This window comes from Patagioenas fasciata, chromosome 9 (genome assembly GCF_037038585.1).
Source record: "Patagioenas fasciata isolate bPatFas1 chromosome 9, bPatFas1.hap1, whole genome shotgun sequence".
NCBI classification, from domain to species: Eukaryota; Metazoa; Chordata; class Aves; order Columbiformes; family Columbidae; genus Patagioenas; species Patagioenas fasciata.
The window spans coordinates 2,309,295-2,380,326 of NC_092528.1; the positions used below are offsets into that span (position 1 = coordinate 2,309,295).

Below are 71,032 nucleotides of genomic sequence, written 5' to 3' on the forward strand. Positions count from 1 at the left end.
CTAGCCTTGCCTTGCCTTATTTCCTTCTCATCCTGTTCTCTGTGCCAGCCTCTCTCACTAAGCCCTCGTCTGGCTGCATGTCTCTTCTTTCCTCTCTCCTTTTCTCAAACTCTCCTGCTTCCTGGCTTTTGTCTTTCCATTCCTCCATTTCAGTCCTGCAACCCGGTACTAGATTTTCCTCTTCCCTCCATTTGGCTTGCTCCCTTCGCTTTCTCGCTTTGTTCCATTTGCTTCTTTCCGACTTGTCTCTTGGAGACTTTTGGCCACGCTGGACACAAGTCTGGGGATGTTTTGGAAACTTTTCAGAGGCCTCGCTGCTGACAGGGGGGACAGCAGGCAGTGACAGGCCCGGGGCTGACAGGCTCCCCCTTTCCTAGGGGGCGCTCGGCTGTCACACCCAGCTGACATAGAACCTTTGTCACAATGCCCGCTACCGTGGTGAGGATGCGGGCACTCTGCGGGTGACAGGGACAAAGGAGGACTTGGTGTCAGCTCAGCAATTTCTCAGCTCCCCAAAGAAGCTGAATTCTGCAAATTGCTGCTGTTGCTCTTGAAATGATGTCATCAGGTGGGTGTTTTGGCGTAATACACTGAAAACCAGAGCAGAAATGCTGAAATATTCCCGTGATATGCATGGTCTTAGGAGCAAAGCACCGTGACTCAGCGTGAGTAGATCTGCCGCTTATTCTTTTGTACTGCCAGCAGATTGTGGAAGTAGAGTATAAAAACCATCCTTATGGAGAGATCTTTGCCTTTTGGGCTCAGTCTAAGTGTCTCAAGTAGCCGGGGTTTTTGATTGGGCCTAATCCATCAGGTCTGATGGCTTTCCTCCTCGTCTCCAGATGAATGTGGTAGAAAATATAAAGCAAGGAAACGTCCTTTGGCCTAGCCTTGCCTTGCCTTATTTCCTTCTCATCCTGTTCTCTGTCCCAGCCTCTCTCACTAATCCCTCCTCTAGCTGCATGTCTCTTCTTTCCTCTCTCCTTTTCTCAAACTCTCCTGCTTCCTGGCTTTTGTCTTTCCATTCCTCCATTTCAGTCCTGCAGCCCGGCACTAGATTTTCCTATTCCCTCCCTTTGGCTTGCTCCCTTCGCTTTCTCCCTTTGTTCCATATGCTTCTTTCCGACTTGTCTCTTGGAGACTTTTGGCCACGCTGGACCCAAGTCTGGGGATGTTTTGGAAACTTTTCAGAGGCCTCGCTGCTAACAGGTCGGACAGCAGGCAGTGACAGGCCTGGGGCTGACAGGCTCCCCCTTTCTTGAAGGGCGCTCGGCTGCCACACCCAGCTGACGTAGAACCTTTGTCACAATGCCCGCTACCGTGGTGAGGATGCGGGCACTCTGCGGGTGACAGGGACACAGCAGGACTTGGTGTCAGCTCAGCAATTTCTCAGTTCCCCAAAGAAGCTGAATTCTGCAAATTGCTGCTGTTGCTTTTGAAATGATGTCATTAGGTGGGTGTTTTGGCGTAATACACTGAAAACCAGAGCAGAAATGCTGAAATATTCCCGTGATATGCATGGTCTTAGGAGCAAAGCACCGTGACTCAGCCTAAGTAGATCTGCCGCTTATTCTTTTGTACTGCCAGCAGATTGTGGAAGTAGAGTATAAAAACCATCCTTATGGAGAGATCTTTGCCTTTTGGGCTTAGTCTAAGTGTCTCAAGTAGCCGGGGTTTTTGATTGGGCCTAATCCATCAGGTCTGATGGCTTTCCTCCTCGTCTCCAGATGAATGTGGTAGAGAATATAAAGCAAGGAAACGTCCTTTGTCCTAGCCTTGCCTTGCCTTATTTCCTTCTCATCCTGTTCCCTGTCCCAGCCTCTCTCACTAAGCCCTCGTCTGGCTGCATGTCTCTTCTTTCCTCTCTCCTTTTCTCAAACTCTCCTGCTTCCTGGCTTTTGTCTTTCCATTCCTCCATTTCAGTCCTGCAACCCGGCACTAGATTTTCCTCTTCCCTCCCTTTGGCTTGCTCCCTTCGCTTTCTCTCTTTGTTCCATATCCTTCTTTCCGACTTGTCTCTGGGAGAGTTTTGGTCACGCTGGCCCCAAGTCTGGGGATGTTTAGAAACTTTTCAGAGGCCTCGCTGCTTACAGGGGGGACAGCAGGCAGTGACAGGCCCGGGGCTGACAAGCTCCACGTCCCCTCGGGGGCGCTCGGCTACCACACCCAGCTGACATAGAACCTTTGTCACAATGCCCGCTACCGTGGTGAGGATGCGGGCACTCTGCGGGTGACAGGGACACAGCAGGACTTGGTGTCAGCTCAGCAATTTCTCAGTTCCCCAAAGAAGCTGAATTCTGCAAATTGCTGCTGTTGCTCTTGAAATGATGTCATCAGTTGGGTGTTTTGGTGTAATACGCTGAAAACCATAGCAGAAATGCTGAAATACTCCTGTGATATGCATGCTCTTAGGAGCAAAGCACCATGACTCAGCCTAAGTAGATCTGCCACTTATTCTTTTGTACTGCCAGCAGATTGTGGAAGTAGAGTATCAAAACCATCCTTATGGAGAGATCTTTGCCTTTTGGGCTTAGTCTAAGTGTCTCAAGTAGCCGGGGTTTTTGTTTGGGCCTAATCCATCAGGTCTGATGGCTTTCCTCCTCGTCTCCAGATGAATGTGGTAGAAAATATAAAGCAAGGAAACGTCCTTTGGCCTAGCCTTGCCTTGCCTTATTTCCTTCTCATCCTGTTCTCTGTCCCAGCCTCTCTCACTAAGCCCTCCTCTAGCTGCATGTCTCTTCTTTCCTCTCTCCTTTTATCAAACTCTCCTGCTTCCTGGCTTTTGTCTTTCCATTCCTCCATTTCAGTCCTGCAGCCCGGCACTAGATTTTCCTATTTCCTCCCTTTGGCTTGCTCCCTTCGCTTTCTCCCTTTGCTCCATATGCTTTTTTCCTACTTGTCTCTTGGAGACTTTTGGCCACGCTGGACCCAAGTCTGGGGACGTTTTGGAAACTTTTCAGAGGCCTCGCTGGTGACAGGGGGGACAGCAGGCAGTGACAGGCCCGGGGCTGACAAGCTCCCCCTCCCCTCGGGGGCGCTCGGCTACCACACCCAGCTGACATAGAACCTTTGTCGCAATGCCCGCTACCGTGGTGAGGATGCGGGCACTCTGCGGGTGACAGGGACACAGCAGGACTTGGTGTCAGCTCAGCAGGTTCTCAGTTCCCCAAAGAAGCTGAATTCTGCAAATTGCTGCTGTTGCTCTTGAAATGATGTCATCAGGTGGGTGTTTTGGTGTAATACACTGAAAAGCAGAGCAGAAATGCTGAAATATTCCCGTGATATACATGGTCTTAGGAGCAAAGCACCGTGACTCAGCCTAAGCAGATCTGCCGCTTATTCTTTTGTACTGCCAGCAGATTGTGGAAGTAGAGTATAAAAACCATCCTTATGGAGAGATCTTTGCCTTTTGGGCTTAGTCTAAGTGTCTCAAGTAGCCGGGGTTTTTGATTTGGCCTAATCCATCAGGTCTGATAGCTTTCCTCCTCGTCTCCAGATGAATGTGGTAGAAAATATAAAGCAAGGAAACGTCCTTTGGCCTAGCCTTGCCTTGCCTTATTTCCTTCTCATCCTGTTCTCTGTCCCAGCCTCTCTCACTAAGCCCTCGTCTGGCTGCATGTCTCTTCTTTCCTCTCTCCTTTACTCAAACTCTCCCGCTTCCTGGCTTTTGTCTTTCCATTCCTCCATTTCAGTCCTGCAACCCGGCACTAGATTTTCCTCTTCCCTCCCTTTGGCTTGCTCCCTTCGCTTTCTCTCTTTGTTCCATATCCTTCTTTCCGACTTGTCTCTTGGAGAGTTTTGGTCACGCTGGCCCCAAGTCTGGGGATGTTTTGGAAACTTTTCAGAGGCCTCGCTGGTGACAGGGGGGACAGCAGGCAGTGACAGGCCCGGGGCTGACAAGCTCCCCCTCCCCTCGGGGGCGCTCGGCTACCACACCCAGCTGACATAGAACCTTTGTCACAATGCCCGCTACCGTGGTGAGGATGCGGGCACTCTGCGGGTGACAGGGACACAGCAGGACTTGGTGTCAGCTCAGCAATTTCTCAGTTCCCCAAAGAAGCTGAATTCTGCAAATTGCTGCTGTTGCTCTTGAAATGATGTCATCAGGTGGTGTTTTGGTGTAATACGCTGAAAACCAGAGCAGAAATGCTGAAATATTCCCGTGATATGCATGGTCTTAGGAGCAAAGCACCGTGACTCAGCCTAAGTAGATCTGCCGCTTATTCTTTTGTACTGCCAGCAGATTGTGGAAGTAGAGTATAAAAACCATCCTTATGGAGATATCTTTGCCTTTTAGGCTTAGTCTAAGTGTCTCAAGTAGCCGGGGTTTTTGATTGGGCCTAATCCATCAGGTCTGATGGCTTTCCTCCTCGTCTCCAGATGAATGTGGTAGAAAATATAAAGCAAGGAAACGTCCTTTGGCCTAGCCTTGCCTTGCCTTATTTCCTTCTCATCCTGTTCTCTGTCCCAGCCTCTCTCACTAATCCCTCCTCTAGCTGCATGTCTCTTCTTTCCTCTCTCCTTTTATCAAACTCTCCTGCTTCCTGGCTTTTGTCTTTCCATTCCTCCATTTCAGTCCTTCAGCCCGGCACTAGATTTTCCTATTCCCTCCCTTTGGCTTGCTCCCTTCGCTTTCTCCCTTTGTTCCATATGCTTCTTTCCTACTTGTCTCTTGGAGACTTTTGGCCACGCTGGACCCAAGTCTGGGGACGTTTTGGAAACTTTTCAGAGGCCTCGCTGCTGACAGGGGGGACAGCAGGCAGTGACAGGCCCGGGGCTGACAGGCTCCCCCTTTCCTAGGGGCCCTCGGCTGCCACACCCAGCTGACATAGAACCTTTGTCACAATGCCCGCTACCGTGGTGAGGATGCGGGCACTCTGCGGGTGACAGGGACAAAGGAGGACTTGGTGTCAGCTCAGCAATTTCTCAGTTCCCCAAAGAAGCTGAATTCTGCAAATTGCTGCTGTTGCTCTTGAAATGATGTCATCAGGTGGGTGTTTTGGTGTAATACACTGAAAACCAGAGCAGAAATGCTGAAATACTCCCGTGATATGCATGCTCTTAGGAGCAAAGCACCGTGACTCAGCCTAAGTAGATCTGCCGCTTATTCTTTTGTACTGCCAGCAGATTGTGGAAGTAGAGTATAAAAACCATCCTTATGGAGAGATCTTTGCCTTTTGGGCTCAGTCTGAATGTCTCAAGTAGCCGGGGTTTTTGATTGGGCCTAATCCATCAGGTCTGATGGCTTTCCTCCTCGTCTCCAGATGAATGTGGTAGAAAATATAAAGCAAGGAAACATCCTTTCTCCTAGCCTTGCCTTGCCTTATTTCCTTCTCATCCTGTTCTCTGTCCCAGCCTCCCTCACTAAGCCCTCATCAGGCTGCATGTCTCTTCTTTCCTCTCTCCTTTTCTCAAACTCTCCTGCTTCCTGGCTTTTGTCTTTCCATTCCTCCATTTCAGTCCTGCAGCCCGGCACTAGATTTTCCTATTCCCTCCCTTTGGCTTGCTCCCTTCGCTTTCTCCCTTTGTTCCATATGCTTCTTTCCGACTTGTCTCTTGGAGACTTTTGGCCACGCTGGACCCAAGTCTGGGGATGTTTTGGAAACTTTTCAGAGGCCTCGCTGCTAACAGGTCGGACAGCAGGCAGTGACAGGCCTGGGGCTGACAGGCTCCCCCTTTCTTGAAGGGCGCTCGGCTGCCACACCCAGCTGACATAGAACCTTTGTCACAATGCCCGCTACCGTGGTGAGGATGCGGGCACTCTGCGGGTGACAGGGACACAGCAGGACTTGGTGTCAGCTCAGCAATTTCTCAGTTCCCCAAAGAAGCTGAATTCTGCAAATTGCTGCTGTTGCTTTTGAAATGATGTCATTAGGTGGGTGTTTTGGCGTAATACACTGAAAACCAGAGCAGAAATGCTGAAATATTCCCGTGATATGCATGGTCTTAGGAGCAAAGCACCGTGACTCAGCCTAAGTAGATCTGCCGCTTATTCTTTTGTACTGCCAGCAGATTGTGGAAGTAGAGTATAAAAATCATCCTTATGGAGAGATCTTTGCCTTTTGGGCTTAGTCTAAGTGTCTCAAGTAGCCGGGGTTTTTGATTGGGCCTAATCCATCAGGTCTGATGGCTTTCCTCCTCGTCTCCAGATGAATGTGGTAGAGAATATAAAGCAAGGAAACGTCCTTTGTCCTAGCCTTGCCTTGCCTTATTTCCTTCTCATCCTGTTCTCTGTCCCAGCCTCTCTCACTAAGCCCTCGTCTGGCTGCATGTCTCTTCTTTCCTCTCTCCTTTTCTCAAACTCTCCTGCTTCCTGGCTTTTGTCTTTCCATTCCTCCATTTCAGTCCTGCAACCCGGCACTAGATTTTCCTCTTCCCTCCCTTTGGCTTGCTCCCTTCGCTTTCTCTCTTTGTTCCATATCCTTCTTTCCGACTTGTCTCTGGGAGAGTTTTGGTCACGCTGGCCCCAAGTCTGGGGATGTTTAGAAACTTTTCAGAGGCCTCGCTGCTTACAGGGGGGACAGCAGGCAGTGACAGGCCCGGGGCTGACAAGCTCCCCGTCCCCTCGGGGGCGCTCGGCTACCACACCCAGCTGACATAGAACCTTTGTCACAATGCCCGCTACCGTGGTGAGGATGCGGGCACTCTGCGGGTGACAGGGACACAGCAGGACTTGGTGTCAGCTCAGCAATTTCTCAGTTCCCCAAAGAAGCTGAATTCTGCAAATTGCTGCTGTTGCTCTTGAAATGATGTCATCAGTTGGGTGTTTTGGTGTAATACGCTGAAAACCATAGCAGAAATGCTGAAATACTCCTGTGATATGCATGCTCTTAGGAGCAAAGCACCATGACTCAGCCTAAGTAGATCTGCCACTTATTCTTTTGTACTGCCAGCAGATTGTGGAAGTAGAGTATCAAAACCATCCTTATGGAGAGATCTTTGCCTTTTGGGCTTAGTCTAAGTGTCTCAAGTAGCCGGGGTTTTTGTTTGGGCCTAATCCATCAGGTCTGATGGCTTTCCTCCTCGTCTCCAGATGAATGTGGTAGAAAATATAAAGCAAGGAAACGTCCTTTGGCCTAGCCTTGCCTTGCCTTATTTCCTTCTCATCCTGTTCTCTGTCCCAGCCTCTCTCACTAAGCCCTCCTCTAGCTGCATGTCTCTTCTTTCCTCTCTCCTTTTATCAAACTCTCCTGCTTCCTGGCTTTTGTCTTTCCATTCCTCCATTTCAGTCCTGCAGCCCGGCACTAGATTTTCCTATTTCCTCCCTTTGGCTTGCTCCCTTCGCTTTCTCCCTTTGCTCCATATGCTTTTTTCCTACTTGTCTCTTGGAGACTATTGGCCACGCTGGACCCAAGTCTGGGGACGTTTTGGAAACTTTTCAGAGGCCTCGCTGGTGACAGGGGGGACAGCAGGCAGTGACAGGCCCGGGGCTGACAAGCTCCCCCTCCCCTCGGGGGCGCTCGGCTACCACACCCAGCTGACATAGAACCTTTGTCGCAATGCCCGCTACCGTGGTGAGGATGCGGGCACTCTGCGGGTGACAGGGACACAGCAGGACTTGGTGTCAGCTCAGCAGGTTCTCAGTTCCCCAAAGAAGCTGAATTCTGCAAATTGCTGCTGTTGCTCTTGAAATGATGTCATCAGGTGGGTGTTTTGGTGTAATACACTGAAAAGCAGAGCAGAAATGCTGAAATATTCCCGTGATATGCATGGTCTTAGGAGCAAAGCACCGTGACTCAGCCTAAGTAGATCTGCCGCTTATTCTTTTGTACTGCCAGCAGATTGTGGAAGTAGAGTATAAAAACCATCCTTATGGAGAGATCTTTGCCTTTTGGGCTTAGTCTAAGTGTCTCAAGTAGCCGGGGTTTTTGATTGGGCCTAATCCATCAGGTCTGATAGCTTTCCTCCTCGTCTCCAGATGAATGTGGTAGAAAATATAAAGCAAGGAAACGTCCTTTGGCCTAGCCTTGCCTTGCCTTATTTCCTTCTCATCCTGTTCTCTGTCCCAGCCTCTCTCACTAAGCCCTCGTCTGGCTGCATGTCTCTTCTTCCCTCTCTCCTTTTCTCAAACTCTCCCGCTTCCTGGCTTTTGTCTTTCCATTCCTCCATTTCAGTCCTGCAACCCGGCACTAGATTTTCCTCTTCCCTCCCTTTGGCTTGCTCCCTTCGCTTTCTCTCTTTGTTCCATATCCTTCTTTCCGACTTGTCTCTTGGAGAGTTTTGGTCACGCTGGCCCCAAGTCTGGGGATGTTTTGGAAACTTTTCAGAGGCCTCACTGCTTACAGGGGGGACAGCAGGCAGTGACAGGCCCGGGGCTGACAAGCTCCCCCTCCCCTCGGGGGCGCTCGGCTACCACACCCAGCTGACATAGAACCTTTGTCACAATGCCCGCTACCGTGGTGAGGATGCGGGCACTCTGCGGGTGACAGGGACACAGCAGGACTTGGTGTCAGCTCAGCAAGTTCTCAGTTCCCCAAAGAAGCTGAATTCTGCAAATTGCTGCTGTTGCTCTTGAAATGATGTCATCAGGTGGTGTTTTGGTGTAATACGCTGAAAACCAGAGCAGAAATGCTGAAATATTCCCGTGATATGCATGGTCTTAGGAGCAAAGCACCGTGACTCAGCCTAAGTAGATCTGCCGCTTATTCTTTTGTACTGCCAGCAGATTGTGGAAGTAGAGTATAAAAACCATCCTTATGGAGAGATCTTTGCCTTTTAGGCTTAGTCTAAGTGTCTCAAGTAGCCGGGGTTTTTGATTGGGCCTAATCCATCAGGTCTGATGGCTTTCCTCCTCGTCTCCAGATGAATGTGGTAGAAAATATAAAGCAAGTAAACGTCCTTTGGCCTAGCCTTGCCTTGCCTTATTTCCTTCTCATCCTGTTCTCTGTCCCAGCCTCTCTCACTAACCCCTCGTCTGGCTGCATGTCTCTTCTTTCCTCTCTCCTTTTCTCAAACTCTCCTGCTTCCTGGCTTTTGTATTTTCATTCCTCCATTTCAGTCCTGCAGCCCGGCACTAGATTTTCCTCTTCCATCCCTTTGGCTTGCTCCCTTCGCTTTCTGCCTTTGTTCCATATCCGTCTTTCTGACTTGTCTCTTGGAGACTTTTGGCCACGCTGGACCCAAGTCGGGGGATGTTTTGGAAACTTATCAGAGGCCTCGCTGCTGACAGGGGGGACAGCAGGCAGTGACAGGCCCGGGGCTGACAGGCTCCCCCTCCCCTAGGGGGCGCTCGGCTGCCACACCCAGCTGACATAGAACCTTTGTCACAATGCCCGCTACCGTGGTGAGGATGCGGGCACTCTGCAGGTGACAGGGCCACAGCAGGACTTGGTGTCAGTTCAGCAATTTCTCAGTTCCCCAAAGAAGCTGAATTCTGCAAATTGCTGCTGTTGCTCTTGAAATGATGTCATCAGGTGGGTGTTTTGGTGTAATACACTGAAAACCAGAGCAGAAATGCTGAAATATTCCCATGGTATGCATGGTCTTAGGAGCAAAGCACTGTGACTCAGCCTAAGTAGATCTGCCGCTTATTCTTTTGTACTGCCAGCAGATTGTGGAAGTATAAAAACCATCCTTATAGAGAGATCTTTGCATTTTAGGCTTAGTCTAAGTGTCTCAAGTAGCCGGGGTTTTTGTTTGGGCCTAATCCATCAGGTCTGATGGCTTTCCTCCTCGTCTCCAGATGAATGTGGTAGAAAATTTAAAGCAAGGAAACAATCCTTTGGCCTAGCCTTGCCTTGCCTTATTTCCTTCTCATCCTGTTCTCTGTCCCAGCCTCTCTCACTAAGCCCTCGTCTGGCTGCATGTCTCTTCTTTCCTCTGTCCTTTTCTCAAACTCTCCTGCTTCCTGGCTTTTGTCTTTCCATTCCTCCATTTCAGTCCTGCAGCCCGGCACTAGATTTTCCTCTTCTCTCCCTTTGGCTTGCTCCCTTCGCTTTCTCCCTTTGTTCCATAATCTTCTTTCCGACTTGTCTCTTGGAGACTTTTGGCCACGCTGGACCCAAGTCTGGGGATGTTTTGGAAACTTTTCAGAGGCCTCGCTGCTGACAGGGGTGACAGCAGGCAGTGACAGGCCTGGGGCTGACAAGCTCCCCCTCCCCTAGGGGGCGCTCGGCTGCCACAGCCAGCTGAGATAGAACCTTTGTCACAATGTCCGCTCCCGTGGTGAGGATGCGGTCACTCTGCCGGTGAGAGAGACACAGCAGGACTTGGTGTCAGCTCAGCAATTTCTCAGTTCCCCAAAGAAGCTGAATTCTGCAAATTGCTGCTGTTGCTCTTGAAATGATGTCATCAGGTGGGTGTTTTGGTGTAATACACTGAAAACCAGAGCAGAAACGCTGAAATATTCCCATGGTATGCATGGTCTTAGGAGCAAAGCACCGTGACTCAGCCTAAGTAGATCTGCCGCTTATTCTTTTGTACTGCCAGCAGATTGTGGAAGTAGAGTATAAAAACCATCCTTATGGAGAGATCTTTGCGTTTTAGGCTTAGTCTAAGTGTCTCAAGTAGCCGGGGTTTTTGATTGGGCCTAATCCATCAGGTCTGATGGCTTTCCTCCTCGTCTCCAGATGAATGTGGTAGAAAATATAAAGCAAGGAAACGTCCTTTGGCCTAGCCTTGCCTTGCCTTATTTCCTTCTCATCCTGTTCTCTGTCCCAGCCTCTCTCACTAAACCCTCGTCTGGTTGCATGTCTCTTCTTTCCTCTCTCCTTTTCTCAAACTCTCCTGCTTCCTGGCTTTTGTCTTTCCATTCCTCCATTTCAGTCCTGCAGCCCAGCACTAGATTTTCCTCTTCCCTCCCTTTGGCTTGCTCCCTTTGCTTTCTCTCTTTGTTCCATATCCTTCTTTCCGACTTGTCTCTTGGAGACTTTTGGCCACGCTGGACCCAAGTCTGGGGATGTTTTGGAAACTTTTCAGAGGCCTCGCTGCTGACAGGGGGGACAGCAGGCAGTGACAGGCCCGGGGCTGACAGGCTCCCCCTTCCTAGGGGGCGCTCGGCTGCCACACCCAGCTGACATAGAACCTTTGTCACAATGCCCGCTCCCGTCGTGAGGATGCGGGCACTCTGCAGGTGACAGAGACACAGCAGGACTTGGTGTCAGCTCAGCAATTTCTCAGTTCCCCAAAGAAGCTGAATTCTGCAAATTGCTGCTGTTGCTCTTGAAATGATGTCATCAGGTGGGTGTTTTGGTGTAATACACTGAAAACCAGAGCAGAAATGCTGAAATATTCCCGTGATATGCATGGTCTTAGGAGCAAACCACCGTGACTCAGCCTAAGTAGATCTGCCGCTTATTCTTTTGTACTGCCAGCAGATTGTGGAAGTAGAGTGTAAAAACCATCCTTATGGAGAGATCTTTGCATTTTAGGCTTAGTCTAAGTGTCTCAAGTAGCCGGGGTTGTTGCTTGGGCCTAATCCATCAGGTCTGATGGCTTTCCTCCTCGTCTCCAGATGAATGTGGTAGAAAATATAAAGGAAGGAAACGTCCTTTGGCCTAGCCTTGCCTTGCCTTATTTTCTTCTCATCCTGTTTTCTGAAGATGCTCCTTTCTTCCCACCCTTGTTTCCCCTGGGCTGGAGGAAACGCTGGTCCCCAGCAGCACATGGGAACCCCCTGCATTAGCAACCACGGAGGTCTCGGCACGTCTGAATTTCAAGTGCTTGCTGCAGAGCTGGCGCTGGGGCCGAGTCTGTCTGCGAAGCAGCAGTGGGATGCTTTTCCACACAAGCAGAGCTGTGGAGCCCTGTGTGTCCTTGTCTGCAGTGGCTGTACTGCTCTGGCTGAAAATGAGTTAATTTCCTTCCTGCAGTTAGAAACCTTTCTTTATCACAGCTAGCACGCTCATTATTTGGAAGGCATCAAGGAAGGGGGGCATGGAAGGGGCAGAACTTGACTGACAGCTGGATTGATTAAGAAGACTATACCATCCCATTAGTGTCATGCTTCGTATTTCAGGAGAATTGGGAGACCGACAAGACCTGATAATGTATCACAGCAGCAGCGTCTCCATTCTGCTCCAGCTTAGCAAAGCGTTGGCAGGATTGTTCTTAAGGCCCCCCTAGTGAATTACATCCTCTCAGTTAAGCAGTGGGAAGTATCTCAAAGAGTTAATTGCATCACTTCGTATTGCAAACACTCCTCACGAGCATTTAGAGTACGACTGAGAGCTGAGAGAGGCCAGGTAGGATAAAGTGGTGAATTTGGGCATAGCAGAAAGTTGGATCTGTGAGAAATGCAGTTGTGATTCCTGCTGAGGAGATGTTCAGTGTTTACAGATATAACCAAATGAGGCACAGGCTCTGAACCTGGAAAAAGGAAAAGCTGGTTAAGTTCTATGTAACAAGTTATGAAACTTGTTTATGAAGTTATATTGATAGAGGCAACTAACATTTTAAGGGTTACCCAACCCCATTATAAGGGCCTACTAACAAACTAACACTTTAAGCCACATAATGAATTTTACAGTTTAGAGCTGTATGTAACCAATTGTGTTAAAAAAAAACAGAACCTCATCGAATGCTGAGATAAGAAGTTTTACAGCCCCAGCTGTAACCTTCAGGAGACAAGACAGCCGAGATTTACAGCAAAAGGGGGCGCCAGTCTGATTTCGGTCGACTTGGCAGCTTGGGTTCCAGCCAATTCATCATAATGAGCCACAGGTAAAAAGTTCACTGTGACGAAGCTGAAGGAGCCTTCATCCAAAGACCCCTCCTCAAAATCACCAAGTGATACTGTAGAGAATATGCTTGAAGAAACAGGGCACTCGGTACTTTTCCAGTCCCACTTGCACAACCCAGCGTACGTGTCGGACAGCAAGGATTTGTCCTTGGGTAATCAATAGAAAGAAACTTATTAAGAAGTAAAACACGAAAAGAGGATGTAGAACAAAGGTATGCTGTCTTGTAGAACAAAGACGTGCTATTTTGTAGAACAAAGACGTGGTATTGCTGTAACGGGTGAACATTACGTTGTAACTAATTACCTTGTGTCATATACCACGTGAACCTTAGATTAACCCTATAGAATAGAATCAGAATTGTAATAAAACGAGCATTAATCATCCCTCCATGAGGACTCATCTTTGACCCGCGGCTCTCCAATCTTCATGGCACTGCGCAGGTGTAACTGGGGAGGGTCAACGAGGAGATTATGGAAATGGTTATCTGAGACTCATTTTAATAAGAAGCAGGGAAAGGTTATGAATATGTAGAGGGGTTTCTGGGGTCATTATGAATATGTAACACCTTACTATATTTAAGCACACTTCCCATTGTTAAAAGATGTATGTGTTGGGCAGAGCGAATCCCCGCGCACCCAGCGCTGTTTTGCTTATGCTCTAATGAACACGTATTTAAGGAATACAACTAAGGAATTGGATTAAACGTTGTTTATCCATAGAAAAAGTGTAAGCTATTTATTTCAATTGGTGACCCCGACGTGACAACCTTGGATGGCTCTGTGTTACCTCAGGTTCAAGGGAGGCGCCCCACTTTAACAGTGGCCCTTGCACTCAGGTGTGCGGAGAGCTACCAACGTTATTCAAAATTAAAGCAGAAGCAAAAGAAAGAAGCTCACTCCCCCTGAATACTGCAGTTTACCCATAATCCAGAGTGCACGACGGTCCCGACAGGAAAAGTGGACTGTAAGTACCGCCGGGTCGGGCAGTTTGACTGTGTGACTGGTGTTGGCTGAGACGCAACCTGGTTGCGAAGGGAGCGTGGAGTCCTTCTAAGTGCGCTTCCAAAACCCCGCGAGGGCCTTGGCCACTGAAGGGACAAAGTGAGTGAAGAACTCTGTGTCGTGGGTTTGAGCCCCACGTTGTGAGCCAGGTTTTGTGGGTTTGATCCTCACAAGAGGTCGAAGGGGAGTGACCTGCCAGAGGTACCCCCTGACAGTCCCTTGGTGGGGGGGTCACGTGAGAATTTTGGACCCCCCAACAGTCTCTTGGGGAGGATCATGCTACAATTCTGGGATGAAGAGAAGTTCACCCAAGGAAAAAGCAAAGGATAAACAGGCTCCTGGAGTGGACCCCCCAGTTTGTAACAAAGTCCTGGGGAGATATAAGAAAGAAACTAGAAAAACTCAAAGAGCTAAGGAGAAACCAAGAGTTAACTCATCCCTCATCCCACCTGTTGGGACGGGACAGTTTATTGGGTGTCAGAAGTGGGATATTCTGTGAGAAGCGGTTCGGGTGGGATAGGAGCCAGAGGCTCTAAATGAGGACTGATCGGTCTGTGTCGCGTTCTCCGACAGTGGGTCATGGCATCCCGGGTCAAGCCAGGCCTGGACTGCTCCCTGATGTTGAGTTTCCTGAAAGATTATAAGGCTTGCCGGACTCCTGAGGGTCTTAGGAGGGCTTCTGGACGTTGGTCGGCTCCAGATATTGTAACTGAGCAAATAAGGGACTTGGCAAAAGAAAGCAGATTTGAGATCTCTGCTGTTTTGGAAGCAGCATTGATAGCTGCCACGAACGACAAGCAAACTGAGCAAGAGGTCATTAAATCACCTTACACAGATTTACAAGCACAATGGAGTAAACTTCAGCAAGCAGAGAGAGAATTAGTTGATAACAAATGAATCGTAGAAAACTTGCAGAATGATTTTAAATGATTTTAAAAGATAACACCAAACTGGACCTGGCGATCGCACTGGGAAGAAGAAACCCAAAAGGAAAGCGCTAGGAACTGCAGTGAGCGGGGTCACCACGCCAAAGAGCGCGAGCTCCCGCTGCAGCCCAACAGATGCCATTGCTGCCGGGGCACCAGCCACCCGGTCATCAGCTGCCCCAGAAGAGCAACACGAATGTTTTGTTCAACATGAGAATTTGTTTGTTCTTTGAGGGAGAAAGATAAGTCTTCTCATGTCGAAACAGCCTTCTTACTTGTGGTCCGAGAAAAGGTTAAATAGGAAATCATCACGTTAGTACAAGAATTTACTAACCTTCCCGAAAACGGGGGAACTGACAGAGGGAACTAACTAACTAACTAACCCATTATGTTAAGAAAAAACAGAACCTCGTCGAATGCCAAGGTAAGAGGTTTTACAGCACCTAGATGTAAACTTGAGAAGACGAGATAATGAAGATTTACAGTAAAAGGGCGGAACCAGTCTGATTTCAATCGACTTGGCAGCTTGGGTTCCAGTCCATTCAACATAATGAGCCAAAGGTAAAGAGGTCACTGTGACGAGGCTGAAGGAGCCTTCATCCAAAGACCCCTCCTCAAGACCACCAGATGGCACTGCGCAGGTGCAACAGGGAGGGGTCAAGGAGGAGACTATGGAAATGATCACCTGGGACTCATTTTAATAAGAAGCGGGAAAGGTTATGAATATGTAGAGGTGTTCCTGGGGTCATTATGAATACGTAACACCTTACTGTATTTAAACACACCTCATATTGTTAGAAGTTGCGCATGAACGGTGGAACGATCCCCCTTGCTCCCGACGTCGAAATGAACATACCTGCTTTATAACCTTGTGAGTTGGGAAGTTTTATGACTTTACAGGTTGTAAAGTTGTTTCCGCTCACCATCACAGCCAGAGAGTCCTGCAGCCCCGGCGCAGCTCTGAAGCGAGAAACAACAGATGTAGAAGGCAACCCCAGCTCCTGCAGCATCCTTTTCTTACTCCTGCAGTGATCACCGCCCCTTAAGGGGTGGGGAGGAGGAGGAGATCCCTTCGGTACCTGCAGTCTGCTGGTTCACTGCTGGGGCGCAGTGCTAGGCGCGGGAAATATGAAAATAAACCGGAGCAGCAGTGCTCCTGGGGCGGGGGGTGTTCCCTGCAGAGCATCCCCCTGGGAGCCGGGCCTCGGCTCAGCCCGACCCAAACCCGCCCCACGCCCACTCGGCGGAACCTCAGGAACCAGGGACAAGTGACCCCAAGATGGGGGTGGCCGGGCAGAGAACGGGTTCCCTCTGGCTGGGAAAGGGGGATTGAGCTGAGGGGGAACAGGAGGTTTGGAAAAGGGGAAGGGGTTTCCCTGGCAGGCAGCGAGGCTGGAGGGGGGATCCCGTCCCCTCACCCAGCCACGCGAGCTCTGCCAGGGGCTGGAGCGCCGCTCCACGCAGCCGCCGTCCTGTCTGCGTGAGAGACCGTGAGGGCACAGCAGCCGCGCTCTCCCCGCACCGCAACAGACACCTCATCAGCCACCGCCTGAAGGGCACCGGTACCCGAGGAGGAGGACTTGAAGGACGTTAACTCCCTCTCCTCGGCGGGGTGCGCCGTCCGCTTCCCAAGAGCGGCTCCCAGAGCGACCAGCTCCCCTCCTCCCCGGCGGCACGGGGCACGGCCTCAGTGCGGCGGCTTCACTGCCCGCGCCGAAGATGGCGGCGCGACGGGAGTGGGAAAGTGTGAGGCACTGCAGGCGTCAGGCCCGGCCCAGGAGCCCCCAGCCGCTCCTGCTCCCACGCACCCCCCCCGTTTGCTTTACATTTGTGTATCGTATATAAATGCAGGGACAAGGAGCAGCGGCACGGAGCAGGCTGCTGGGTACGAGGTGTTCCCTCAGTACACACACCCACACCCCCCCCTCCCGGGCCGGGCCGCTCCGCACGAAAGGGAAGGTGAGGGAAAAACAAAAACTAAAGGCACAGAGGCGTCCTGGCTGAAGCCGAGCTGTGCTCATCTACCCTTTGAATGACAATTCCAAAGGCACATCCCCACTCACGAAAGCTGGCGGCTCCGCAGGGTCCCCAGCAGACACAACCACCGGCCGGCGGGGCGGGGGGGGCTCTGCCCGGGGAGCTCCCGCAGGGTCCGCAGTCTGAGGACAACGCTCCGCCCACAGCCCCGCACCGAAACTGCCGGAAGGTCCCACAGCCTCCTTGTCAAGCCCAAGGGAATCCGAGCTGGGCCCGTATACGGTCAGTGCTCCAGAAGCTTCTCTGCTCCCAGGCGTTTCACTAAACGAGGGCCCCGTCTGTCAGCCGAGGGCTGTGGGCGTGACCAGAGCGCCCATCAGCCGGAAGTGCCGGGCGCTTTCCTGCGGCTGCAAAGTGCTGCGACATGGGGCTATGGGCCCCCCGGGGCGGGGCGCGGAGCTGCTGCGTCCCCCCAGTTCTGGGTCCCCCGACCCAGAGCAAAGCGCTCCCCTGCTCCAGCTGCCGACAGTCAGCCCGGCTTCTTGCACAGCCCCCTGGTTACCCCCTCACCCCGTCCCCCCAGTTAGTCCCAGGGGGTGTTTCTGAAGCCCGTGGACACCTCAGCCCCACCCCGGGGTGCAGGATGGGCCTTTGCTGGCTCTGCCCTGGTGCCCACCGGTTTGCTGCCAGTGCTCCCTCTGGGGGGGCCCTGGGTACCACCGGATCCACCTGGGCACCCCCAAAGTGCCTTTTTAGCGCTTATTTTTCTCCTGAAAAGCAAACACAGCGGGGCTTTCTGCCATCCTGCCCCAGGGACCCCCACTCAGATCACACCAGCACTTGGTTGCCCATCGCCATTTATTGGAGCCGCTGCCTGCTCAGCGCCCGGGGCGTTGGGACCGGGGCCGGGACCCCTGTCCTGCCCGGCTGTCAGGGAGTGATTCATTGCGGGGGGGCTGGATGAGCGGCAGCAGACTCGGTGCCAGGGTGAAGCGCCTGGGAGACGGGACTGGTTGGTGCAGCAGCATGGCCGAGAGCAGCGAGGAGGGGGTGCCTGGGGGCGAGGGGCAGGGTCAGCCACAGACACCCACAAACAGGGTCCTTCCCCCACCCTGAAGCACACAGGCTGTTGTCCCACACTGCCAGCACCACCCCCCATGTCCCCCCAGCTCCCTCCAGCTCCACCACGAGGAGCGGCTGCCCCAGCAGCCCGTGCTGCCCCCACATCCCAGTCCAGACCCCAGACTCCCGTCCCGCCCTGCCCAGCTGCGGGCACAGACCCGTCCCCACAGACAGCAGGGTGTCCTCTTCCCCCCGGTGCCCTGACAGGGCCATACCTGGCCGGCTCTTCGAGGTCGTGGTGTCTGGGGTGGCCCTTGGCATTGTGGGCAGCTGAGAGCCCCCCATCATGGAGAGCTGGTCGTCCTGCCGGTTCCCATCAGTGCCGTCCTGGCCCGAAAGCTGCATCGAGTCCTTCTGGGAAGGGGAGAGCATGTGACCCAAACACGGGGACCCACTCCACATCCCCCAGCAACCCTCCCCCAGCCAGCTCTCCCTGGAGAAACTGAGGCACGGATAGATCCCCCCGCAGGCTCAGCATCCCCCTCCCCACCTCCGTCATCCCTACCTTGCTGGGGCTGCGGGCGCCGGATGGGGACGGTCGTGGGGTGCTGGGCGGTTGGGGCTGGAAGCGCGGGGGCGTAAGGCTGTGTGGGCCCCCGCAGCTCCGCGGAACAGTGGGGTACCTGCTCTCGCCCGTCCGCTCCCTGTGGGACAGGACATGGGGTGCTCAGTGCCTGGCAGGTGGCACCCCATGTGTGACTCGACGCCAGGGAGGGGTCAGGGGGCAGTTACTCACGGTCCAGGTGTTAGAGATAGAATCAATTTTATAGGGGATTATACTAATACAATCAATACAGTCAATCTTAATTGGAGACTAACAGGATCAATTTTACAAGATGTTCTTTTCTGGGATGGGTACCAGGCTGATTCAACCTTTGTATACCGTGTTTTACCTAATAAGGGAATTGAGCATACCTTTATCTTATCAACCTAGCGTTTATCTTAGCCCAAATATGCTTAGAATGAGGAGAAATGTATACAGTACCTCTGGAAATTAAGCTAGTCAGCAGTTGTGCAATTATAGAGTAGTGCGCATGTGCCGCATCAAAAGGTGAAAAAGACAGAGGCGATGAAGACTACTTACTTCATCCTGAAGACCCCCTGAAAGACCACCAGAGGACACTGCGCATGATCAAAGTAGTTCCAAGGTGTTGCAATCGATGTTGCAATAAATGTTGAGCAACTGTTACATATTCTAATGATCCTAATGAATATATGAATATGTATGTGAATGGACTGCATAAATACTGTGTAACCTAAACTGACGATGGAAGCCAGTTTTGGGTGCGAACCCCTGGTTTCCCAGCGCTGAAATAAAGCACCGCATATAACTACGCCCGTGGTTATGTGTCCTGATTGCTAACATTTTGGCAACCCAGATGGGACCTCGCGGGCATTGCTGAGACGGCTCGCGTCTCGATCCTGCTCTGGCTAGCACCGAGGTATTCTTGGGGAGTGCGTCGGACGCGACCGGCTCTCTGCTGCTCACAACGGACCTCTGATTGGTAAGAAGGTGCTTTATCTGTTGTTTTACCTGGATTATTGGGTACCCATCTGGTCTGGTTCTGTTCTGGTCCTGTAGCCTGCTGGTCAGGCATCCGGTAGCCTGCCGGTCAGATGCGGCGAAAGCCACGCTCGGTTGGGCAGGGAGCTCCCGAGGTATTGCCTAGGCAGCCGTCCGTTAGACAGAGGGAAACCTCTGCAGGTTCGGCATCTGGTATCTGGTTATCTGGTTCTGGTTTTGCCTGTCTGGTTATCTGCGTGCACCTAGGGTCTGGTTATTCGTGCACACACCTGGTCTGTTATTTGTGTTATTCAGGCTCACCACTTGGTCTGGTTATTTATCTGGTTGTCTGGGGTCGCCGGTTTCAACAGTGAATACAGATCATCGTTCTGGTAATTTGACCTGTGTTCGCTGTTGAGACTGGTGATTTCAAAGTTATCCGTGTGTTATCTTTCTGTATTAAACCGTCTCTGCGTTACTCTTTTGTGTTGGTATGTGTGGTACAAAGATGTCACCATTAGACTGTTTGTTGAAACATTGGAAGGAGGCTGGATTTGCACAATCTATGAGTAAAAAGAAATTAGTTGAATATTGTACTCACTGGGGCCTGAATATGACTTGCCTAATGAAGTACGTTGGCCACCGGAGGGTACTTTAGAACATGGAGCTATTGTTGAATTAATGAGGTTTTGTCAAAGGGAAGGTAAATGGGATGAAGTACAGTATGTGGATCTCTTTTTCTATCTTGAACAAAAACAGGACTGGACGAAGGAATGTGGGTTAATGTTAGTCCAGAGGAACAGTATTAATGATAAATGTACGGGCTGTACGGTGGAAAAGAAATGCATAACGTGTTTGGCAGTAGAGAGCAGCCGCGGCAACGCTTCAGATCTGCCGTGTTCAGACGTTGCGCCTTCAGAAATTGAACCCTCTGCACCTAAACCCCTTAAACCCTCGGCACCTGTGCGTCTTACTGAAAGTGATATCGATTCCAGTGGGGATGAGGGGGCAGCAACCGGAGTAAAAGGAGTAACAACTACACCAATATCCCACAGAACTAGGAACAGAGAAAAGGAAGCCCAAAAGTGGGGTGAACCGTCAAATGTAATAGCACCCTTGAGACAGGCGGGTGAACCGTCAAATGTAATAGCACCCTTGAGACAGGCGGTAGGAGTGGGGGGAGAACCAGTTTATGTAAAAGTCCCATTTTCACCAGGAGATCTAATGATTTGGAAACAATCAGCTGGTCCTTACCAGGAAAACCCAGACAAGGTTGCAAGGATAATTAAGATGATAATTAAAACGCAGAATCCCGATTGGGATGATTTGCAAGTGATTCTTGACACATTAATGGATTCTACAGAAAAAGATATGGTTATACGGGTAGCAAGAGATAAAGTAAGAGAGGATATTCGGAATGGGGCTGTGGGTGGTAATGTTGATGAGAATTTCCCAAAAGAGGAACCCCGGTGGGATTATAATACTGGGGCTGGTCAGCTTCGCCTCCGGAGGTATCAGGACTGGTTATTAATTGGTGTTCAGACTGCTATGCCAAAACAAATGAATTGGTCAAAATTGTATAATGTTAGGCAGGAAAAGAATGAATCCCCTTCAGCCTTTTTAGAAAGATTGAAGGAAACTGCAAAAAGATATATGGATTTAGATATTGAAACGGAACAAGCAAGGGTCCAGTTGGCTTTGATCTTTTTCGGGGAGTCTCAGGATGATATTCGGAAGAAATTACAGAAACTGGAAGGGGCACAATTGCGAGATCTGGATGTTATGTTAGAAACAGCCTGGAAAGCTTATAATACTAGAGAAAAGGAGCAGTCGAGGCGTTCTCAGCAAGACTTGTTGGCTCTGGTCCAAGGGCAAGGCAGGGGAATAGGAATGGAAGCCCGCGGCAGGGGAGCTAGAGGCGGCCGAGGGCGCGGTTTTCGGAATGTTCAGGGAACTCCTCTGAGGCCTGTTGTAAAGCTTGGTATAAATCAATGTGCTTATTGTAAGGAGGGAGGACACTAGAAAAATGAATGCCCGAATCGTCCGGGCCCTACGGGTCGGGTACCAAGCGCAGCAGGGAATGCAATACAAACTATGGTGTTGGGGGAGTATAATAACAACAGCTGACTATATGGCAGCACAGAAACAGATACCCAGAGTAAGGAACCCCTGGTGACGATACAAGTGGGGGATCAGGATGTGAGATTTTTTGGTGGACACAGGGGCTACTTATTCTGTGCTAAATTCTTTACAGGGAACAGTAAGTAATAAAAAGACAACGATTGTTGGTGCCACAGGGAAGGAAGAAGTACAGCCATTCCTACAACCCTTAGACCTGTGTTTTGGAGAAAAGGAGTTAACCCATGAGTTCTTATATGTTCCAGATTGTCCAGTTTCCCTTTTAGGACGGCACTTATTGACCAAATTGGATGCTGTAATAACATTCGAGAATGGAAACCTGGTAATGAAAATTCCAGAATCTAAGGTAGGACAAGTTTTGCTGTTAAAAGAAAACCCAGTAGCAGAGGTACCACAAGCTGTGGAGGAGGCAGTGATCCCCACGGTATGGGCGACTGACATACCTGGGAAATCGAAAACGGCCCAGCCCGTTGAAGTGGAACTGAAGGAAGATGCCAAGCCAGTACAGTTGAGGCAGTACCCACTGAAACTAGAAGCTAGGTTAGGAATAGTGCCTCTAATTGAAAAATTTTTGAGGTATGGAATTCTAGAGGAATGTGAATCAGAATATAATACTCCAATTTTTCCAGTAAAGAAGCCTGATGGTAGTTACCGATTAGTCCAAGATTTGAGGGCTGTAAACCAGATCACTAAGGACATTTATCCGGTATTTGTAAACCCATATACCTTGTTAACATCTGTGAAGGAGAAATAGAAATGGTTTACTGTACTTGATTTAAAAGATGCCTTCTTCTGCATACCCCTCGACCAGGAAAGCAAAAAATTGTTTGCCTTTGAATGGGAAAATCCACACAATGGAAGGAAAACTCAGTTAACCTGGACACGTCTTCCGCAAGGATTCAAGAATAGCCCAACTATTTTTGGAAATCAGTTGGCTAAGGAACTCGAGGAATGGACTACGAAAGGCCACATCATAATCCCTTGACAACGGTACCTGTTGCTACAATACGTAGACGACATTTTGATCGCGACTGAGACGCGAGAACTCTGCATCCAGGTAACGATTGAAATACTGAACCAATTGGGAATGAATGGGTACAAAGTATCGAAAAATAAAGCTCAAATTGTATCCGAGACTGTGATTTATTTAGGATGCGAGCTTTCTCAAGGACAGCAGAAAACACAAACCGTGTGCATGCTATCTGTGCTATTTCAGAACCACGAAACTTACATGAATTAAGATCCTTTTTAGGAATGACAGGATGGTGCAGGCTCTGGATCATGGACTATGGACTTATTGCCAAACCTTTATATGAGGCACAGAAGAATAAGACCTTAGTGTGGGGAAAGCCACAACGAGAGGCTTTCCAGAAATTGAAACCAGCTTTGATGCAGGCACCTGCCTTGGGTCTGCCAGACTTGAGCAAAGATTTTCAGTTGTTTGTACATGAGCGACAAAGACTTGCCTTGGGGGTATTCACCCAACGACTGGGATCTTGGAAAAGACCTGTCGGCTATTTTTCTAAACAGCTAGATCCGGTAAGTGCTGGGTGGCCGGCGTGCTTACGGGCGGTAGCTGCTACAGTAATACTGATCCAGGAGGTCCGAAAACTAACTATGGGAAAAAGGATAGAAGTGTTTGTATCCCATATGGTGACAACAGTACTGGAACAAAAGGGGGGCCATTGGCTTTCCGCAAGCAGAATGATGAAATACCAGGTAATTCTGACAGAACAAGATGATGTTATTCTAAAAACTACTAACCTAATGAACCCTGCTGAGTTTTTGGGTGCAGGTACTGAAGAAGGAGACCTGGAACATGATTGCGTGGAAGTCATCGAATATACCCACGCAAGTTGCCCTGATTTGAAAGACACTCCGCTGGCAGAAACTGACTGGGAACTCTTTCCTGATGGCAGTAGCTTTGTGGAGAACGGAATGCGGTATGCAGGATATGCCACCACTACTGCCAAGACAGTAATTGAGGCTAAGCCCTTACCATCAAACACCTCAGCACAAAAAGCGGAGTTAATCGCCTTAACCAGAGCATTGGAACTCAGCGAAAACAAGAAAGTTAATATATGGACTGATTCAAAATATGCTTTCGGAGTTGTTCATGTGCATGGAGCCCTTTGGAAAGAGCGGGGACTGCTCTCTTCACAAGGAACAAACATGAAGTACCAGGAGGAGATACTGAACCTGCTTAAGACCATTCAAAAGCCATCACAAGTTGCTGTAATGCACTGTAAAGCTCATCAAGGTGGAACATCAAAAATCATCGAGGGAAATCAGCTTGCTGATCAAACAGCTCGGTCAGTAGCACGGCAAGTAAGAACAATGGTGGGCCTTGTCTCCCAGAAGGTAAGAGCAATTGATTTATTACCTTCAGAACCACCTAAATATTCTACAGAAGATGAAAAATTGGCAAGTCTAGTAAGAGCCAGCAAAAATAATTCTGGGTGGTATGTAACCACCAACGGACAAGTTGTGGTACCAACCACTATTACGAGAGGAATACTTCAGACGGAACAACAGAAGTGTCACTGGGGTGCAGAAGCATTGGTAGCTTACCTAAGAAAACAAATTATCTCGGTCCAGATGTTAACAATGGCAAAGTCTATTACAGCTAAGTGTGAAATTTGCTTGAAAAATAATCCTTTAGTAAGAAGAAAAATAGAAATGGGGAAAATTAAGGCAGGTGTACAACCTGGGGATTATTGGCAAATAGATTATGTAGAGCTCCTCAGAACCCAAGGATTCAGGTATATACTAGTTGGGGTAGATACCTTTTCTGGATGGCCAGAAGCTTTCCCTTGTCGCACCAACCAAGCAAAAGAAACTGTAAAATGGTTACTAAAGGAAATAATCCCTAGATTTGGGGTACCACTGGGGATATCTTCCGATAGGGGACCACACTTTGTGGCACAATTAGTAAAAGAAATCAGCAGATGTTTGGGAATTAAATGGGAGTTACATACCCCATGGAGACCCCAGTCTAGTGGGCAAGTGGAGAAAATGAATCAAACTCTAAAAAGGCAACTTAGCAAGATCTGTCAGGATGCAAAAATTCAATGGCCTCAGGCCTTGCCAATAGCATTGCTGCGCATTAGGATTAAACCTAGGAGTGGGATGTCAGTAAGTTCATACGAGATTTTGTATGGCAAACCATGTGAAGCACCAGACCCAAACCCAGAGGTACATGTGAAAGGTAATCAGGACTTGCACAATTATGTGTTGTCTCTTGGCAGGACATTGAATCGACTCAGATCCGCACTAGTGTGGAATCGCCCACTGGCGCTCGAGAATCCGGTACATGATATAGAGCCTGGAGACACGGTGTATATAAGAACCTGGAATGAAGAACCCTTAAAAGAGCGCTGGGACGGACCCTATCAAGTACTCCTGACTACATTCACCGCAGTCAAAGTTGCTGGAGTAGACTCCTGGATACATTATACCCGAGTGAAAAGAGTTCCAAGACTGTGGAAATCGCAGATAGTGGGTCCTACCACGCTCAAGATTACATCGCAATAATGTCTGGTTTTCATTACCGAATTGTGATTTTGGTTAGAGCGTTTGTACTTTTGAAAATTGGAGGGGGAAGTGCCACTCTATTCCACAAGGCCTCTGATAAACGGTGGGAAAATGGGACAATTCAAATGGGATTGCAAATTAGGCCACGAAGAGCAGTAAACAATAATGAAAGTACCCAGGTGCCACAGGTAGTACAAAGCGTACAGAATCAGGCAGAGAATCTGATGATAGGGCTAATTCGAGATTTTGCATTGACCCAGAATACCAGTAGCATCACTGCTTGCCTTCCAATTCCAAAATCGGCTGAAGATCCAATACAGTGGGGAATAATATCTACCACCTTACCAGAAGTAAATAAAACTAGTAAAATAGCATGTGAATCTCACACTAGAATAGAAGAAGTCCCAACTGAGCGATGGGTAAAAAGCGGACCCCAGACAGAAGTAACGACAATAGAAGATTGTATGAGACTCAGAGGAAAACTTGGTTCAGGTGCTGGGTGGAAAACCAAGTGCACCTATGAAAGCTGGACCAAAGAGACGGTAAATGAAAAGGTTGAACGGACTTACTGGGAATGCAAAGATCAAAATAGCAAAAATAGAACTGAATCATGGAATAACATGTGGACACTGAGTATTGTACAACAATACCAATATAGTGAAGCATTTCCATGGTGTGTACGGTGGTCCAATGTAAGAGGAGGAACAACAGTACCATGGTGGAATTGTTCGCAAGTAATAACCTGCCAGACAGATGTAAAAGAAATACCTCTGTCCATCATCCAAGTTGCAACAATTGCAGGTTGCATTTGTCAGAAACAATTGGATCCAAAGGAAGCAACCAAAATAGGCATTGATGGAGATAGAATTGATTGTAGAGGCGTTATAGGTAGTGTGGGACATCTGGTTTGGGCCTTAAGTGATGGGACCTGGACAACTCACCTACCAATAGGAGGACCAGTAAGGGAAATTACTCTGGGACTGCCAACCCTATGTCCTATTTGGAAAAAGTCACCCTTGAAAAATAGGCAAGAACTTCTACAGGTTAGGCACAAACGAGAGGTAGATGAAGATGTGTGGCACGAACCATCAAGCAGTGTTAAATTTGGCTGGGCACTAGAATCTTTCTTTGCACCAATTGCGGCCTACAGAAATAGAGAAATGATTGATAAATTGATTGGGCAAATGGATCAATTGGCTAGAATAACTAAAAAGGCTTTTCGGGAACTTAATATACTTAATATACAGAGGCTGGATTTGAACAATCTATGAGTAAAAAGAAATTAATTGAATATTGTACTCACTGGTGGCCTGAATATGACTTGCCTAATGAAGTACGTTGGCCACCGGAGCGTACTTTAGAACATGGAGCTATTGTTGAATTAATGAGGTTTTGTCAAAGGGAAGGTAAATGGGATGAAGTACAGTATGTGGATCTCTTTTTCTATCTTGAACAAAAACAGGACTGGACGAAGGAATGTGGGTTAATGTTAGTCCAGAGGTACGGTATTAATGTGTCTTGGTTTTGTTAAAAAACAAGTTTCTCTTTTAGTGAATTTCTGCCTGTCAGCTAAAGCCTTCATATTAGCTGCATTTTCCTGGAGAACCCAACACATGTTTTGGTTAAACCCAGCAATGGAATGCAAACTTATTGATAAGCACGGATGGACATCTCGCGAGAGGGGCAACGAGAAACCGGTGATCGAGAGACTGACCAACGGTGTATAACATTCCATTCGCGTGAATACTTCATATAGAAGTGGGAGATCACGAGGATCTCGTCCCTTTGCTCTCTTTCCCTTTTTTCCTCATGGCTGACATTAGGAGAGGACCTTGCTGGTCGTCCCTGCGAACTGAAGGCCTAGTGAGAGACTGAATCCAGCTCCGGTTGGCTACAGAGTCTAATCCAGGACTTTGGGTGCTGGCTCTGCAGTTGCTGAGACTTACAAGATTGGTTTTGTATATTTTGTATTATTTTCTCTATTCTTATTAGTAGCATTAGTAAAACATCTTTAACTTTTCCAGCTCTCTTCTCTCTGTCCTTCTTTCCCTCCCGATCGCCTGTCCTGAGTGGGAAGGGGGGAGAGGGAGGGGCAAAAGGGGGAAGTTGGGGGGAGAAGAGGTTAACAATACGTCTGCCAGGGTTTGATTGTCACCCCGCAATCCTAACCCTCGACAGATAATTGGCGCCCAACGTGGGGCGAGAGAAAGGGGTAAATTTGGAGATTTTTGGCTTTTCTACTGCTCTGACGTACCTTTCAATTTTCTTGGCACGGTGCCAACTCATAGAATTGTGATACTCGCGCGTCTGTTTGCTTCGGATATTTTTTAGTGGTATTAAGGTAAAGTGAATTACATTGATTTAAAGATGTTATGGCAAAAGTTGTATCAGTTATTTTCTACATTGTGCTCGCTGATCCCATATCTGTGTTGGTGTTTCTTTCTGAATCGAAGTATTCATTATATAACAACAAGAAACTGGACAGCGGTCATGATGATACTGTGTGGTATGGCACTGGTTTATTTCATTATACTGCAGCCGCTAATGAATTTCTACTCGCTTCTGCTTTACCTTGAAAAACCTCCAGGAGAGATTAAAGAGCAGAATGGCTCTATATTTGCTAATTGGTCAAGCGAATCTTTAGAAAGGCTGACTAACAATACTTTTGTGTTTTCGCTAGGACAGTTTGCAAATGTTTTAGAGAACTTTGAATACCCTTGGAGCTTTGATAGAACTGTGATGGTGTTATCTGGTTTGCTGAATGTGTGTCAGTTTGTGCTACTGTTAAGAGAAATGAGCTTCAATAGGAGGTTTGCGTCTCTTCTTAGTCCTGAGATTTGCAGTGCGTCTTCAGAAGCTTTAGCAAAAAGCACTCCTAGCCGCTCGAGGAAAGGCAAAACAGCCAAAGCTGCTGCTGCAGCCACTGCCCCCCCAACCGCGGCTTCACAGGCTGAAGCTACAGCTCCTCCGCAGAGCTCCTCTGCCAAGGTCGCTGCAGATAACGTTACTTCTCCAGCCTCAAAGGCTAACAAGGCAGCCCCCCCGTCTTCACACACTGGGCACTGTTGCTGCTGTAACCACAGCAATCACTGTGACAGTCATTCAGACTCTGAAAATGAATCAAATGATGGTGAACCCATATCAGCATCAGTTGCTGGTTGTAAGAAAGTCACTACAAAGACTACCCGTGCAGCAGGTGATGGCACAGGGCCAACATCAACCCAAGAGGCATCATCATCAGGACAGGGTGGAGATGAAGTGACCACCACTCGGTCCTTTTCTCCAGGTGAGCTGAGAGATCTGCGAAAAGACTTCAGTCGTCGTGAAGGCGAGAATATTTTAACCTGGCTGCTGCGATGCTGGGACAATGGGGCAGAAACAATTGAATTAGAAGGTGGTGAAGCCAGGCAGCTGGGATGTCTGTCAAAAGATTCCACCATTGATAGGGCAATTTCAAGAGAGTCTAATGCCGCTACTCTCTGGACCCGACTCCTGGCAGCTATGAAAGTCAGATTTCCCTACAAGGAAGACTGTATATCCAAGTTAGGGAAATGGAATACTATGGAGAGAGGTATCCAGTTCCTGAGAGAATTAGCTGTGTGAGAGATCATCTATCTAGGACCAAACAGCCAAGAGGGGACAGACCCAGATAGAATCAATTGTACAAAATCTATGTGGCGCAGATTTGTACAAAGTGCACCACCTGCATATGCTAAGTCATTGGCAGGAATGGTCTGGTCAGCTAGAGGTGTACAAGAAATTAATGAAGTGATTGAGCAGCTCCGGTACTTTGAGGACAGCCTTGCTGGTTCTCTACGGGCTTGTGTCTCCACTGTGGAGAAACTGTGTGAAAAATCTGATGACCGGTTTGAAAAGCTGTTGCAAGAAATCAAAGAGCTCAGAGAAGACTCGTACCGTTCACGACCTGCACAAACCTATGTTTCAGCTGTTAGGAGAAGGCGTTTCCAATCTCGAGAGAGAGGGCAGAGACAGCCCACAAGAAGAGGTTCACTGTGGTTCTTCCTACATGAGCAGGGAGAAAACATGAATAAGTGGCATGGAAGGCCTACCTCAGAACTTCAAGAACGAGTACGTGAGATAAAAGGAAAAACTCCTAGGAAGGTGGCTGCTCCAGTTTACAAAAGGAGCAGAAGAGATTCTGATGCTCTTGAAGGAACCTCTAATTCACACCCAGAGACTGCGCAAAACAGGAATTAGAGGTGCCCTGCCTCCAACCAGGTGGAGGAAAGGGATAACAGAGTCTATTGGACTGTACAAATACTATGGCCTGGTACAACACAACCCCAGGAGTACAAAGCTTTAGTGGACACTGGTGCTCAGTGCACAATAATTCCTTCTAATTATAAAGGAACGCAATCCATCAATATTGTTGGAGTGACTGGGGGATCCCAGGAACTGACTGTTGTAGAGGCTGAAATGAGCCTAACTGGAAAAAACTGGCAAAAGCATCCCATTGTGACTGGTCCAGATGCTCCATGCATCCTTGGTATAGACTACCTCAGGAGAGGGTATTTTAAGGACCCAAAAGGGTATAGGTGGGCATTTGGTATAGCAGCTGTGGACACTGAGAAAATTGAACAGCTGTCTGATTTGCCTGGTCTTTCAGATGACCCTTCTGTTGTAGGACTGCTGAGGGTTGACGATCAGCAGGTGCCAACTGCTACCACGACGGTGCATCGCCGGCAATATCGCACCAGTCGAGACTCTTGGATTCCTATCCAGAAGCTGATCCGTCAATTGGAAAGCCAGGGTGTGATCAGTAAGACTCGCTCACCTTTTAACAGCCCAATCTGGCCAGTGCGTAAGTCTAGTGACGAGTGGAGACTAACTGTAGACTATCGTAGCCTGAATGAAGTTACACCACCACTGAGTGCTGCTGTGCCTGACATGCTAGAACTGCAATTTGAACTGCAGTCAAAGGCAGCCAAGTGGTATGCTACAATTGACATTGCTCATGCATTTTTCTCTATTCCTGTAGCAGCAGAGTGCAGGCCGCAGTTTGCTTTCACCTGGAGGGGCATCCAGTATACATGGAATCGCTTGCCCCAGGGGTGGAAACACAGCCCTACCATCTGCCATGGACTGATCCAGACCACGCTGGAGCAAGGTGAAGCTCCAGAACACTTGCAATATATTGATGACATCATCGTATGGGGCGACACAGCGAAAGAAGTCTTCGAGAAATGTGAGAGAATAATTCATATTCTTTTGGATGCTGGTTTTGCCATAAAACGAAGCAAGGTCAAGGGACCTGCACGAGAGATCCAGTTTTTAGGAATAAAATGGCAAGATGGCCGTCGTCAGATCCCAATGGATGTGATCAACAAAATTGCAGCAATGTCTCCACCTACTAATAAAAAGGAGACACAGACTTTCTTGGGCGTTGTAGGTTTTTGGAGAATGCATATTCCTGACTACAGCCACATTGTGAGCCCTCTCTATCGAGTGACTCGTAAAAAGAACCAATTTGAGTGGGGCCCTGAACAACGACAAGCCTTTGAACAAATTAAGCGTGAGATAACTCATGCGGTGGCCCTTGGACCAGTCCAAACTGGACTAGATGTTAAAAATGTGCTCTACATCGCAGCCGGAGATAATGGACTTACCTGGAGCCTCTGGCAGAAAAGCACCAGGAGAAACCCGAGGTCGACCCTTAGGTTTTTGGAGTCGAGGATACAAAGGATCTGAGGCCAACTATACTCCAACTGAAAAGGAAATACTAGCAGCATATGAAGGAGTTCGAGCTGCTTCAGAAGTGATGGGCACTGAAGCACAGCTCCTCCTGCACCTCGACTGCCGGTGCTGAGCTGGATGTTCAAAGGGACGGTTCCCTCTCCACATCATGCAACCGAGGTTACATGGAGTAAATGGATTGCACTGATCACACAACGAGCTCGAATTGGAAGTCCCAACCATCCAGGGATATTAGAAGTGATTACAGACTGGCCAGAAAGCAAAGACTTTGGGATGTCTCCAGATGAGAAGGAAGTAAAACGTGCTGAAGAAGCACCACCATATAATACGCTTTCAGAGACTGATAAGCAGTATGCGCTGTTCACAGATGGATCCTGTCGTCTTGTAGGAAAACATCGAAGGTGAAAGCTGCTGTGTGGAGTCCCACACGACAAGTTACAGAAGCCACTGAAGGACAAGGTGAATCCAGTCAGTTTGCAGCAGTGAAAGCCATCCAGCTGGCTTTGGACATTGCTGAACGAGAGAAGTGGCCAATACTTTATCTCTATACTGACTCATGGATGGTAGCAAATGCCTTGTGGGGGTGGCTACAGCAATGGAAGAAAAGCAACTGGCAGCGCAGAGGTAAACCCATTTGGGCTGCCACACTGTGGCAAGACATTGCTGCGCGGCTAGAGAGCCTGCCTGTGAAAGTTCGTCATGTAGATGCTCATGTGCCTAAAAGTCGAGCCACCAAGGAACATCTAAACAACCAACAAGCAGATCAAGCTGCTAAGATTCAAGTAGCTGAGGTGGACTTGGACTGGCAACATAAAGGTGAACTTTTCCTAGCTCGGTGGGCCCATGATGCTTCAGGGCATCAAGGTAGAGATGCAACATACAAATGGGCTCGTGATCGAGGGGTGGATTTAACTATGGACACTATTTCACAGGTTATTCATGAATGTGAAACTTGCGTCGAAATCAAACAAGCAAAACGGTTAAAACCTGTATGGTATGGGGGGCGATGGTTAAAGTATAAGTATGGAGAAGCTTGGCAGATTGATTATATCACACTTCCACAAACACATCAAGGTAAGCGTTATGTACTTACAATGGTGGAAGCAACCACTGGATGGTTGGAAACATATGCCTTACCTCATGTTACAGCCCGAAATACTATCTTGGGCCTTGAGAAGGAAGTCCTTTGGCGGCACGGTACGCCAGAAAGAATTGAATCAGACTATGGTACTCATTTCAAAAACAGTATTATAGACAATTGAGCCAAAGAACATGGTATTGAGTGGGTATATCATATTCCATATCATGCACCAGCCTCTGGGAAAATTGAAAGGTACAATGGTTTGTTAAAAACTACACTAAAGGCACTTGGTGGTGGAACCTTTAAAAACTGGGATTCACATTTAGCAAAAGCCACTTGGTTGGTCAACACCAGGGGATCAACCAATCGAGCCGGGCCTGCCCAATCAGAAATTCTACGGACTGTAGAAGGAGATAAAGTCCCTGTAGTACACATGAAAAATATCTTAGGAAAGGCAGTCTGGGTTACTCCTGCCTCAGGCAAAGGCAAACCTATTCGTGGGATTGTTTTTGCCCAGGGACCTGGCAGCACCTGGTGGGTGATGCTTAAGGATGGAGAAGTTCGGTGTGTACCTCAAGGGGATTGGATTTTAGGTGAAAATATGCAATGCTGAACTGTATGATGTGAATTGCCGCGCTAACAATGTTTAATAAGTGTCTTTCAGATCAAGACAATGGTGATGAAACCAGCGCTGGCTTCTTGCAGTGGCACCCGACACCTTCTTCGAAGTTGGTGTCCTTAACCCACAAACAGTGGTCATGAGATGCACTTGGACCATTTTTCCTGCCCTGGGAGACTGTTGTGACAAAATGAACTTAATGAACTTTTCAAAGGATGGTCCACTGATTAATTACTCCTGTGTATATATGTACATATGTGTATATATATATAGTAGTAGTGATTAATTAGATTGTATTGATAGATTGTATTGATAAGGTTTAAGTATTCAGTGAAAGGCATATTATAAGGGGTGGAATGTCCTGGTTTTGTTAAAAACAAGTTTCTCTTTTAGTGAATTTGCCTGTCAGCTAAAGCCTTCATGTTAGCTGCATTTTCCTGGAGAACCCAACACATGTTTTGGTTAAACCCAGCAATGGAATGCAAACTTATTGATAAGCACGGATGGACATCTTGCGAGAGGGGCAACGAGAAAACTGATGACCGAGAGACTGACCAACGGTGTATAACATTCCATTCACATGAATACTTCATATAAAATTGGGAGATCATGAGGATCTCGTTCCTTTTTCCCTTTTTTCCTCATGGCTGACATTAGGAGAGGACCTTGCTGGTCGTCCCTGTGAACTGAGGCCTAGTGAGAGACTGAATCCAGCTCCGGTTGGCTACAGAGCCTAATCCAGGACTTTGGGTGCTGGCTCTGCAGTTGCTGAGACTTACAAGATTGGTTTTGTATATTTTGTATTATTTTCTCTATTCTTAGTAGTAGCATTAGTAAAACATCTTTAACTTTTCCAACTCTCTTCTCTCTGTCCTTCTTTCCCTCCCAATCGCCTGCCCTGAGTGTAAAAGGGGGGAGAGGGAGGGGCAAAAGGGGGAAGTGGGGGGAGAGGAGGTTAATAATACATCTGCCAGGGTTTGTTTGTCACCCCACAATCCTAACCCTTGACAGGCTGGGACAGAGAAAAGGATGAGAAGGAAATAAGGCAAGGCAAGGCAAGGCTAGGCCAAAGGACATTTCCTTGGTTACATATTTTGTACCACATTCATTTTGAGATGAGGAGGAAAGCCATCAGACCTTATGGATTAGGCCCAAGCAAAAACCCCGGCTACTTGAGACACTTAGACTAAGCCTAAAATGCAAAGATCTCTCCATCAGGATGGTTTTTATACTCTACTTCCACAATCTGCTGGCAGTACAAAAGAATAAGCGGCAGATCTCCTTAGGCTGAGTCACGGTGCTTTGCTCCTAAGACCATGCATACCATGGCAATATTTCGGCATTTCTGCTCTGGTTTTCAGTGTATTACACCAAAACACCCACCTGATGACATCATTTCAAGAGCAACAGCAGCAATTTGCAGAATTCAGCTTCTTTGGGGAACTGAGAAATTGCTGAGCTGACACCAAGTCCTGCTGTGTCCCTGTCACCCGCAGAGTGCCCGCATCCTCACCACGGTAGCGGGCATTGTGACAAAGGTTTTATGTCAGCTGGGTGTGGTAGCCGAGCGCCCCCTAGGAGAGGGGGAGCCTGTCAGCCCCGGGCCTGTCACTGCCTGCTGTCCCCCCTGTCACCAGCGAGGCCTCTGAAAAGTTTCCAAAACATCCCCAGACTTGGGTCCAGCGTGGCCAAAAGTCTCCAAGAGACAAGTCGGAAAGAAGGATATGGAACAAAGGGAGAAAGCAAAGGGAGCAAGCCAAAGGGAGGGAAGAGGAAAATCTAGTGCCGGGCTGCAGGACTGAAATGGAGGAATGGAAAGACAAAAGCCAGGAAGCAGGAGAGCTTGAGAAAAGGAGAGAGGAAAGAAGAGACATGCAGCCAGACGAGGGCTTAGTGAGAGAGGCTGGGACAGAGAACAGGATGAGAAGGAAATAAGGCAAGGCAAGGCAAGGCTAGGCCAAAGGACGTTTCCTTGCTTTATATTTTCTACCACATTCATCTGGAGACGAGGAGGAAAGCCATCAGACCTGATGGATTAGGCCCAAACAAAAACCCCGGCTACTTGAGACACTTAGACTAAGCCTAAAAGGCAAAGATCTCTCCATAAGGATGGTTTTTATACTCTACTTCCACAATCTGCTGGCAGTACAAAAGAATAAGCGGCAGATCTACTTAGGCTGAGTCACGGTGGTTTGCTCCTAAGACCATGCATACCATGGGAATATTTCAGCATTTCTGCTCTGGTTTTCAGTGTATTACACCAAAACACCCACCTGATGACATCATTTCAAGAGCAACAGCAGCAATTTGCAGAATTCAGCTTCTTTGGGGAGCTGAGAAGTTGCTGAGCTGACACCAAGTCTTGTTGTGTCCCTGTCACCCGCAGAGTGCCTGCATCCTCACCACGGTAGCGGGCATTGTGACAAAGGTTCTATGTCAGCTGGGTGTGGCAGCCGAGCGCCCCCTAGGGGAGGGGGAGCCTGTCAGCCCCGGGCCTGTCACTGCCTGCTGTCCCCCCTGTCAGCAGCGAGGCCTCTGAAAAGTTTCCAAAACATCCCCAGACTTAGGTCCAGCGTGGCCAAAAGTCTCCAAGAGCCAAATCGGAAAGAAGGATATGGAACAAAGGGAGAAAGCGAAGGGAGCAAGCCAAAGGGAGGGAAGAGGAAAAAGTAGTGCCGAGCCGCAGGACTGAAATGGAGGAGGTTTTGCACTTTCTTATGATACAGTTCTATAGGAGGCTTCAAGCCTAGACAAGATGATTTCACGTTTTTCTTCTGGAGTTATGCATTTGCTGTTCCTTCTTTCTTCTTGTTCTTTTAGCAGGATCATTTTATCTCAGCATGGCAGTGGCCCTAAAGGCACTTGCTTTGATAGAGCTGTCTCAATAAGGTGTTGAACAAGTCCTCGCAGACACAGAATGATGTAGCACGCTATAGAAATCAGTGCTTCTGTTACTACGATTAAAGAATTAATTTCTCTCAATTTTCCACACCCAGATTCTAACAATCCCATGAGTGGACTATCTACACCTGAATTCTCAGCCAATTCTTCTGCTGAAGTTGTGGTTAGACATGTATCACCTTTTTCTGCCAACATCGTATCTGGGACCATGTTATTTTCCCATGCCATTCTACTAGTAGCATCTAATTGTTTGGTGATTCCTTTAACTGCTTGTCTAGTATAACTTATAAATAAATGTTATTTATCCCATCTACATTCTTGTTTGTAGTTACCTACCAAAACAAAACGGACTCAGAACCCGCAGCTAACTTGACTTCTTGCTTTGTGTTCCTTGGGGACTCCTCTGGGGACCCCAATCTAATTGAAATAAACCCTGTCATCAGAGGAAAGCCCTAAACTCCTTTTTCTGTTGCCCTGATGGATCACAGTGTTCAAATGCCAGGGTAAAAGGAATTTCCAATTGTACGACGTCACAGGTACCTTCCCAGTGGGGGATAAAATGGAATGAAGTGTCATCTTCCCACAGTACCACCAAAGATCCACTCAGGAAGCATTTGAGGACATATGAGGACCAACTTCCCGTGTCTCTGCACATCTACTCATGTTCCTAGGAACTTGGTATCATTCCTGCCCCGTCGTGAGAGACAGGCAGTATGATTTCCAATTATTCCTGAAAATGCCAGGGGAATTTTGATATTTTTCCCTGCAAAGCTTATTTCTCCATGCCGTAGAGTCTTGGCATAAGGCTAAGATGCACTCCATCCCCTGTCAATCTTCGCTCCACCCCAGAGGGAAGGGTACCACTTGGGCCACAGGCCTTCCTGCTGCACAGGCATAGCAATTGCTCTTGTTTAGGCTTTGCACCATATATTTGATCCATTCTACCCAGGCATTTGTACCTCCATATATTTTGAACCTTCCCAGGGCATCTTTTCTACTAATGTCTATTTGTGATCCATAAACCCCACTTACTGAATCATCTGCTCTCTGTCTTGCAATTAGCAAAGGGTTGCACTGCAGAGACTCACATCCTGGGAGAGATTGTCCTTTAGATACGGTAATTTTTCTTTTCAACTCTATAACCGTTCATTGCTCACTGTCCATCCCCTAAACTCTGTGGTCCAAATAACACTGTACGAGGAGGGGCAATGAGAGACAGCAACAAAAACTGTGCACTTATTTAAATCATCCTTAGACTCAGTCCCCTTGGACACGTTTCTTTTCATAACTCAATTCTCTTTAGCTCTGTACATCCCCACAGTTAAGGATGTGGCAATCATCTACTCAAATTGTTAGGGAACCTTCAGTTTCAGTGATGTTTGTTAAGTAACCCATTTGTAAATTCTACATACACAGGATTAACAATCCCCAAAAGTTTCATTTCATTTTCATCTCTGTATCTTTAGTCGAAGGGGGTCGTCAGTTGTCAATACTTGCCACTCGTCATTGTCCTTTGGAGGTTCGATTGGCTCTTTAATGCGTGTCTAATGAGTCCACCCTTTCTCAGCTGGTTGTACCACTGTCTCGGTGAGCAGCAGAATTTGAAATGCTCCTTCCCAATCTGGCTGAAGCTTCCGTTTCTTTCCAGGATTTGACCAGGACCCAGTTTTCAGGCTGAAACTTGTGAGCTGCAAACTCTAAAGGCAGAGTTTGTGCCAGAAGGCCTTGTGCCTGAGAGAAGATAGGCAAGACAACCCGAGTATACAGTTTTTGAGAAATAAATCCTTAGTTTCAAACTGTGGAGGTCCACCTATTATTAAACTTTTGCTACCACTGCTGCTGCGGCAGTGCTCAGGAGGAAAGCTTCTCCCCCTCTGGCAAGGTGATCAACCAACACTAGTATGTATTTAATTCGACCAGCTACAGGCAAATCACCTTGAATATTTTGAGAGAGTTGTAAACTTGGACCCTGCCCTCCTGCAGGCTGCTTTTTAAGTGCCTTTTTATTTATTCTTTTACAAACCACCCATCTTTCACAAATTTGCTTGGCTATAGTATAAATTCCCGTATTACGTCACACATTGCTTGTGTTCCCCAATAACTCTCCTGATGTAGAATCGCTAATACCTCCCTCATGATTTGCTTATTTAACATTTCTCTACCATCTGGGAGTACCCATTTCCCACTCTGTTCCCTGGCTCCTAATTCTTGGAGGACTTCTTATTTTTCATCAAAAACTGGAATTTCCTGTGAGGCCAGGACCTCAAGCGTGAGATAACTTACAGTTATTAATTCAGGTTTTAAGGCTGCTTCTCAGGCCATTTCATCTGATAACCAATTTCCCCTGACACAAAAGGAGTTTCCCCTCTGATGTCCTAATGGACATCATGTACTACAGCCACTTCTATTGGTGACATCAGATTATGTAACACTTGTCCAACTGGTTCTTCCCGAACCAATTCTTTCCCTTTGCTATTAATTAGACCCCATTCTTCCCAGATTTTCCCAAAGGTGTGCACTACTCCAAATGCATATCTAGAACCATTACAGATGGTACCTTCTTTTCCATCTAACACTTGCAGTGCCTGATTGACAGCGTATAGCTGGCATGTTTGAGCTGACCAGTTATTAGGTAACCTGCCCGTTTCTTATTTCACCACTCACACCTTCAACGATGGCACACCCATTGTGTCTTTTCCCCTGAATTATCCCTGAAGTCCCATCTATGAGGAGGTGCAGCCCATTGTCATCTCTCCACAGGAAAGTAGCAGGGTTTAATTTCCTGCTTTCTTTCACCAGAAGAGCGGTGACTGCTGCAGTTTGCACACACTCAAGACACTGGGTCTAAGAGCTTAGATAAGTGTGCCACTGGCTGTCGCTTCCCCCCAGCCCACTTGCTGGTGGAGCAGTGTGGGAGGCAGAACAGGCCACCCTGTGCAAGCATTGCTCAACAGTACCAAAAACATCTCTGTATTATCAACACTGTTTTTAGCACGAATCAAAAAACATAGTCCCATACTAGGTACTACAAAGAACATTAACTCCACCCTGGCCAAAACCAACACAAACTTCCAGGTAATAGAATAGCTCTCAAATTTTCTCCTTATCACCCCCCCAGGCAGTAACTGTGCTTCCACACCCAGAGCCTGTAAAACATTTTTCTCTAATAAATAAGCTGGGGAATCTTCCACTAATATATTCCTTCTCCATACACTTTTAATTCTTATTATCACAGATAGGAATTTATTCATAATTGTCTCTCCTTCCTCCCTGCTACCCCATTTATTACAACTCTTTCTTCAGTTTTAGATCTTTTTAGGGTAGAATTTAGAAGGGATAGGGTAGCTTCTGTTTTTACTAAAAACTAGACCTCATTACCTCCTACTTTACCAATTACATGCCCCTTTGCGATTTAAACAAGTTGCCCCACAAAAAAGAAACACCACAAATATTTTCAGCCCCTCTGATTTTCCAAAGTGTATTGAGTTTTCTTCCTTTGGTCATTTCTAACAGTTACCGTCCTCGGGGTAAATATCCCACATTTCCACAACAATAGCATTCCATTTTCTCTCATTCTCTCACTTGTATCACCGACTTCAGTCTAAATCTTCTCGCTCTGGTGCTGCCAGGCCTTCAAGGAGAAGACGAACGACATAGCCCGCCGGTGGAGGGAACTTCATGCCAAGAAGGACCAGATGAAAAGCTACATGGAGAAATCTTTGAGAAGGTTAAAGGTACGCCTGCTCCTGATCAGCTCCGCTGACGTGACCCTGAGCCACAGCGCCACCTTCTCCCCTCATTGCATCACCCCGTCCCTGCTGCTCCCTGCACGGGACAGCTGGCATCAGAGCAGTGTCCCCTCCCCAAACCCGCTGCACCCCAACGCTTTGAGCACCCTGGACGGTCCAAAATGCTCTTTGCAGCCCGAGCTGGCCCTGCCTGGGCTGGAGATCCTTCCCAGGCAGCCCCCACATTCTGGGGGTGCCACCCAGACCCCACAGCACTGGGTACCCCAATACCCGCCAGAACTGGGCTTCGAGTATCCCCTGGTGTGGGATGCAGCCAGATCTCCAGCGATGGGGAGGTTGCCAGGTTGGGACTCCAAAAAACTACCCATGACCGATCTGACACCCCCGCAGATGTGCACCCCCAGCAACACGCCGGCCACGCTGCCCAACGTCCCCGACACTGTGGTCACGTTCTCCAAGCTGCAAACCCCTGAGAACCGGTAAAGCAGCAACAGCCCCATCGCCTCCATGGCCTGTGCCCACGAGAGCTTCAGCCCCTTTTGGGCTTCCTCGCCCCACAACCCCCAGCCCGCCTGGCTGCCCCCTCCTCACCCAGCGTTGGGAGTGGGGGCTCCCCTGAGAATCGCACTGGAAGAATTTTCTAGGTAGTACTCCTAGGGTGGGGGGGCACACACTCTTGGGAAGGGCACTGGCCCTCAAGACCCTCTAGATGGTCTTTCCTCCCCTCATTTTTTAAAAATATATATCTAACGTATTATAAATCCAGAGAGAAGGAGCAGCAGCACAGAGGTGGGTGCTGGGTGGGGGGGTTTCTTAGTGCCCCCTCCCACCAGCATCGCTGCAGCGGGGCTGGAGAGCAAAGGGGAGGCAAATAACAAAGAAATCGATGGCTGGAGACAGCTGTCGGCCCCCGGATCATGGCTATGGGGGCACCCTGGACTGAGGGGGCACAGCCGCTGGGCCCCCTGCCTCTGCATGTCCCAGAGCCCTGATGAAGCCCCCAAAGCGCTCCCCTCCTCCGGCTCCCAAAATCAGCCCGGCTTCTTGCACAGCCCCTATGGGGCCCCCTTACCCCGTCCTCCCTCCCTCGACACCCCCAGGGTCCAGGGGGATTCTACAAGGTGATGTCCCCCCGTCACTGCCACTGCCACACACGGTCCTTCCCAGGGGAGGGGAGAGCTGGGGGGGTTTCAGTCTTGAAATCAATCTTGCAGCGGCGGGCGGGCGGCGGCGCCGCACCCTGAGCTCTCTGGGTAGCCTGGCCAGGCGGCTGCTCCGCACCTGGGCGCGCCTGGTCGGGGGCCGCGGAAGGCGCCGAGCTGTGCCAGAGGACGATGAAGGTGGGTTCCGGGCCTTTAAGGAAAAGATGGCTGACATAGCCTGCCGGTGGAGGAAACTCCATGCCAAGAAGAACCAGCTGAAAACCTACATGGAGAAATCTTTGAGGAGGTTAAAGTTACGTCTGCTCCTGATGAGCTCCGCTGATGTGACCCTGAGCCACAGCGCCACCTTCTCACCTCCCCTGGGGAGACAGTCTTGGGCCAGCACTTCTGTCCAAGCCTCCCTTGAACCTGGCGGGGTGAGGAACAGGACTGGCAGGGCATGGGGGTTTGTACTGCAGATGGGGAAAGCCCTGATAGCGCTTGGGCAGCAGAGAGCTTGTCCAGTACCAGTGTGATCTCCTGGTGGGGGAAACATCACTAGGAAGATGATCAGCTGCGAGTCCAAGCTCTGAAGAAAGCCGTGAGAGAAAGAAAGGAGAAAACACAAAAGGAGATGGAGCTTTTGAGGGCTAAGAAGAAACTCGAAGCCCTGAAAAAAGGAACACCAGAAGCTCAGCAGCCAAGTGCAGAAGCACTCCATCTTCAAAAACTACCTGGAGAATGTGGTGAAGATCTCCCCACAGGTGAGTTTGGACATGAGAGACAGATCATGGCCTCAGGGAGGGCTGTATGTGGATGTTAAACCTGGAGGAGATAAGGCAAGTCCAGGGAAATCATGACACTTGGTCAAACCCAGACACCTCAGGTGGGATGGGAGGAGGTTCCCTGCAAGCCAGGTGAGCCAAGGGGACCAGAGTGAGGGGAGGAAAAGCAGAAAAGGAGATGAAGGCTTGAGAAAACCCAAGAAAAAGTGTTAGAAGGGGGAACAGCACAGAGCTGAGGGGCATGGGGACCCCTTTGTGTCACTGTTTCACGTGACATGGATGGTTTGGGAGAAGGGCCAAGCTGCCCGAAAATGGGAGCCCAGGCAGCTGTCGGGAAAGCTGAGCCCTCTCTCAAGGGTGTGTGGGCGTCCCTCCCTGCATCGCTCGCACTCCTGCGGCCTGGCTGCCCCACTCCCATGGCTGGGTGACTTGGCCCTGGCAGCTGCACTTGTGCTTTGTTTCCTATCAGAGCACTGGGGGGTGGTACGACATCTCCCCTTGCTGCTGGCAGTGGCAGCTCTGGGACCGGCACAATGGGGCCATCAAACAGGGAATGTGGCGACGCTCACAAACCAACTGGGGCAGCAGGCTCGCCAAGAGGGGAAATCTTTCAGCTGGGGGAGGTGTTGTCCCTGGTCAGGACAGGGTGCCAAACAGTACGAGACTTGCAGTCATGAGGGGAGGGCAGGGGCATTACTAAATCCAGGATCCTTGTGCTGCAGTTTGAGGACATCCAGGACGTCATTTCCCGCTACAAGCTGCTGGTGAGGACGTGCAAGGACCTGCAGCAGTCCCAAGAGAAGGACAGGGAAATGATGGAGCAAGCCAAGGTGCTCCTGGATCAGTATGAGGCAGAGAAAGCAGCTGAGATCCTGCAGTGCCAAAATGAGCTGGAGCAGCTCCAACGACATTTTGCGCAGGCTCAAAGTGATGTCCGCTTCTGGGTGAGGAACTGCGGGATGGGCAGGGGAAGATCTCCAAGGCCTGGCTGGGTGAAGCCACAGGGTCATGGCAAGGCACAGTGGCAGACTTTGTAATTGGAGGAGATGCCTCATTTCATCCCTGCAGCAGGGGGTGCAGAATGACAAATGACAGACCAGGTCTGGAGCAGGTTATGTCTGGGCTTAAAACAAGTCCAAAAGTGACCCAACTGGTAATCATCTGGGCTGTACCAAGGCACATGAATGTGTAGAAACGCGCGCAGCTCTGCTGGCCTCTGTTCCCTTTGCATCACTCTGAGGGGGCCTTGCCAAATTCCCTTCCTGGATACTCCAGGCTGCAGGAGTTGAGTCCCACCAGGTAAAGCTGGAAAGCGTGTGGTCTGGGTGGGTGGTGGTGGGATGTGCTGCCCCCAGGGTGTCAACTATCGGGGTATCTGGAGGACCCACTAGAACGAGGGGTGCAGGAGCTGGCAGAGAGATGGGGCTGCTCAAGGAGTAGCTGTGGTAGTTCCTGGATCTGCTTCCACCACACCAAGCTGAACCAGCTCCAGCATAGCCCTGGGTGAGGACAGGTTCTTCCTAGCAAAACAAAGGAGTGTGGAAGCCAGGCTCTCCAGCACTGAAGCAGCATCTTTGCTGGGACATATCACCATGCTGTGTGTCTGATGGGCTGATGAGGGACAGACGCTACAATATGTGGATGGCATTCCTACTGAAAACGCTCAAAAGTGGTTTATGGACAGAAGCAGCCAGCCCTGAGGTGATCTGGACCTTTGCCAAAAACCCTTTCCCACAAAAGGCAGAGATAATTGCCCTTACTCTGCCCTGGAACTAGCTCAAGGTAAAACTGTTAGCATCTATACTGACTCCAAGAATGCTTTCAGGGCTGTGCATGTGCACAGAGCAATTTGGAAAGAAAAGGGACTTTTGAACTCTCGAGGCAAACAGATCAAGCATGCGGAGGAGATATTGGAACTACTGAAGCAGTTCAACTTCCTAAGAAAACGGCAATCACGCACATTAAGGCGCACCAGAAAGTGAGCTTGGAATCGGAAAAGGCTGGCGGACACAGAGGCAAACCAAACGGCTCAGCACAAGGTAAAAACACAAAGTGCTCTCGTCCTTGGTGGGCAGGTCTCTAACAGGTAAGCCAGAGTGTACTAAAGAGAATCGAAACTCATCGTAGATTTAAAGGAATCACATCATAAGGAAGGGTGGGCTCAAACGCCCCAGGGAAAACTTACCACCCCCTCTCATCTGGTTTGGCCTTTAGGAAGGGAAGAACAGAAGAAGGGGCCTTGGGGACCAGAACCACTACGCAAACATTTGATTAGGGAGACAGGAGCTAGAGATTTGTCTGTCACTGTGGAAGAGGTGACAGCGGTGTGATCTTTGCCTCCAGACTAATCCCAAAAATATGCCCAAGCTAGAAATGGGTCAAATGGGGAAAGGGAATGGGCCTGGACCACAATGGCAAACTGATTGTTCAGAACTCCCAGGAAAAGGGGGGTACCAATATTTGTTGGTATTAACTGATGTTTTTTCAGGTTGGCCAGAAGCGTTCCCTACCAGGACAGGAAAAGCTTAGGAGGTGACTAGAACATTGATACACAAAATAATACCAAGGCTTGGAGTCCCAGCTGTTAGATCCTCTGATTGAGGGCCACATTTTACTGACGAGTATGTGAAGTCTTTTGCAGAGAACTTTGAAACCATAATAGGAAGGTCCATTTCAAGACCCCCTGCCTGCTACCAATATTAGAGAACAGAATGCCTGGATTCGCCATTCTAGAGTGAAGAAAGCCTGCGAAACACCACAGAGGGTAACCCGGGTGCAACCTGGAAAACTCTGTTTTTCACAATCACCTTTTGGTCCTTCTGGGGGACCAGCCTGGGTGGTGCTTCCCGCATTGGGAAGAAGAAACCCAAAAGAACAAACAAGTAGAATTTTTGGTAGATATGGGGGCAACACTAATGAAAACCTGGAAAGAAGAAACTTCAACCCCATGATGGGAGGGGCCTTTTTCTTGTTTTGTTAACTACAGAACCAGCTGTTTGGAGGGCAGAGAAAAGATGGACACACGTCTCTCAAGCTAAAGGACCCCTGACGGAAGAAAGAACCTTGAAAGTATCTCAAGAACCGGGCGAACTGAAATTGAAGTTGACTCGGGGTTGTAAATAGACTGTGGTATAAGCATATCCACAAAGGGAACTTACCAACAGGATTGTGTAATGAATGTCTAAGAATAGAAGATCAGGAAACCAGAGCTCGGTTGAGGATTCTAGTTGCCACTGGAAGAATAGAAAAAAAATAGCCAAGAATGGTGGGAGGTATTTACTGAAGGGGTGAATGGGAATTTAGAGAGTCCGCCAGTGATGAAAAGAATAGAGTGCAGACAGAGAAATCAAATTCCGTGTTGCTCCTGTTGTTCCTAGGAAGTGAAGGCTAAGAGTTGGGAAACAATAATCGCCACACTAACAACAAAAACAGGAAAGGCGGGGACACGGCCCTCGCTGCCGAGAAGACGACGAACTCGGCTGCCGGCTGCAACCTGCTCGGCCAGAGAGCGTGGAAACCTGGACCTGATCCTCTTGCCAGGAGCGGTGACTTATTGTTCCCAACTTAGCCTGGCTAATCCCTGTACCAAGTGCTACGAGCGTGTGAGAATAGGAAGACTAACCCAGTATGTTCTAAATTATCACACTCGTATTAATTCTGGATGTTATGATAGAACAAAATTGGAGAAGTGTGAAATCCAAGGGCAGAAATTATGGGTAGCAACTAACCTAGAGAAAGGTGGACTCGGTGTAGGCTCTGCCTCCTGCCCTAGGGGAGAACAGAGGATCTGTTTTACACAAGTTGGTAGGAGGGCCTATTCAGATGGAGGGGGAGTGCAAGACAAAACTTGAAACAGAGAGGAGTTTAATAAATGCCCCATAGGAGGAATGCAAACTTGGAAAGATGGTGAATGGCCTGCACAAAGAATATCTGAATACTATGATCCAGCCACATGGGCCCAAGATGGAAACTGGGGAATCGCATGCCCCTATATATATGCTAAACCAAATTATTCGGTTGCAAGCAGTGGTTGAAATAATAAGCAACCAGACGGCTGAGGCACTGAATCTCATAGCGAGACAATTGTCTCAGACCAGAGCTGCAGTGTACCAAAATCAGGTAGCTTGAGATTGTCTTTTAGCTGAAGAGAGGGGGGCGTCTGTGGGAAACTGAATACTTCGGAGTGTTGTTTGGAAAGAGATGGCAATGGGGAAGCCATAATGACAATAGCAGAGGAGATAAAACGCGTTGCACATGTACCAATACAGAAATGGAATTCTATACTTAGTAGCCATTGGTGGGGTAACTTATTTGGGGGAGCCTGGTGGAAGAAAATAGGCTTCATGATAGTACGTGCATATCTGGGTTTACTGTTTGTGCCACGTATGACCCCGTGCTTTGTTCGGTTAATACATTCAGTAGTCCAAGCCATGCAAATCTCAGGCACGCCTATAGATCCTGAAATGGCAGCAAAAGGAACGGGGTATAAACTAATGATTTTAAAAAATAACACCAAACTGGACCTGGCCATCGCACTGGGAAGAAGAAACCCAAAAGGAAAGTGCTAGGAACTGCAGTGAGCGGGGTCACCACGCCAAAGAGCGCGAGCTCCCGCTGCAGCCCAACAGATGCCATTGCTGCCGGGGCACCAGCCACCCGGTCATCAGCTGCCCCAGAAGAGCAACACGAATGTTTTGTTCAACATGAGAATTTGTTTGTTCTTCGAGGGAGAAAGATAAGTCTTCTCCTGTCAAAGCAGCCTTCTTACTTGTGGTCCGAGAAAAGGTTAAATAGGAAATCATCACGTTAGTACAAGAATTTACTAACCTTCCCGAAAAGGGGGGAACTGATAGAGGGAACTAACTAACTAACTAACCCATTATGTTAAGAAAAAACAGAACCTTGTCGAATGCCAAGGTAAGAGGTTTTACAGCACCTAGATGTAAACTTGAGAAGACGAGATAACTAAGATTTACAGCAAAAGGGCGGAACCAGTCTGATTTCAATCGACTTGGCAGCTTGGGTTCCAGTCAATTCCACATAATGAGCCAAAGGTAAAGAGTTCACTGTGACGAGGCTGAAGGAGCCTTCATCCAAAGACCCCTCCTCAAGACCACCAGATGGCACTGCGCAGGTGCAACAGGGAGGGGTCAAGGAGGCGACTATGGAAATGATCACCTGGGACTCATTTTAATAAGAAGTGGGAAAGGTTATGAATATGTAGAGGCGTTCCTGGGGTCATTATGAATACGTAACACCTTACTGTATTTAAACACACCTCATATTGTTAGAAGTTGCGCATGAACAGTGGAACGATCCCCCTTGCGCCCGACGTCGAAATGAACATACCTGCTTTATAACCTTGTGAGTTGGGAAGTTTTATGACTTGACAGATTGTAAAGTTTTTTCCGCTCACCATCACGGCCAGAGAGTCCTGCAGCCCCGGCGCAGCTCTGAAGCAAGAAACAACAGATGTAGAAGGCAACCCCAGCTCCTGCAGCATCCTTTTCTTACTCCTGCAGCATCCTTTTCTTACTCCTGCAGTGATCACCGCCCCTTAAGGGGTGGGGAGGAGGAGGAGATCCCTTCGGTACCTGCAGTCTGCTGGTTCACTGCTGGGGCGCAGTGCTAGGGGCGGGAAATATGAAAATAAACCGGAGCAGCAGCGCTCCTGGGGCGGGGGGTGTTCCCTGCAGAGCATCCCCCCGGGAGCCGGGCCTCGGCTCAGCCCGACCCAAACCCGCCCCACGCCCACCCGGCAGAACCTCAGGAACCAGGGGACAAGTGACCCCAAGATGGGGGTGGCCGGGCAGAGAATGGGTTCCCTCTGGCTGGGAAAGGAGGGGTTGAGCTGAGGGGGAACGGGAGGTTTGGAAAAGGGGAAGGGGGATCCCTGGCAGGCAGCGAGGCTGGAGGGGGTCCCGTCCCCTCAGCCAGCCACGCGAGCTCCGCCAGGGGCTGCAGCGCCGCTCCCCGCGGCCGCCGTCCTGTCCGCGCGAGAGACCGCCCCGCCGCCATCTCTAGTGAGGGCACAGCAGCCGCGCTCTCCCCGCCCCGCAACAGACACCTCATCAGCCACCGCCCAAACGGCGCCGGTACCCGAGGAGGAGGGCTCGAAGGACGTTAACTCCCCCTCCTCGGCGGGGTGCGCCGCCCGCTTCCCAAGAGCGGCTCCCAGAGCGACCAGCTCCCCTCCTACCCGGTGGCACGAGGCACGGCCTCAGTGCGGCGGCTTCACTGCCCACACCGAAGATGGCGGCGCGACGGGAGCGGGAAAGCGTGAGGCGCTGCAGGCGTCAGGCCCGGCCCGGGAGCCCCCAGCCGCTCCTGCTCCCACGCACCCCCCCCCCGTTTGCTTTTCATTTGTGTATCGTATATAAATGCAGGGACAAGGAGCAGCGGCACGGAGCAGGCTGCTGGGTACGAGGTGTTCCCTCAGCACACACACCCACACCCCCCCATCCCGGGCCGCTCCGCACGAAAGGGAAGGTGAGGGAAAAACAAAAACTAAAGGCACAGAGGCATCCTGGCTGAAGCCGAGCTGTGCTCATCTACCCTTTGAATGACAATTCCAAAGGCACATCCCCACTCACGAAAGCTGGTGGCTCCGCAGGGTCCCCAGCAGACACAACCACCGGCCAGCGGGGCAGGGGGGGCTCTGCCCGGGGAGCTCCCGCAGGGTCCGCAGTCTGAGGACAACGCTCTGCCCACAGCCCCGCACCGAAACCGCCGGAAGGTCCCACAGCCTCCTTGTCAAGCCCAAGGGAATCTGAGCTGGGCCCGTATACGGTCAGTGCTCCAGAAGCTTCTCTGCTCCCAGGCGTTTCATTAAACGAGGGCCCCGTCTGTCAGCCGAGGGCTGTGGGCGTGACCAGAGCGCCCATCAACCGGAAGTGCCGGGCGCTTTCCTGCGGCTGCAAAGTGCTGCGACATGGGGCTGTGGGCACCCCGGGGCGGGGCGCGGAGCTGCTGCGTGCCCCCAGTTCTGGGTCCCCCGACCCAGAGCAAAGCACTCCCCTCCTCTGGCTGCCGACCGTCAGCCCAGCTTCTTGCACAGCCCCCTGGTTACCCCCTCACCCCGTGCCCCCAGTTAGTCCCAGCGGGTGTTTCTGAAGCCCATGGACACCTCAGCCCCACCCGGGGTGCAGGATGGGCCTTTGCTGGCTCTGCCCTGGTGCCCACCAGTTTGCTGCCAGTGCTCCCTCTGGGGGGCCCTGGATACCACCGGATCCACCTGGGCACCCCCAAAGTGCCTTTTTAGCACTAATTTTTCTCCTGAAAAGCAAACACAGCGGAGCTTTCTGCCATCCTGCCCCAGGGACCCCCACTCAGACCACACCGGCACTTGGTTGCCCATCGCCATTTATTGCAGTCGCTGCCCCCACCCTGAAGCACGCAGGCTGTTGTCCCACACTGCCAGCACCACCCCCCATGTCCCCCCAGCTCCACCACGAGGAGCGGCTGCCCCAGCAGTCCGTGCTGCCCCCACATCCCAGCCCAGACCCCAGACCCCCGTCCCGCCCTGCCCAGCTGCGGGCACAGACCCGTCCCCCCAGACAGCAGGGTGTCCTCTGCCCCCCGGTGCCCTGACAGGGCCATACCTGGCCGGCTCCTCGAGGTCGTGGTGTCTGGGGTGGCCCTTGGCGTTGTCGGCAGCTGAGAGGCCCCCATCATGGAGAGCTGCTCGTCCTGCCGGTTCCCATCAGTGCCATCCTGGCCCGACAGCTGCATCGCGTCCTTCTGGGAAGGGGAGAGCATGTGACCCAAACACGGGGCCCCACTCCGCATCCCCCAGCAACCCTCCCCCAGCCAGCTCTCCCTGGGGAAACTGAGGCACGGATGGATCCCCCCGCAGGCTCAGCATCCCCCTCCCCACCTCCGTCATCCCTACCTTGTTGGGGCTGCGGGCGCCGGATGGGGACGGCCGTGGGGTGCTGGGCGGTTGGGGCTGGAAGCGCTGGGGCATGAGGGTGTGTGGGCCCCCGCAGCTCTGCGGAACAGTGGGGTACCTGCACTCGCCCGTCCGTTCCCTGTGGGACAGGACACGGGGTGCTCAGTACCCGGCAGGTGGCACCCCATGTGTCACTCGACGCCAGGGAGGGGTCAGGGGGCAGTTACGGTCCAGGCGCCAGCGTGTGGAGGGGCCGGTCGCAGGACAGGCAATGGAAACCAGGCAGCAGCTGCCTGGAGAGAGGAGAAAAGGGCTGGGGAGCTCCTGGGGGGCACAGCCCCACCTGCACACCGTCCCCTGCCACAAAAAGCCTCTGCACCCACCCCTCAAGATTGGTTCGGGAGGGCTCCTCCCACACGTGCCCCCTCATTGTGCCCCCTCCATCACTGGGAAGCTGCAGCTGGCAGGAGCACAAGGCACAGCCACTTGCTCAGCATCCCAAGGGGCGCTGCCCACACGGCTCCCACGCCAGGGTACCACAGCGGCACGAGCTGGGACAGCCAGCAGGAACAGGGCCGGCACTGCCAAAGGCACCGCTGTCCTCATCGCACTCACTTCCTAATCCCAGCGGCATCGTCACGCTCTGGCTGCAGCGCCTTCTGGAGCTGCCCGCTGAGGCTCTTCCACCGCTCCTCCTGCTGCTCCCGGAACGCCCCCAGCTCCCAGCGGTCACAGAGGGACCTGGCAAGGGACCCGCAGCCGGGCTGGAAATCCTCCCTCCCCCGGCTGGTTCTGCCAGCCGGCACCCAAGGGACAAGGGGCGTTTGTCACCCTGCCCGGGACACCCTTGGCTGGCACCAGGGCCCCTCGAGCCCCTACCTCATCGATTCCCAGCACCAGCAGCTGCTCCTTGTCTGCTTTCTGCTTCTTGAGCCTCTCCAGGGCCTGGGACAGAGCCTCCCAAGGCAGACAGCAGCCCGTGACGCTACGGCAGGGTCGGAGCTGCCCCCCGGCCAGCCAAGCACCCCCTGCCTCCCCTCCCCACCCCATCAGAAACCTCCAGGAAAGGAATCGGGAAGCTGTGCAGGGCTGCGAGCAGGGTGGCAGGCGGACAGATCCCTTGGGGTCCCAGCCTGGGCTCTGCCTGCGGGTTACAGCCACCCACCTTGATGTCCTTCTGCTCCTGCTGGCCATCCTGCTGGAGGTTTGCAAGGGCCGAGCTGAACTTCTCATAGTCCTTTTCGAGCTGCATGATGCTGGCCTGGAGGCACTTGAGCTGCTCGTCCTGCTGCAGGGACTAAGAGGACAAGGCGGTGCTGAGCCAGGGGGTGGCTGCCCCGCGGGGACAGACCCAGGGTATTTTGGCTGGTGGCTGCGGGCTCTCAGTGCAAGCAGGACATTTGCTCCAAGGCTTTAATTCCCTTCCATGCTGCTGACTCCCACAAGCCAATTAGGGGGGCAGCGAGGGGTTCCCCCACGTTACAGCAAAGCAGAAATGCCTGGGGGGTCCTGGCAGCTCAAGCCCCCTACACCGTGTCTCCTTACCTGTTTCCTCCACTTCGGGTAACTCTCCACCTTGCTGCCCGCCTTCTGGGCCAGGGATTCCAGCTGCTCCTCGAGCTTCTCGCAGTGCTGGAGGAGCTTCCCCAGCAGCGCCCTGGTGTCCCAGTTGCAGCCGGGGCACCCTGCGTGCTCGTGTCCCCCGCTCTGCGCCATCGCCCTCGGCTCCTCCAGCTGCTGGTAGGGGAGGAGGAATCAGCTCTGAGCCGCATTGGATGCCGCCCACAAGCCCAGGTGCCGTGGAGGCTCCACGGCCCCATCTGGCCAGGGAATGTGGCCGGGACACTGCCAGGACTCCCCCCGAGCCAGCAGGGGCTGGGAGCACTGCCCCCGGGCCTCACATCTGCCTGCAGCTGCTCAGCTGTCTCCATCACCAACTTATTCACATACTCGGCCACAAACTGCTCCAGCTCGGCCTGGGTTGGCTCCTGCTGCTTCCCCAACTCCTTCCGCTCTGCCTTGACCTTCTGTCCCTTGGGCCTGGCCAGTGAGACGGGGGCAGGGGCAGGTTTAGCCTTCGTGGGGGTGTCCCTCGGCCCCCAAACTGGGATGCTCCCAGACCCCAGGCTCCCTCGCAGCCCTGCGGGGTAGGAAACCCTCTCCCATCCTTTTACCGCGGCTGTTGGGTCATCTGGCCGCTGCCGTCTGCTTTCCTGCCGGCTCCAGCCGCCTTCACCTTTCTGGGAGCATCCTCCACCTTCCTGATCTGTGAACGGCAGTGGGGGCAGTGAGGGCACAGCCCCCTGTGTCATTCTGGCACAAGGACCCTTTGGCTGCCCCCTCCCTGCCCAAACTGGCATCCCCACAGCCCCTCGGGGACTGCTGCTGGCTCACCTTCTCCTCCTGCCCATGGAGGACCCTGGCCATGTCTTGCAGGAAGGCCACCTGGCACTTGAGGTCGGCCAGGATGCTGGTGATGCTCTGCCGGCCTAGAGGGACATGGTGCAAGGGGATGTGCTGTCGGTGAGGGGGTCTCAGCCTTGGGGCCAGGCTCTGAGCATGACGAACCCCTGACCCAGGGTGTCCCCACGCCAAACAACCCCCACCAGCCCCCCGGTGCTCTCACCTCCCTCTGGGAAGAGCCGGCACACGTTGTCAAGATCTGAATGTTCTGCTTTGGTAGATTTAAGCTGCTCCACCTGCTCCTTCAGACCAGTGCAGAGGTGGCCGAGCTGCCCAACCTGGGAGAGAACCTCCCGCATCTCCGACTCGTAGCTGGAGGTGCTGGTGGAGCTCCAGGGCTTGGCCGGCTCTTGGGCATCCCCTGGGATGGTGGCTTGGGAGCTGGAGGACCCAGGCTGCACCCCAGGGGTGGTGGTGTGGGTCCCAGGTGATCGTGGCTGCATCCCCGAGGTGCTGGCCTGGGTGCCCGGGGATCCTGGCTGCAACCCCGGGGTGGTGGCGCCGGCACCACAAGATCCTGCGTGAGCAGAGGGAGTGCCTGACAACTTCACAGGGGTCACTGGTTCCCCCTGTGTCCCTGCTTGCATCCCCGGGGAGCCAGACCCTGCAGTCCCCTTGCTGGTCTCCATCCCAGGCTGTGTCCCACGTCCCTTCGGCCCCAGTGCGGAGTGCTTCCTGGCCTGGGTATCCATGGCTACCTGGGTGGGCTCGGCGGGGGCAGACTGGCCCCCAGCGCCCTCCTGGGAAGAAGAGGCAAAGGGCAGCAGGGTTACTAGCAGCTGGGCAGCCGTGAGGACAGACCCCAGAACCTCCCGCCGTGTCCTCAGTCCCCATCCCCAAACCACCATCTCGCGGGGCCAAACCCGTGTTGAACATGAGAGCCCAAATGCAAAGGGATCATGGGCTCAGACCGGCCATAGAGCCGGGGGGACGGGACCTCCAGGGATGGGAGCCCCAGCATTGCTGCCCAGCACCCCCAACCCACAGACTGTGCCCCGAGGCAGGAGGGCTGGTGTCCCCGAGGGAGCGGGGGACGCAGCCGCCTCCTGTCCCTGCGCAGCCCGGCAGCGTCCTGGGGCTTCCCCTGGAGCTGGGCGAGGAGAGAGACACCCGTTCAAATGTGGGAGCGGGATTTAAAGAGCATCCCCAAATGAACTGGGGCACGAGGCAGAGGGACGCTGGGCAGGGCTGTGCCTGGAGGCCGCGGCTGAATTGCGCAGGCAGAGCTTTATCTCTCCTCCTTCCCTTCCCATGGTTCTGTTTGGATGGCTCTCTAGTTCAGAAGTGCCTTAGCAACTCTTGGGACACCCTTCCCATTCTTCCCTCCTGCTTCCCTTCACGCTGGTGACACCGATGGCCGTGGGGCACGGGCACAGTGTGACAGGGCAGCAGGAACAGGGAGGGTACAAGGGCCCAGCTCTCTCCCGGGGCACCAGGGGACACTCACCAGGCCAAGGGTCTCCTGTATCTCCTGGATGTCCTCTGCAAGGCCAGAATGCGCCTCCTGCATGGCCCGCATGTCCTCTGTCAGGCCAACATGCGCCTCCTTCATCTCCTGGATGTCCTCTGCCAGGCCAGAATGCGCCTTCTGCATCTCCTCCTTCATCTCCCGCATGTCCTGTTCCATTCCAGAATGCGTTTCCTGCATCGCCTCCTTCATCTCCCGCACGTCCTCTGCCAGGCCAGACTGCACCTCCTTAAACTTGTTGATCTCCTCCCACAGATCCTGGAGCAAAACCCTTTCCTGGGAGAGTGGGTGGGGGGTGACCCCAGGGGAGGGTCCCTGGGGACCTGGACCCCGCTGTGCTCTGCTGCGGGAGCTTGGGCTTAACCCAGCCCTTGGGCTGAGGGCGGCACGAGGGCAGCGCGGAGCCCAGAGGAGGGGGCGTCTTGTGGGGGAGCACCCAGGGACCAGCAAGAGCATCTACCTTGGAGACAGCTCTCTCCTTCTCTTCTGTTGTTTTTGGCATCAGCTCCTTGGCCATGGAGGAGACTTCGGAGTTGCTCCTGGTCCCCTCCAGCGTGTCCTTCTCATCCAGCTGCTCCTCTGGTTTCCAGAGCTGCTGCCCGGTGCCCAGGGCTCCGTCCTCCTCCTTCTCCTGGCCAGGCTGGGCCTTGCTGTCCTGGTCCTTTGCCAGGCTGGGGGTCGGGCTCTGCCCTGGCTCCAGGACAGGCGACTCCTGCTGGCCCAGCTGCCCGATGATGGCCTCGAGCAACTTGTGCAGGGCCACCAAGTCGACAGCCCCCATATGGGGTGTCCCGATGGTGGCGTTCAGCAGCTCCAACAGACCGAGTGTGGCCATCGCTGCTGCTCCGCTGGAAAACACGGAGCCTGATGTGGGAAGGCGGGAGCTTTTCTGTCCGGAGGTGATGTTGGAGGGAATAGCAGCCAGCAGCCTTTGTCCTCCTCCTTCTTGCCACAGAAAGTGATCCAGTCACCGAACAGATCCAAGTGCTGAAAGTGATCAAACCACCGAAAGTGATGCAACCACCAATAGCGATCCCACCACCAGAAGTGGTTCAACCACCAATAGTGAACCCACCATCAAAAGTGATGCAACCACCAATAGCGATCCCACCACCGAAAGTGATCCAACTGCCAAAATGAGTCCACCACCACAGTGATCCCACCACGGCAAGTGATCCCACCACAGCCAGTGACCAAATGGGCGAGGGGCACAGGTGACAGGGGACAATACAGTGTCTTGGTTGCCCGGCAACAGCTGCCCCAGGAGCCAGCGGGCGCCGCCCTGGTCATTGCGATAAAGTTATCCACGGGATGGGAGATGCTGAGGGTCCCTCCTGCCTTTCCCGCTTTACCACCTACAACACAGCTGGTGACACCTCAAATGTTGTGGCAGTCACTGCAGACCCTGCCCAGATGCAAAATACAATCAGACAGGTCATGGGGAATGAAATCTCATTTCACTGAATTAAATACCCTCAGTTTTAATTACAGAGAGAGTGGCTTTATCCATGTTGTGTACTCAATCAAACTCTCCCGATGTTTAATCCGTTCCTTTCCCCACGGCACAGCGGCCTCGGAGGCAATTCCCCTTCGTGGCAGATGTGCAGTGACTGGCTCACGAGTGCACCAGCACCTGGGAACCTGGGCTGAAAACAAGGCCAAAGTGCCCGGTTTAGGATGCCTTTCCCTGCGGTTGATCAAGGCAGACGGATGCCTTTGGAGAGGGAGCTGTTCTGAAGGGATTTCTTCTGCCTCTCTTGACTGCTGGCACGAGCCAGCGGCTGCTGACCAGGAAATGTGCTCATCGCTTGCTCCCCCATGAACACTGTCCTGGCCTTTTCAGCTATAAAGACATAAACCAGAGTATGTTTCCTGTCCTCTGTGCAAGAAGGCGGTTCAAATGCAAAGGTGATCTTGCCTGTAAGCAGCACGAACTGCTCTAGAGACAGCTCTTTGCTGGGGATGGAGCTGTGAGAGAGGTTCTCCAGCGGGCACGGCTGCCTCCCTTTTGAAACACGGGCAATCTTTTGCTGGGATTCCCGTCCCTCAGCCTGATGGCTCTGACATCTCCTCTGATGCCTCAGAAACGGTGCTGCTATCTACACAGCCATTGCAAGATCCTCCTGCTCTGTGAACTGAAGTTGCAGACCCCAACACAGAAAGCAGGGCTGCCATGATTCCTGAGAGTGAAGCCCACATCCCAAAGCAAGCCGGTTCTTAGAGACGGCCAAGTTTCGAGCAGCGCTGTCACACGTGAGCTGCGAGTCACACGAGGAAGAGTTCCAGAGGATGGAGCGTGTCCCCAGATAGTTTTTGCCAGCGCTGACTGAGGAAGAGGCATCCTGTCCAGGGACCTCTGCAGAGAGATCTCCAGGCAGAGCTCCAGGGGGGCAACAGCCCCTCTCAAACCCCATTTGTGCACCCCAAGTGGCCGCACTGCAATGGGCAAGCCTTCATCCCGGGCCAGAGATTCTGGGTCCAGAAGTCATGGCTTGCTCCTGGGAGGGTCTCTTTTTGTGTCAGCCACCTCCTGTGTTTCGCCACGCATTTCTCACTGTCAATGACTTTCATTTCTTTTCCCTCTACGCTCTCCTGCGGTTTTGCCGTGGAGAGCAGATGCCAACAGTCTATTCCAGCCTTAGGGGATCTTGCAGACTTCTCCTTTGCTGTCTGTGGGGCTGGCGATTGCCTTCTGCTGCCCCTGGTTCATTTTGAAGACTAATTCCTGGCAGACGTGGTTGGTGCTGCTGAGCAACACTCTTGGCTTTTTGCTGGTGCCCAGTAGGACACCTACAAGAAAGCAGGTATCAAAAACCTCTCGGTTCTTGTGGTGAATGGTGTTGTGAAGAATCATTTAACTTCTCATTTTCCTCCTGAGCTCCTGGGTTTTTTGGCAAGATTGGCCTCAAAAAGGGACGGGTCTGTCCTGGGGGGAGGTGGGGAGGGCACTAAATTTAGCCCAGTGCACAGAAAGCAGGGGCTGTACCGGGAACCGCGAGAGGCCCGGCCAGTGCCTCGTGTCCTGGGGAGCCCTGCCTGACTTTCTGTGCCCTAATGGGGTGCAAAGCAGAGCAGGGGGACAGGGAGCCGGGTGAAGAGGGTCCTGTGGGACCCCAAAACTCTCCCAACCCATGGTGCTGGTCCTCCTTGCATCACCCCGTCCGTGCTGCTCCCTGCACGGGACAGCTGGCATCAGAGCAGCGTCCCCTCCCCAAACCCGCTGCACCCCAGCGCTTTGAGCACCCTGGATGTCCAAAATGTTCTTTGCAGCCCGAGCTGGCCCTGCCTGGGCTGGAGATCCTTCCCAGGCAGCCCCCACATTCTAGGGGTGCCACCCAGACCCCACAGCACTGGGTACCCCAATACCCGCCAGAACTGGGCTTCGAGCATCCCCTGGTGTGGGATGCAGCCAGATCTCCAGCGATGGGGAGGTTGCCAGGTTGGGACTCCAAAAAACTACCCATGACCGATCTGACACCCCCGCAGATGTGCACCCCCAGCAACACGCCGACCACGCCGCCCAACGTCCCCGACGCTGTGGCCACGTTCTCCAAGCTGCAAACCCCCGAGAGCCGGCAGAGCAGCAACAGCCCCGTCGCCTCCATGGCCTGTGCCCGCGGGAGCTTCAGCCCTGTCCTGGTTTTGTTAAAAAACAAGTTTCTCTTTTAGTGAATTTGCCTGTCAGCTAAAGCCTTCATGTTAGCTGCATTTTCCTGGAGAACCCAACACATGTTTTGGTTAAACCTAGCAATGGAATGCAAACTTATTGATAAGCACGGATGGACATCTCATGAGAGGGGCAACGAGAAACTGATGATCGAGAGACTGACCAACGGTGTATAACATTCCATTCACGTGAATACTTCATATAAAAGTGGGAGATCACAAGGATCTCGTCCCTTTGCCCTTTTTTTCCCTTTTTCCTCATGGCTGACATTAGGAGAGGACCTTGCTGGTCGTCCCTGCGAACTGAGGCCTAGTGAGAGACTGAATCCAGCTCCGGTTGGCTACAGAGTCTAATCCAGGACTTCGGGTGCTGGCTCTGCAGAGTTGCTGAGACTTACAAGATTGGTTTTGTATATTTTGTATTATTTTCTCTATTCTTATTAGTAGCATTAGTAAAATATCTTTAACTTTTCCAACTCTCTTCTCTCTGTCCTTCTTTCCCTCCCGATCGCCTGTCCTGAGTGGGAAGGGGGGAGAGGGAGGGGCAAAAAGGGGGAAGTGGGGGGGGAGAGGAGGTAAACAATACATCTGCCAGGGTTTGATTGTCACCCCGCAATCCTAACCCTCGACAAGCCCCTTCTGGGCTTCCTCGCCCCACAACCCCCAGCCAGCCTGGCTGCCCCCTCCTCACCCACCACCCATGGCCTCCACCACCCCCTGCCCCCCCAGAAAGCCACGGCCACCATGGACGGCCAGAGATCAGACTGGGCTGGTGGAGGTAGGGGGGTCCCAGGCCAGGGCGTTGGGAGCGGGGGCTCCCCTGAGAATCGCACTGGAAGAATTTTCTAGGTAGTATTTCTAGGGTGAGGGGGCACACGCTGCTGGGGAGGGCACTGGCCCTCGAGAGCCTCTAGATGGTCTTTTCTCCCCTCTTTTTTAAAAAAATATATATCTAATGTATTATAAATCCAGAGAGAAGGAGCAGCAGCACAGAGGTGGGTGCTGCGTGGGGGGTTTCTTAATGCCCCCTCCCACCAGCATCGCTGCAGCGGGGCAGGAGACCGAGAGGGAGGCAAATAACAAAGAAATCGATGGCTGGAGGCAGCTGTCGGCACCTGGATCATGGCTATGGGGGCACCCTGGACTGTGGGGGCACAGACGCTGTGCCCCCTGCCTCTGCATGTCCCCCCCTAGAGTTCACTCCACCCGCCCCTGACTCCACACCGCCGGGCAGAGCAGCTCCGAGCCGAACGTGCACATGCGCAGAAAAACGCGCCACAGAACGCTATGGACGACACAACCGCAACAGCACCAAAAACGCTCTGCAATGACAGTGACCCAAAACCAGAGACGGCATCAATCCAAATGCCCTGCAGGGAGGCAGTGATGAGGCAAGGAGCCTCTTCTGCAGCCCCAGGAAAAAGAAAAAGGAGCCGAATGTCACACCCTTACGAGACGGCGGCACTGCCACACACACACGCAGAGGAGACGGCGGCACGACCTAAGAACTTCTTCCCAGCATCTTGAAGTGCCAGTCCTTTAGACTGGAGGGGTAGAGAGCAGAGCTGCTGATGCAGCCCAGATTGACACCGTAAGTCACAGCTGACCAGAAATGTCCAAAATGCAAGCACCGTCCAGGCTTTTGGCTGATGATACAAGAATCCAGCACCCGATTGGCTCTACGCCAATTAACACCGGCATTTCGGATCCCAGGATAGCACCTGAGAGGCCCGTTGGGCCCCCGGAGCACAGCGAGACCCCGTGATCGTCTGACTGGCACGAGGCGGGCTTCCCGAACTACATGACAACAGGCGCCGGCTGGAGCTGCCCTGCCCGGCAGATGCTGGCATCGCACCGGAACGTTCCCTGACCCCTTATCTGCCCGAAGGGGACCGCTCCTAGACTGCGCTTTTCTGTCTGAGAACTTTAAACCCACCCTGCGATTCCCAGTCCCTTCCCAGCCCTCGTGCCTCCACTTATCTTTCAGAGGGCCGAGGGACTGAATCCACCTTCGACAGAGGAAAATGCCACCTGTGCTAACGGGGATCTTCCCGCAGTTGTCGCTTTCTCCATCGCCGCCTACAGTAAGGAAAGCGAGAACAAGCACGCTATCGAGCGCCCAAATAATATTTATCCATAGTAGCCTACGGTTCATTGCTCACCTTGGCTGAGTTCTGGGAGGTACATTTGAATGATCCACCGGGGGCCGCCGCACGCTGCAAAGGTTCTGGAGACAAGACGCTCTTCCAGGAGAAGAGATTACATTAACAACTATTAATACAGCAATACAAACCAAAAAACAACACTCCCTCTCCATTGTAGTCAGGAATCTTGAGAAAATGCAAAGCACCTGGAAATGAATCAACAAATGAAACATAACGACAAACAACTTTTCTACTACAGCTGCTACTGAACCTTTGCTGCTCCTGAAGTTCTTACGTCAAACAGGCACCTCTGCTTGTTCAAAGACATCAGCCCATTTGGATTAAACATCTCAAAAGCTGCTGGCTGCTGCAGGAGCAGCAGAGAACCACCACCGAAGAGGCTCTGGAGCAGAATGAGCTCCCTGCCTGGGGACCGGGGCTCAAATACCCAGGACTCCGCCCACCCCTTCCTACAAACCCCTGGGAAAGGGGCGGAGTCATTCACCCCAGATCCCCTCACCACCCTTATCAAATTACCTGGAATCTCCCTGAAAATGACAGCACCTGCACTTTATTGCTGCTATTGCAGCTATAATGAGATTGAGTATGGATTTCAACTTAGTTTTTCTAGGGAGCAGATAGAAAGTGAAATACAACCACCAGCACTCCAGCATCTTCATTGCAGTCAGGAATTTCAGGAAAATGCAAAGCACCTGGAAATTAATCAACAAATGAAAAATAATGACAAACAATCTTTCTACTACAGCTGCTACTGAACCTTTGCTGCTCCTGAAGTTCTTACGTCAAACAGGCACCTCTGCTTGTCCAAAGACATCAGCCCATTTGTATTAAACATCTCAAAAGTTGCCGACTGCTGAAGAAGCAGCAGAGAACCACCACCCAAGCTGCCCTGGAGCAGAATGAGCTCCCTGCCCAGGGACCGGGGCTCAAATACCCAGGGCTCCGCCCACCCCCTCCCACAAGCCCCTGGGAAAGGGGCAGGGTCATTCACCCCAGGCCCTCTCACCACCCTTATCAAATTACCTGGAATCTCCCTGGAAATGACAGCACCTGCACTTTATTGCTGCTATTGCAGCTACAATGAGACTGAGTATGGATGTCAACTTAGTTTTTCTAGGGAGCAGATAGAAAGTGAAATACAACTGCCAGCGCTCCATCTCCATTGTAGTCAGGAATTTTGGGAAAATGCAAAGCACCTGGAACCGAATCAATGAATGAAACATAATGACAAACAACCTTTCTACTACAGCTGCTACTGAACCTTTGCTGCTCCTGAAGCTCGTACCTCGAACAGACACCTCCACTTCTCCAAAGACGTCTGCCCACGTAGATTAAACAGCTCAAAAGCTGCCGAGGGGAGGGGTCGATCATTCCAGGCCCCGCCCACCACCCTTATAAAATCACCTGGACCCTAACTAGAAATGACAGCACCTGTGGGAGATTTAAGGGATTTTCTTAAGGTTGTTGTGCAGATGGGTTTCTGTTAGATAGAGATTTATTTCTGAACTAGACAAAGCAACTCCAAGGCTGGCGCGAAGGCTGAAAAACAACATCTGTTATGAGAGTGAGGTAATTCTATAATAACAAGACCCGAACGTGGACGATATCCGATCAGCCGACGCGTGTTTGGAACGTGGACGCTTATTGGGAAATAACTGCGTATATAAGGAGGCTTGTCTCTGTAATAAATGGCTTCGCTTGAATTCGTGTTGAGTTGCGTGGAGTCCGTGAGTTTGCGCCCTCGCAAGCGGTGACCCCGACGTGATCCCTAAGGAGAATTTACGGAAGGTGTGCAACCGCTGCAGGGAGCGAGCCCCAGCTGGAACGGCTCGGCTGGACCGGGACCGGGACGCAGGCTGCGGGCTGCGTGACTCCCGATTGATGGCTACGGAGTGACAGAGGAGGGATAAAGGATCCGATATCGTCGCAACAGATGCCCAAAGAGGTGAGCAGCTGGGGGCGAGAGGAGATGGGGCAGAATATTTTTAAAGAAGAAGAAGAAATACTGCGGCTCCTCTCGCATATTCTCTCTAAGAGAGTGGTGAAGTATGAGGAGAGTAACCTCAAAAGATTGGTAATTTGGTGCAGAGGCAGTGGGTTTCCTGCTGACCTGTTAGGAGTTTTTCAAATAGAGACCTGGGAAAAAGTGGGAACTGTGTTGTGGAAGGCGATTAGTCGCAGTGAAAAATATATTCTCGGCCTTGTAACCACCTGTAAACTGGTAATTACTACAGTGAAGCAATTAAAACCTGGAAAGACTGTTATGAGCATTAGTGACTCAAAACTTAAACTTGAACTTTGGGATGATATGTAAAAACCTAACCCTAACCCTAAACCCTAACCCGGTGTGAAGTGCCCAGGCAGGAGGTGTGAAGTGCCCAGGCAGGAGGTGTGAAGTGGCCAGGCAGGAGGTGTGAAGTGGCGGGGAGGAGGTGTGTTTACCTCATTTGCATATTTAACTAGGTCGTTTTCATAATTGGGTTTTAATTTACATAATCAGGGTCTCATTTGTTTCATATGTGTTTGGCTATTTATGGTTTGAGTTTTTCCTAGGGGTATGGTAATGTCATGTAATGGATTGGAATGTATAATTTCGTTTTTTCGTTCTTCCACACAAAATACCTACAAGTCTGGTGCAGCAGTAGGGCTGTGGATGCTCTAGGGGAGGACTGGAATTATTTATTTAATGTGTTTTTTTTTTAAATCCCCTAGAGCATCCACAGCCTTACTGCTGCACCTGAAGAAAAAACAACAACAAGGAAGTTTAGTTTGTATTTTATTTTTAGTTTGGCAATTTAAATAATCTGACATGCTGTCCAATAGAAAGCCTGCCAGAACTGCACACGCGATCCCATTCAACCTCACCAACCGGTCCGCTCAAACTCCATCAAACACGCACTCGGACAGAGTCCGACACTCACAGAAACAAAGACCAGCACACACAGACAGACAAAGTCCGACACTCGCACACAACAGCGATAGACACCGAGTCTAACGCGCCCACACGGATGCCAAGTCCGGCACACGGACAGTGAGACTGTGTCCTAGGCACACACATAGACACAGCAAAGTCCAACACTCGCGTGGCACGGAGTCCCACACGTTCACAGACAGAGACAAGGACAAAGTCGAACGCACGCCGCACGGTGACAAATTCCCGCACGGACACCAGCGCTCTGCCCCTCCAGCCCTCCCGTGCCCTCTGATTGGCCCACTCGGACGCAGGGGGCGTGGTGACCCCCAGCAGAACAAACCCTTCTATCTTGCATTGCCCTTCGCCATCACAATCGCACAGCAGTGAACTTGTAAGAGTAAAGCAGCCGTCTGACAGACACGCGCTCAGAACCAGACGAGGCTGGGGTCACACAGATGGACTCGCATTGTGGTAACATCACTTTATTTATTGCCCCCCACCGTGTTTTAAGGTGGGTTGTGCGGGAGTGGGCGGAGTCTTCAGAGGCACCGACAAATCAGGTGAGAGCGATGGTCACCTGCGGGAGGAGCTTGGCCAGGCGGGCGCAGCGATCGGGGGCAGCGGCCAAGGGCGCGTCGGCCAATTGGATGCGGCGCAGCTGGGGGCAGGCGGCCAATGGGGTGAGGGCGGAGGCGTCGCCAATCGCTAAGATCAGAGTCAAAGGGAGGAACCAATCAGAACCTGACCCCAGCACCCCCAGTTCACGCCACTTCACCCCAGTTCTCCTTGATCCGGTGGCACTGATCCCCATTGACCCTCACTGACCCCTCAGTGTCTCCCAGTCCCTCCCAGTGCCCCCTTGGTTCTCATGGTTTCCATGGAGATCCAGATCCTCCAGGTGGTGGAGGGGTGGGAAACCCTGCAGAGTTGTGACCTCATTGAGTAGACAAGTCCAGAGCCTGCGGAGGACAGGCAGCCGGATGCCTGGGTCCCTCCTGAACTCCTGGGTGGGTCCCCCATGAATTCCTGGGTGGGTCCCCAGGAGTTCAGGAGGGGACCCAGCAGTGCCCCAAAGGACCCAGGAGTTGAGCGGGGAACCCAGGAGTGCCCCAAAGGATCCAGAGTTCAGGAGGGACCCACCCAGGACTTCACGGCGGGACCCACCCAGGACTCCAGGAGGAGACCCAGGAGCTCTGAGGGGACCCAGGAGTTCAGGAGGGACCCATTCAAGAGTTCAGGAGGGGGACCAGGAGTGCCCCAAAGGACCCAGGAGTTCAGGGTGGAACCCAAAAGTTCAGGAGGGACCCACCCAGGAGTTCAGGAGGGACCCACCCAGGACTTCAGGAGGGGACCCAGGAGCTCTGAGGGGACCCAGGAGTTCAGGAGGGACCCATTCAATAGTTCAGGAGGGGGACCAGGAGTGCCCCAAAGGATCCAGAGTTCAGGAGGGGACCCGCCCAGGAGTTCAGGAGGGGACCCGCCCAGGAGTTCAGGAGGGGACCCGCCCAGGAGTTCAGGAGGGGACCCGCCCAGGAGTTCAGGAGGGGACCCGCCCAGGAGTTCAGGGAGGGACTGAAGAATTCAGGAGGGGACCTAGGAGTTCAGGGAGTAACCAAAGAGTTCGGGAGCGGACCCAGGAGATCAGGAGAGGACCCAGGAGTGCCCCAAAGGACCCAGGAGTGCAGGAGGGGACCCAGGAGTGCCCCAAAGTACCTAAGACTTCAGGAGGGGACCCACCCAGGAGTTCGGGAGGGGACCCAGCAGTGCCCCAAAGGACCCAGGAGTTCAGTGGGGGACCGAAGATTTCAGGAGGGGGACCAGGAGTGTTCCAAAGGACCCAGGAGTTCAGTGGGGAACCCAGGAGTTCTGAGGGGACCCAGCAGTGACCCAAAGGACCCAAGAGTTCAGGCGGCACCCAAGAGATCAGGAGGGACTCACCCAGGAGTTCAGGAGAGACTCACCCAGGAGTGCCCCAAAAGACCCAGGAGTTCAGGGGGGAACCCAGGATTGCCCCAAAGGATCCCCAGTTCAGGATGGGACCCAGGAGTGCCCCAAAGGACCCAAGAGTTCAGGAGGGGACCCAACCAGGACTTCAGGAGGGACCCACCCAGGAGCTCAGGAGGGACCCATTCAATAGTTCAGGAGGGGGACCAGGAGTGCCCCAAAGGACCCAGGAGTTCAGGGTGGGACCAAAATATTCAGGAGGGACCCACCAAGGAGTTCATGGCGGGACCCACCCAGGACTTCAGGAGGGGACCCAGGATTTCTGAGGGGACCCATTCAGGAGTTCAGGAGGGGGACCAGGAGTGCCCCAAAGGACCCAGGAGTTCAGGAGGGGACCCAGGAGTGCCCCAAAGGATCCAGAGTTCAGGAGGGGACCCAAGAGTTCAGGAGGCGACCCAAGAGTTCAGGAGAGGACCCAGGAGTGCCCCAAAGAACCCAGGAGTTCAGGAGGGGACCCTGGAGTTCAGGGTGGGACCCAAGAGCTTAAAAGGGGAACCAAGAGTTCAGGAGGGGACCCAGGAGTTCAGGAGGGACCCACCCAGGAGTGCCCCAAAGGACCCACGAGTTCAGGAGGGGACCCAGGAGTTCAGAAGGGGACCCAGGAGTGCCCCAAAGGATCCAGAGTTCAGGAGGGACCCACCCAGGACTTCACGGCGGGACCCACCCAGGACTCCAGGAGGGGACCCAGGAGCTCTGAGGGGACCCAGGAGTTCAGGAGGGACCCATTCAATAGTTCAGGAGGGGGACCAGGAGTGCCCCAAAGGACCCAGGAGTTCAGGGTGGGACCCAAAAGTTCAGGAGGGACCCACCCAGGAGTTCAGGAGGGACCCACCCAGGACTTCAGGAGGGGACCCAGGAGTTCTGAGGGGACCCATTTAGGAGTTCAGGAGGGGGACCAGGAGTGCCCCAAAGGATCCAGAGTTCAGGAGGGGACCCGCCCAGGAGTTCAGGAGGGGACCCGCCCAGGAGTTCAGGAGGGGACCCGCCCAGGAGTTTAGGAGGGGACCCGCCCAGGAGTTCAGGGAGGGACTGAAGAATTCAGGAGGGGACCTAGGAGTTCAGGGAGTAACCAAAGAGTTCAGGAGCGGACCCAGGAGATCAGGAGAGGACCCAGGAGTGCCCCAAAGGACCCAGGAGTGCAGGAGGGGACCCAGGAGTGCCCCAAAGTACCTAAGACTTCAGGACGGGACCCACCCAGGAGTTCGGGAGGGGACCCACCCAGGAGTTCGGGAGGGGACCCACCAAGGAGTTCGGGAGGGGACCCAGCAGTGCCCCAAAGGACCCAGGAGTTCAGTGGGGGACCGAAGATTTCAGGAGGGGGACCAGGAGTGTTCCAAAGGACCCAGGAGTTCAGTGGGGAACCCAGGAGTTCTGAGGGGACCCAGCAGTGACCCAAAGGACCCAAGAGTTCAGGCGGCACCCAAGAGATCAGGAGGGACTCACCCAGGAGTTCAGGAGAGACTCACCCAGGAGTGCCCCAAAAGACCCAGGAGTTCAGGGGGGAACCCAGGATTGCCCCAAAGGATCCCCAGTTCAGGATGGGACCCAGGAGTGCCCCAAAGGACCCAAGAGTTCAGGAGGGGACCCAACCAGGACTTCATGGCGGGACCCAACCAGGACTTCAGGAGGGACCCACCCAGGAGCTCAGGAGGGACCCATTCAATAGTTCAGGAGGGAGACCAGGAGTGCCCCAAAGGACCCAGGAGTTCAGGGTGGGACCAAAATATTCAGGAGGGACCCACCAAGGAGTTCATGGCGGGACCCACCCAGGACTTCAGGAGGGGACCCAGGATTTCTGAGGGGACCCATTCAGGAGTTCAGGAGGGGGACCAGGAGTGCCCCAAAGGACCCAGGAGTTCAGGAGGGGACCCAGGAGTGCCCCAAAGGATCCAGAGTTCAGGAGGGGACCCAAGAGTTCAGGAGGCGACCCAAGAGTTCAGGAGAGGACCCAGGAGTGCCCCAAGGAACCCAGGAGTTCAGGAGGGGACCCTGGAGTTCAGGGTGGGACCCAAGAGCTTAAAAGGGGAACCAAGAGTTCAGGAGGGGACCCAGGAGTTCAGGAGGGACCCACCCAGGAGTGCCCCAAAGGACCCACGAGTTCAGGAGGGGACCCAGGAGTTCAGAAGGGGACCCAGGAGTGCCCCAAAGGATCCAGAGTTCAGGAGGGACCCACCCAGGACTTCATGGCGGGACCCACCCAGGACTTCAGGAGGGGACCCAGGAGTTCTGAGGGGACCCAGGAGTTCAGGAGGGACCCATTCAATAGTTCAGGAGGGGGACCAGGAGTGCCCCAAAGGACCCAGGAGTTCAGGGTGGGACCCAAAAGTTCAGGAGGCACCCACCCAGGAGTTCAGGAGGGGACCCACCCAGGAGTTCGGGAGGGGACCCACCCAGGAGTTCGGGAGGGGACCCACCCAGGAGTTCGGGAGGGGACCCACCCAGGAGTTCGGGAGGAGACCCAGCAGTGCCCCAATGGACCCAGGAGTTCAGGGGGGAACCCAAGAGTACTGAGGAGACCCAGGAGTGCCCCAAAGGACGCAGGAGTTCAGTGGGGGACCGAAGAGTTCAGGAGGGTGACCAGGAGTGCTGCAAAGGACCCAGGAGTTCAGGAGGGGACCCACCCAGGAGTTCAGCAGGGGACCCACCCAGGAGTTCAGGAGGGGACCCCGCAGTGCCCCAAAGGACCCAGGAGTTCAGGAGGGGACCCACCCAGGACTTCATGGCGGGACCCATTCAGGAGTTCAGGAGGGACCCATTCAATAGTTCAGGAGGGGGACCAGGAGTGCCCCAAAGGACCCAGGAGTTCAGGGTGGGACCAGAAAGTTCAGGAGGGACCCACCCAGGAGTTCATGGCAGGACCCACCCAGGACTTCAGGAGGGGACCCAGGATTTCTGAGGGGACCCATTCAAAAGTTCAGGAGGGGGACCAGGAGTGCCCAAAGGACCCAGGAGTTCAGGAGGGGACCCAGGAGTGCCCCAAAGGACCCAAGAGTTCAGGCGGGGACCCGCCCAGGAGTTCAGGCGGGGACCCGCCCAGGAGTTCAGGAGGGACCCGCCCAGGAGTTCAGGAGGGACCCGCCCAGGAGTTCAGGAGGGACCCGCCCAGGAGTTCAGGGACGGACGGAAGAATTCAGGAGGGGACCTAGGAGTTCAGGGGGTAACCAAAGAGTTCAGGCGAGGACCCAGGAGTTCAGGAGGGGACCCAGCAGTGCCCCAAAGGATCCAGAGTTCAGGAGGGGACCCAGGAATGCCTCAAAGGACCCAGGAGTTCAGGGGGGAACCCAGGCGTTCTGAGGGGACCCAGGAGTGCCTCAAAATACACTTTGGGGCACTGCTGGGTCCCCTCCTGAACTCCTGGGTGGGTCCCCTCCTGAACTCCTGGGTGGGTCCCCTCCTGAACTCCTGGGTGGGTCCCCTCCTGATCTCTTGGGTGCCCTCCTGATCTCTTGGGTCCTCTGGGGCACTCCTGGGTTCCCCACTGAACTCCTGGGTCCGTTGGGGCACTCCTGGTCCCCCTCCTGAACTCTTCGGTCCCCCACTGAACTCCTGGGTCCCCTCCTGAACTCCTGGGTCCTTTGGGGCACTCCTGGTCCCCTCCTGAACTGTGGATCCTTTGGGGCACTCCTGGGTCCCCTCCTAAGCTCTTGGGTCCTTTGGGGAACTCTTGGGTCCCCTCAGAACTCTTGGGTTCACCCCTGAACTCCCGGGACCTTTGGGGCACTCCTGGGTCTCCTCAGTACTGTTGGGTTCCCCCCTGAACTCCTGGGTCATTTGGGGCACTGCTGGGTCCCCTCCCGAACTCCTGGGTGGGTCCCCTCCCGAACTCCTGGGTGGGTCCCCTCCCGAACTCCTGGGTCCCCTCCTGATGTCTTGGGTATTTTGAGGCACTCCTGGGTCCCCTCAGAACGCCTGGGTTCCCCCCTGAACTCCTGGGTCCTTTGAGGCATTCCTGGGTCCCCTCCTGAACTCTGGATCCCTTGGGGCACTCCTGGGTCCCCTCCTGAACTCCTGGGTCCTCTCCTGAACTCTTTGGTTACCCCCTGAACTCCTGGGTGGGTCCCTCCTGAACTTTTGGGTCCCACCCTGAACTCCTGGGTCCTTTGGGGCACTCCTGGTCCCCCTCCTGAACTCTTGAATGGGTCCCTCCTGAACTCCTGGGTCCCCTCAGAACTCCTGGGTCCCCTCCTGAAGTCCTGGGTGGGTCCCGCCGTGAAGTCCTGGGTGGGTCCCGCCGTGAAGTCCTGGGTGGGTCCCGCCGTGAAGTCCTGGGTGGGTCTCTCCTGAACTCCTGGGTGGGTCCCTCCTGAACTCCTGGGTCCTTTGGGGCACTCCTGGTCCCCCTCCTGAACTCCTGGGTCCTTTCGGGCACTGCTGGGTCCCCTCCTGAACTCCTGGGTGGGTCCCCTCCTGAACTCCTGGGTGGGTCCCCTCCTGATCTCTTGGGTCCTTTGGGGCACTCCTGGGTTCCCCACTGAACTCCTGGGTCCTTGGGGCACTCCTGGTCCCCCTCCTGAACTCCTGGTCACCCTCCTGAACTCTTCGGTCCCCCACTGAACTCCTGCGTCCTTTGGGGCACTCCTGGGTCTCCTCCTGAACGCCTGGGTCCCCTCCTGAACTCTTGGGTCCCCTCCCGAACTCTTGAGTACTTTGGGGCACTCCTGGGTCCCCTCCCGAACTCCTGGGTCCCCTCCTGAACTCCTGAGTCCTTTGGGGCATTCCTGGGTCCACTCCTGAACTCTGCATCCTTTGGGGCACTGCTGGGTCCCCTCCTGAACTCCTGGGTCCGATCCTGAACTCTTAGGTTATCCCCTGAAATCCTAGGTCCCCTCCTGAATTATTCAGTCCCTCCCTGAATTCCGGGTCCCCTCCTGAACTCCTGGGCGGGTCCCCTCCTGAACTCCTGGGCGGGTCCCCTCCTGAACTCCTGGGCGGGTCCCCTCCTGAACTCCTGGGCGGGTCCCCTCCTGAACTCCTGGGCGGGTCCCCTCCTGAACTCCTGGGCGGGTCCCCTCCTGAACTCTGGATCCTTTGGGGCACTCCTGGGTCCCCTCCTGAACTCCTGGGTCCTTTGGGGCACTCCTGGTCCTCCTCCTGAACTCCTAAATGGGTCCCCTCTGAACTCCTGTGTCCCCTCCTGAACTCTGGATCATTTGGGGCACTCATGGGTTCCCCCCTGAACTCCTGGGTCCTTTGGGGCACTGCTGGGTCCCCTCCTGAACTCCTGGGTGGGTCCCCTCCTGAACTCCTGGGTGGGTCCCTCCTGATCTCTTGGGTGTCCTCCTGATCTCTTGGGTCCTTTGGGGCAATCCTGGGTTCCCCCCTGAACTCCTGGGTCCTTTGGGGCACTGCTGGGTCCCCTCCCGAACTCCTGGGTGGGTCCCTCCCGAACTCCTGAGTCCCCTCCTGAAGTCTTAGGTACTTTGGGGCACTCCTGGGTCCCCTCCTGAACTCCTGGGTCCTTTGGGGCACTCCTGGGTCCTCTCCTGATGTCCTGGGTCCGCTCCTGAACTCTTTGGTTACCCCCTGAACTCCTAGGTCCCCTCCTGAATTCTTCAGTCCCTCCCTGAACTCCTGGGCGGGTCCCTCCTGAACTCCTGGGCGGGTCCCTCCTGAACTCCTGGGCGGGTCCCCTCCTGAACTCTTGGGTCCCCTCCTGATCTCTGGATCCTTTGGGGCACTCCTAGGTCCCCTCCTGAACTCCTGGGTCCTTTGGGGCACTCCTGGTCCCCCTCCTGAACTCCTAAATGGGTCCCCTCAGAACTCCTGGGTCCCCTCCTGAAGTCCTGGGTGGGTCCTGCCATGAACTCCTGGGTGGGTCCCTCCTGAACTCCTGGGTCCCACCCTGAACTCCTGGGTCCTTTGGGGCACTCCTGGTCCCCCTCCTGAACTATTGAATGGGTCCCTCCTGAACTCCTGGGTCCCCTCCTGAAGTCCTGGGTGGGTCCTGCCGTGAAGTCCTGGGTGGGTCCCTCCTGAACTCTGGATCCTTTGGGGCACTCCTGGGTTCCCCCCTGAACTCCTGGGTCCTTTGGGGCACTGCTGGGTCCCCTCCTGAACTCCTGGGTGGGTCCCCTCCTGAACTCCTGGGTGGGTCCCCTCCTGAACTCCTGGGTGGGTCCCCTCCTGAACTCCTGGGTGGGTCCCCTCCTGAACTCCTGGGTGGGTCCCCTCCTGAACTCCTGGGTGCTCTCCTGATCTCTTGGGTCCTTTGGGGCACTCCTGGGTTCCCCACTGAACTCCTGGGTCCTTTGGGGCACTCCTGGTCCCCCTCCTGAACTCCTGGTCCCCCTCCTGAACTCTTCCGTACCCCACTGAACTCCTGGGTCCCCTCCTGAACTCCTGGGTCCTTTGGGGCACTCCTGGTCCCCTCCTGAACTCTTGGGTCCCCTCCTGAACTCTGGATCCTTTGGGGCACTCCTGGGTCCCCTCCTGAACCCCTGGGTCCTTTGGGGCACTGCGGGGTCCCCTCCTGAACTCCTGGTTGGGTCCCCTCCTGAACTCCTGGTTGGGTCCCCTCCTGAACTCCTGGGTGGGTCCCCTCCTGAACTCCTGGGTCCTTTGGAGCACTCCTGGTCACCCTCCTGAACTCTTCGGTCCCTCACTGAACTCCTGCGTCCTTTGGGGCACTCCTGGGTCCCCTCCTGAACGCCTGGGTCCCCTCCTGAACTCTTGGGTCCCCTCCTGAACTCTGGATCCTTTGGGGCACTTCAGGGTCCCCTCCTAAGCTCTTGAGTCCTTTGGGGAACTCTTGGGTCCCCTCAGAACTCCTGGGTTCACCCCTGAATGCCTGGGTCCTTTGGGACACTCCTGGGTCCTCTCCTGAACTCTTGGATCTGCTCTTGAACTCTTGGGTTACCCCCTGAACTCCTAGGTCCCCTCCTGAATTCTTCAGTCCCTCCCTGAACTCCTGGGCGGGTCCCCTCCTGAACTCCTGGGCGGGTCCCCTCCTGAACTCCTGGGCGGGTCCCCTCCTGAACTCCTGGGCGGGTCCCCTCCTGAACTCCTGGGCGGGTCCCCTCCTGAACTCCTGGGCGGGTCCCCTCCTGAACTCCTGGGCGGGTCCCCTCCTGAACTCCTGGGCGGGTCCCCTCCTGAACTCCTGGGCGGGTCCCCTCCTGAACTCCTGGGCGGGTCCCCTCCTGAACTCCTGGGCGGGTCCCCTCCTGAACTCCTGGGCGGGTCCCCTCCTGAACTCTGGATCCTTTGGGGCACTCCTGGGTCCGCTCCTGAACTCCTGGGTCCTTTGGGGCACTCCTGGTCCCCCTCCTGAACTCCTGAATGGCTCCCATCAGAACTCCTGGGTCCCCTCACGAATTCCTGGGTGGGTCCCCTCCTGAACTCCTGGGTGGGTCCCTCTTGAACTCCTGGGTCCTTTGGGGCACTCCTGGTCCCCCTCCTGAACTCCGGATCCTTTGGGGCACTCCTGGGTTCTCCCCTGAACTCCTGTGTCCTTTGGGACACTGCTGGGTCCCTTCCTGAACTCCTGGGTGGGTCCCCTCCTGAACTCCTGGGTGGGTCCCCTCCTGAACTCCTGGGAGGGTCCCCTCCTGAACACCTGGGTGCCGTCCTGAACTCTTGGCTCTTTT

At 52.6% G+C, this 71,032-nt stretch overlaps 1 long non-coding RNA gene across 1 annotated transcript; it reads right to left on the reverse strand.

Moving 5' to 3' along the window:
* Window positions 1-18,287: 18,287 nt before the first annotated feature.
* LOC139828614 (uncharacterized) lies at window positions 18,288-49,477 on the reverse strand. Its single transcript, XR_011740423.1, has 3 exons — window positions 49,382-49,477; window positions 48,994-49,059; window positions 18,288-18,350 (listed from the first exon to the last, which is right to left on the reverse strand). It is a non-coding gene; the product is annotated as an uncharacterized lncRNA (long non-coding RNA).
* Window positions 49,478-71,032: the final 21,555 nt, after the last annotated feature.